The 55199-nt window shown below is 63.3% G+C and overlaps 8 protein-coding genes across 14 annotated transcripts; 6 read left to right on the top strand and 2 right to left on the bottom strand.

Annotated features, from left to right (window-relative positions):
* The first annotated feature begins 1358 nt into the window (after positions 1 to 1358).
* Positions 1359 to 13188, top strand: WNK4 (WNK lysine deficient protein kinase 4). Its single transcript, XM_066981780.1, is given in 21 exon segments — positions 1359 to 1934; positions 6374 to 6546; positions 6832 to 7052; positions 7162 to 7319; positions 7756 to 7844; positions 7993 to 8212; positions 8309 to 8633; positions 8781 to 8911; positions 8991 to 9058; positions 9139 to 9280; positions 9361 to 9477; positions 9567 to 9722; positions 10003 to 10063; positions 10213 to 10365; positions 10515 to 10735; positions 10738 to 11085; positions 11220 to 11316; positions 11427 to 11853; positions 11989 to 12191; positions 12312 to 12409; positions 12489 to 13188. Coding segments are annotated over 21 exon segments (3861 nt in total). The 5' UTR covers positions 1359 to 1484; the 3' UTR covers positions 12492 to 13188.
* A 95-nt stretch (positions 13189 to 13283) lies between these two features.
* Positions 13284 to 13963, bottom strand: COA3 (cytochrome c oxidase assembly factor 3). Its single transcript, XM_048051866.2, has 2 exons — positions 13723 to 13963; positions 13284 to 13629 (listed from the first exon to the last, which is right to left on the bottom strand). The coding sequence occupies exons 1-2, from the start codon at positions 13922 to 13924 to the stop codon at positions 13517 to 13519; spliced, it is 315 nt and encodes a 104-aa protein (XP_047907823.1). The 5' UTR covers positions 13925 to 13963; the 3' UTR covers positions 13284 to 13516.
* A 518-nt stretch (positions 13964 to 14481) lies between these two features.
* On the top strand, positions 14482 to 17664 carry CNTD1 (cyclin N-terminal domain containing 1). Of its 2 annotated transcripts, none has more exons than XM_013199793.3 (7): positions 14482 to 14669; positions 14769 to 14844; positions 15061 to 15229; positions 15738 to 15900; positions 16154 to 16298; positions 16695 to 16791; positions 17409 to 17664. In XM_013199793.3, exons 1-7 carry the CDS (start codon positions 14489 to 14491, stop codon positions 17526 to 17528), a joined length of 951 nt encoding a protein of 316 aa, XP_013055247.2. In that variant the 5' UTR covers positions 14482 to 14488; the 3' UTR covers positions 17529 to 17664. The 2 variants fall into 2 exon arrangements, with proteins under 2 accessions (XP_013055247.2, XP_066837923.1); XM_066981822.1 differs by having other exon boundaries at positions 16674 to 16791.
* A 660-nt stretch (positions 17665 to 18324) lies between these two features.
* BECN1 (beclin 1) lies at positions 18325 to 23003 on the bottom strand. Of its 3 annotated transcripts, XM_048051864.2 has the most exons (11): positions 22790 to 23001; positions 22629 to 22696; positions 22477 to 22535; positions 22054 to 22144; positions 21658 to 21794; positions 20985 to 21179; positions 20611 to 20757; positions 20018 to 20167; positions 19874 to 19934; positions 19279 to 19421; positions 18325 to 18936 (listed from the first exon to the last, which is right to left on the bottom strand). In XM_048051864.2, the coding sequence occupies exons 1-11, from the start codon at positions 22917 to 22919 to the stop codon at positions 18768 to 18770; spliced, it is 1350 nt and encodes a 449-aa protein (XP_047907821.1). In that variant the 5' UTR covers positions 22920 to 23001; the 3' UTR covers positions 18325 to 18767. The 3 variants fall into 3 exon arrangements, with proteins under 3 accessions (XP_047907821.1, XP_066837910.1, XP_047907822.2); XM_066981809.1 differs by having other exon boundaries at positions 22477 to 22696; positions 22790 to 23002; XM_048051865.2 differs by lacking the exons at positions 18325 to 18936; positions 19279 to 19421 and adding an exon at positions 19445 to 19724 and having other exon boundaries at positions 22790 to 23003.
* A 273-nt stretch (positions 23004 to 23276) lies between these two features.
* Positions 23277 to 28846, top strand: PSME3 (proteasome activator subunit 3). Its single transcript, XM_048051863.2, has 11 exons — positions 23277 to 23436; positions 24680 to 24712; positions 25017 to 25079; positions 25555 to 25659; positions 25969 to 26017; positions 26649 to 26761; positions 27276 to 27344; positions 27578 to 27645; positions 27794 to 27848; positions 28077 to 28163; positions 28627 to 28846. The coding sequence occupies exons 1-11, from the start codon at positions 23395 to 23397 to the stop codon at positions 28705 to 28707; spliced, it is 765 nt and encodes a 254-aa protein (XP_047907820.1). The 5' UTR covers positions 23277 to 23394; the 3' UTR covers positions 28708 to 28846.
* A 2341-nt stretch (positions 28847 to 31187) lies between these two features.
* On the top strand, positions 31188 to 42626 carry LOC106048001 (amine oxidase [copper-containing] 3-like). 4 transcript variants are annotated; one of them, XM_048051861.2, is made up of 4 exons: positions 31188 to 31982; positions 41181 to 41466; positions 41658 to 41787; positions 42021 to 42626. In XM_048051861.2, exons 2-4 carry the CDS (start codon positions 41210 to 41212, stop codon positions 42303 to 42305), a joined length of 672 nt encoding a protein of 223 aa, XP_047907818.1. In that variant the 5' UTR covers positions 31188 to 31982; positions 41181 to 41209; the 3' UTR covers positions 42306 to 42626. The 4 variants fall into 4 exon arrangements, with proteins under 4 accessions (XP_047907818.1, XP_066837887.1, XP_047907816.1 ...); XM_066981786.1 differs by lacking the exon at positions 31188 to 31982 and adding an exon at positions 32038 to 36037; XM_048051859.2 differs by lacking the exon at positions 31188 to 31982 and adding an exon at positions 36101 to 40207.
* Positions 42627 to 42901: 275 nt separating this feature from the next.
* On the top strand, positions 42902 to 46820 carry LOC106048002 (amine oxidase [copper-containing] 3-like). Its single transcript, XM_048051858.2, has 4 exons — positions 42902 to 44721; positions 44925 to 45210; positions 45857 to 45986; positions 46128 to 46820. The coding sequence occupies exons 1-4, from the start codon at positions 43152 to 43154 to the stop codon at positions 46425 to 46427; spliced, it is 2286 nt and encodes a 761-aa protein (XP_047907815.2). The 5' UTR covers positions 42902 to 43151; the 3' UTR covers positions 46428 to 46820.
* Positions 46821 to 46965: 145 nt separating this feature from the next.
* Positions 46966 to 53525, top strand: G6PC1 (glucose-6-phosphatase catalytic subunit 1). Its single transcript, XM_048051842.2, has 5 exons — positions 46966 to 50453; positions 51238 to 51347; positions 51894 to 52002; positions 52154 to 52269; positions 52537 to 53525. Exons 1-5 carry the CDS (start codon positions 50224 to 50226, stop codon positions 53046 to 53048), a joined length of 1077 nt encoding a protein of 358 aa, XP_047907799.2. The 5' UTR covers positions 46966 to 50223; the 3' UTR covers positions 53049 to 53525.
* Positions 53526 to 55199: the final 1674 nt, after the last annotated feature.

Raw genomic sequence — 55199 nt, 5'->3', positions numbered from 1 at the left:
CCGGTATCTTTTCCCCCAGGAACATGCCCTGAGCACGCTGTTGGGAGCGCAGGGTAGGTCAGGACGCGGTCCCTGCTCTCAGCTCGCCAGCCCGTGCTGCACAAGAGCAGTTTGCAGCAAGTGGAGACACCTGGCCCCGTTCCCTTCCTGGGGAAGCTTTCCCCAGCCCCCTTTTTGGGAGAACGGGGGGGGGCTGAACGAGCGGGGTCATGTGGAGGTAGCAGAGGTCTGCCTGCGCACAGGAGATTAGCCGCTGGACGCTCAGCCTGCCCAGGGCTTCACGGAAACAACATTTCATTAAATGCAGCTCCCTCCTCCCGCCCGGACGGGGGGGGGATTTGTGGGTCTGCAGCCGTGTGCCGCAGGTTGGCATTGTAAATCTGCGCAGAGGACGCGGCCGTGCTAACGCTTCAATCCTCCCCTTAATGTTTCCTGTATCGTCAAGCAGAAACAATCCGACCTTAGGGAAAAGAAATTAACGCCAGCCTCGATCGCGTTGTGTTTTGTGTAAACAGCTTCACCGGGCAGAACAACCTCATCGCTTAAGCTGTAGAGACAACAAGCTCTTGTCTGGGCTCCCTGGCTAGCGCGTGGCTGAAAGACACGTTCCTATCTCGGTATTTGCATGACCCTAATTTCAGGATTTCACCCAGCAGTAAACCCCGGGAGGAGCGGGGCAGGAGCTGATAGCGTGGGCCCGTGCCCAGCGCTGCCGGGGGGCGCAGCCCAGCCCCAGCGTGGGGCAGGGGGAGGTGGGCACCGACCCCGGGGAGCTCCTGGGGCTGGCTGCTGGTGCCCGGTGCCCGTCCCGGGGCTCAGCCTGGTGCCAGTGCCCGTGCCCGGTGCCTGTCCTGGTGCATGTCCCATGCCTATCCTGGTGCCGGTGCCCATAGTGGTGCTTGACCCGGTGCCTTTCCTGGTACCGGTGCCTGTCCCGGTGCTCTCTCCAGTGCCTTTCCTGGTACCAGTGCCCATCCCAGTGCCGTGCCCATCCCAGTGCTTGCTCCGGTGCTCGCCCCAGTGCCTTTCCCAGTACCGGTGTCCATCCTGGTGCTTGCCTTGGTGCCTTTCCTGGTACCGGTGCCCATCCCAGTGCTCTCCCCAGTGCCTTTCCTGGTACCGGTGCCCATCCCGGTGCCGTCCCCATCCCAGTGCCGTCCCCATCCCGGTGCTCTCCCCCGTGCTCTCCCCGGTGCCGGTGCCCATCCCGGTGCTTGTCCGGCTGCCCGGTGCCGGTGCCCACCCCGGTGCCCGGTGCCGCTGCCACCGGCGCAGCGCACACGAGGGGGGCGGTGGCCGCTCGGAGGCGGGGCCGGGCCGGGGCGGGGCCGGTGCCACCGGGCGGGGCCGCTCCGGGGCCGGGGCCGGTGCCGGGGCCCGGGCCGGGGCTCGGGGACCGCTCCTGGCTGCGGGGCGGCGGCACCGGGCACGGAGCTGCGGGAGCGGCCGGGCCGAACCGAACCGAACCGAACCGAGCCGGGCCGATGCCGGCGGCCGAACCCGAGCCCTCCGCCACCGGAGCCATGTCCCAGCCCGAGGCGGAGCGGGCGGGCGGCGGCGGCGGCGGCTCCGGGACGGAACCGGGGCCCCCCGGGCGGGCTCCGCACCGTAACCGCGGCCGGCGGCCGTCGGGGCGCGACCCCCGCCGCGCCTCGTCCCGCTTCAACCGGCGGAGCTCGGTGGAGCTGGAGCTGCTGGGCTACCCCGCACCGGCCGGGGGGTCGCCGCCGCCGCCGCCGCCGCCCCCGGGAGCCGCCGGGCACCGGGAACCGGAGGAGACGGAGAGCGAGGAGGTGGAGACGCGCGCCGTGGCCACGTCCCCCGACGGCCGGTTCCTCAAGTTCGACATCGAGATCGGCCGGGGCTCCTTCAAAACCGTCTACAAGGGGCTGGACACCGAGACCACCGTGGAGGTGGCGTGGTGCGAGCTGCAGGTACGGGGAGGGGGCCGCGCACCTGCGGCACGGCGCGGCGCGGCGTGACACGGCATGACACGGCACGGCATGGCATAGCATGGCATGACACGGCACGGCTCGGCTCGGCACGGCATGGCGCAGACCTGGGTAGGGGGCTCAGCCGGGAGCCGCTCAGCCGGGACCTCCCGTGCCCCCCCCCGAAGCCCACCCCAGCACCCGTTGCCCGCCGGGCTGCAGCAGCAGGGCTGGGTGCTGGCCTCCCCCCGTGCCCACCTCGGTGCTGTGCAGGGCTCAGGCTCCGTGCTTACCGGCCCTCCTGCTGCTCGCACGCTGTTTTCCCTTCACCTCGTCCCTCCCCATGCTACAAAGCACTCGTGGGGTGTCAGCACCCCCGCTGCCAGCTCCTGCTCCGGGGGATGACGCGCGGATCCGGGCTGTGCTGCAGGGGCTGAGCACCCCGCTGCGATTTGGGTGCCTGCTGGCTCGCAGCTCGCCCTTTGGAAGGGCAGACGGGGCAGGGGAGCCCTCTCCCGCGCTGCCCTCCGCGCACGTGCCCGTGCTGGAGCTGGCCCAGAGGCTCGCTGCGATAGCCCTCGGCGTGCTTAGGGACACGTGCTGCGGTGAGGCTCAGGGTACGGCGCGTCCTTGCTGCGCGCCGGACGCTTGCCCTTGGCTGAAGCGGTGCCCGCGGGCACCTGCGGTGGTTCCTGCGGTGCTGCCGGGGGCCCTCTGTTAGCAGCACCTGCACACATGGCTGTCCCATAGTGGTTTCCTCACCTCCTCTCCCTCCGCTCCCTTCGCCGTCCCGCTCGCCTGCAGTGGGATGCGGACGCTGGGAAGCCGAGGGCAGGGCTCCCGCATCGCCTTCTCCCCTCCTCGCTTTCGAAGGGCGAGATCCTGGCCACCGAGGGGAGGCTGCAGGGGGAGAGCCCGGCTGCGGGGCTCCTGCTCCCTCCTTGGAGCCCCTGGGGATCGGCTTTGGCGAAGTCCAAAGTCTCCGACAGACTCCCAGCCACCCTGGGCTGCCCGCTGCAGCTGGAAGGTCCAAGTCCTTGTTTGCACAGAAAAACATGTCCTGCGAGTTTGTTGTCTTGCTCCTAAAGCCTCGGTGCCGCCGCATGGGCTGCGCCTCTCGGGTGGCTGCGGCCCAGCAACGCGAGAAGAGATCCTCAGATAACGGTGAATGAGTTTTGGAGGGCCTCAAACCGTGGCCTGCTGGCGAGGAAGGTGAGGTCTTGGGCTCCAGCCGGGCTTTGCGGGGTTGCACAGCCGCTTCAGCGGAGAGCACGCCGCGGTCCCACCCTCGCTTCGCCCAATTCTCCCTCCGAATGCTCCCTCCTGAGCTCCCCTGCGTGCCTCCCGTCCCTCCGCGCGGCGCTGGGAGCACCAGCTGGCACGGAGCTTTCTCTGGGTGATTCAGCCGAGCCCGGCGCATCCCTCCCGGCTGCCTCTGTGTTCCCCGTGTGCCCCGACCCCGCTGCGCTCGCAGCCATCCTGCCGGAGCTGACGGCGCAGCTTGGCTCCCGTGTGCCCGTTTGGTCCCGTGCCGGGCTGCGTTGCCTTGCACGTCCCGTGTCCCTACTCTGCGGTGTCCACGGGGGCCGGATCCTGGTCCCCAGCACCCATCCGGGGCCCGGATCCTGGTTCCCAGCACCCATCCGGGGCCTGGATCGTGGTTCCCAGCACCCATCCTGCGGCTGGGATGGGTGCTGCTGGGGCTGCAGCAGGAGCTCTGCTCGGCACCGTGTGCTGGCTGATGGGCGCCCCGTGCAGGTGTCCTTGCCAGAGGGGCTTCTGGGGACGACCCAGGTGGAGCAAAGGCAGCCTAGAAGCAGCCTTCACCCCCCCCCCCCCCAGCCTGTTCTTTATCCAGTGTCTCTTGTCCCCAGATCCACGTCCCGTGAGGGGCTGGGAGCGCATAAGCAGACTTTTCAAAGTTGTTTTTTTTTTTTTTTTCAGTGCAAAGAATCAGACACTGTGACACGAATGCAGGATTTGGAACCGCAAATAAAAATGGTTGTGGTTCTGCCCTTTTAAAAATAGCTTTGTCCCACGTCTTTCACAGTTCTCCTTTTATTGCCTTTAAAATATAAATGAATACCTAACCTCAACCCTGACCTGCAGTTCCGGTCCCGAGAGCCTTGTCCGGCTGTCGTGATGCTTCCCAACCCCAAATCCCCCCCTCTCGGTGCCTTCCTGGCCCCGCCACGGTGCCAGGTGATCCGGGGGCACCGCTTTTGCCTGTCCCCTGCCTTCCTGTGGGACCCCCCCTGGGGACCTCCCCGTCCCCGCTGCCCCCCGGCCCTGAACGGAGCCGTCTGTGTCTGCCTCCCGCGGGCGTCCCGCAGCCCCGCCGTGACCTGTTTGTGCTTTCCAGCTTTAGGTTTGGGGCTATTTCTGTTGATAGGTGCTGAGGGTTGGGGGGAAGGAGGGAGCAGGGAGGAAACCAGAGGCCCGGAGTGGGATCGAGCCGTAAATACGCTGCCCGCCAGTGGTTTTCCTGGGGGGACCCCTCGCTGTGTCGCCCCCCCAGCCCCGTGGAGCGGGGTGAGCGCATCCCGAAGGGGCAGGTTTGACCCCCAAAGCTCTGCCCTGGCTCCTGCGCTGATGGTGGGCAGGGAAAGGAGAGCGGGGCCTGCTCGGAGAGGGAACCCAAGGGTTTGGGAACGGAGCGGCGGCGTGCTCGTGCGTGGGCAAGGAGAGGGGGGGGAGGCCCTCGGGGCCCCCTCACGGCTGGGGGTGCTGGGGCCATGTCCGGAGGGGAGGCCTCTGGGCGCTGTCGCAGCGCCAGCTTCTCTGGGAACGTCCCCTCGGTGCCTGGGCGCCCCCTTTCTGGGCGCGAATCGCGGCTTTGCGCCACGGGGCCTGTCCCCGGCTGCTGCTGCCGGGACCCAAGAGGGGGACGCTCTGGGGACCCCGTGCCTGGGCAGCGTGGGGCGGGGGCGTTGGGGCCGCAGGCTTTGCTCCAGCGCCGGCGTTTCCTCGCGCTCGGCGAGCCTCCTGCTCCATCCCTCCCCTCCGGCGCTGGCCCCAGCTCCTGCACTTGGCCCTGCCGGGCTCCCCGGCAGCCAGCTCCTGGCTCAGCGGGATGGGGCTGGAGCAATTCCGCCCCCCCTGGCACCCTCCTCTTCCTCCGGGGGAGGTGGCTGGCAGGAAGGGACGCCGCGTCCCGGGCACGGTGGCTCTGCTGGCAGCCCTGGCCGTGCGTCGCGTGCCGCCCCCGTGGCGGGGCAGAGCCTTCGGGATGCTCGGCTCCCGCTTTGGGTTTGCAGCAGGAGCAGTGCCGGGGCCGAACCCAGCAGCTCCGAGGGGTTGGGGAAGGAGCTTGGCTTGCTCCAGGCCCCCCGGGGGGCCACATTCTGTGCCACCCATCGCTGAGGCTGGGAGAGATGCTGTGGCTGCCCTCCAGCCCCATCGGTACCCTGAGCCCGTCGCCCCGTGGCCTGGCCCCGAGCCCCCGAGCTCCTCGCAGCTCCCGGGGGACAGCCGAGGGCCGGAGGGGGCCCGGGCGTGCGGCTGGGCGCCGCGGGGGCTTTGGGCCCTGTTTTCCTCCCTGGCTATGAAAGGTCCCATTCATCCACTGCAGCAGGGCTCAAATTCTCCTCCGGGCTGAGCCGGGTCCCTAAGCGTGCGTTAAAGAAGAGAGGGGATTATGGAGCGGCTCCAGCCCGGCCGCGGGGCCGGCTGTGATGCAACGAAAATATTACGAAAGCTGCCGGGGCTGAGGGACGGCGGCCGCCAGCCAAGGAGCCGGGCACGGGGCTGCAGCGTCCCGGTGCTGTCGGGGGGGGTCCCCGGGCTCTGCTCCCGGGCTCTGCACCCACCCGGCCCCTTTGGGATCCGGGCTGATTTGGGGTCGTGGCAGTGGGGTGCAGCTCTGCCCCTTCCCCTGGGGGTGCCGCTGGGTGCCTGGGCTCGGGGGCAGGGTCCTGCTCCTCCTGCGCCCCCCCTTCCTGGGGTTTTGGGGTCTGCGCCCTCCCCGCTGCCTGCAGCCTTGGCCCTGCTCGGTGCCTGTGTCAGCGCTCAGCTTCGGTTTCCACTTTAATTAACTGGAGCAGGAGGAACATGGAAAAACCTGGGCTGGAGCCTCCCACGCCTGCCTTCCCCAACAAAGGCCTCATTGAGGCCGGGCCGGCTCCCTGCCACCGAGGTGCTCGGTGCCTCGGCGGGGGGCAGGAGCCATCCATGGGGGGGGGGATGGAGGGTGCTGAGGGGATCGGGGCTGCCTGGGGCACGTCGGTGGCCGCAGGCTGGGGCTGGCGGTGCTCGTTTTGGTGGTGGGATTTCAGCCATCCCCGCCCAAAACCACGCACGGGAGGGTGGCTCCATCCCGAGCGGCTCCGTGGAGGAGCCACGAGCGTGGCTGGGATGTGGGGATCGGGGTGAGCTGAGCCCGGGGGCCGGCCCCAAACCCCGTGTCCGTCCCCCCCCCCTCACTCCGCCCTGGCTCCCGGCAGACGCGCAAGCTGTCGAAGACGGAGCGGCAGCGGTTCAGCGAGGAGGTGGAGATGCTGAAGGGGCTGCAGCACCCCAACATCGTTCGCTTCTACGACTCCTGGAAGTCGTCCGTCAAGGGCCAGATCTGCATCGTGCTGGTCACGGAGCTCATGACGTCCGGCACCCTCAAGACGTGAGCGGGGGGGGGGGGCACCGGGGAGGGGAAGGGGAGGCGAGGGGACGGTCCTCACCCACCGCCCGGGCTCTCGGCGTGGGGACAGGGCGCTATGGGGGTGGGTGGGGGTCCGGGGGGGGTCACAGGACAGCGCCGGCCACTCACCCCACCTGGCTCCCCGGGTCTGAGGCGCCCTTTGCAGCCCGGTGTTGGGCACGGGGCGGTGTCGGGGTGAGGAAGGGCCCGGGGCCGGGCTTGGTGCCTTCGGGGTGCTCCGCCGCCAGCCCCCGCGTCCCCTCGCAGCTACCTGAAGCGGTTCAAGGAGATGAAGCTGAAAGTGCTGCAGCGCTGGAGCCGGCAGATCCTCAAGGGGCTGCACTTCCTGCACACCCGCTCGCCCCCCATCATCCACCGCGACCTCAAGTGCGACAACATCTTCATCACCGGCCCCACGGGCTCCGTCAAGATCGGGGACCTGGGGCTGGCCACGCTGAAGCGAGCCTCCTTCGCCAAGAGCGTGATAGGTGGGGGCACGGGGAGCACCCCCGCGGGGGGCTGCGGGGGGCACGCGGGGGGCACCGGGCGCCCCCCCCCCCCCCCCGAGGCGATGCTGAGCCCTGCCGTGCGCCCCAGGCACCCCCGAATTCATGGCCCCGGAGATGTACGAGGAGAAGTACGACGAGGCGGTGGACGTGTACGCCTTCGGGATGTGCATGCTGGAGATGGCCACCTCGGAGTACCCCTACTCGGAGTGCCAGAACGCCGCCCAGATCTACCGCAAGGTCACCTCGGTGAGCGCGGGGGGTGCCCGGGGGGTGTGTGTGTGGGGGGGAGACGGCGATGGGATGGGAGCAGTCGGACCTCGCCGCTCCCCGCGACGCTAAAAGAAGCTAAAATCAGGCGGGGAGGTGAGAGGGTGTTCGGCCCCGTGAGCCGCGCGGGGCAGGGACACCCGCGTGCCTCACCCCGTGCCGCCGGCGCATTAATGGGGTGGAACGGGAGCCGCTCGGCCGCTCCGTCCCCCGGGCACTGTGGCTGCCCTTGGCAGGACTCAGCCGGCTCCTGCCTGCCGGGGTGGGAGCCCAAAGCCCCCCGGGGGCCCGGATCCAGCTGCCGAACGGCATCTGGCCCCGCAGGGCCATGTCCTGCCTGTTGGGCCCCCTGGAAACCCGCAGGCGGCAGCTCGAGCCCGGGAGGAGGCTGACGGGCGCCGCCTGCCTCCCCCAGGGGCTGAAGCCCAGCAGCTTCTACAAGGTGAAGGTGCCTGAGCTGAAGGAGATCATCGAGGGCTGCATCCGCATGGACAAGGACGAGAGGTGGGAGAGGACCCGGTGCCGCAGAGCCCTGCCCTGGGTGCCTGCACCCACGGGTGCCCCCGTGCACAGCCCCTCTCGCCCTGCCCCTCGCTGCCGCCCGGAGCGAGCGGCTGCCCCGCGTCCCCGCGCTGAGCACCCTTTCCCCCAGGTACACCATCCAGGACCTGCTGGAGCACTCCTTCTTCCAGGAGGACACAGGCGTGCACGTGGAGCTGGCCGAGGAGGACGACGGCGTCAAGTCCGGCCTCAAGCTCTGGCTGCGCATGGACGACACCAAGAAGCTGCACGGCAAGTACAAGGACAACAACGCCATCGAGTTCCTCTTCGAGCTCTACAAGGACGTGGCCGAGGAGGTGGCCCAGGAGATGGTGGGTGCTGCTGCGGGGCACGGGGCGGGGGGGGGGGGGGGGAACGGGGTGCCGTGGGGCTCCCCGAGGAGCGCTACGGGCTCTGCTCCCGCGCAGGTGATTTTGGGCTTCGTCTGCGAGGCCGACTACAAGCTGGTGGCCAAGGCCGTGCGGGACCGCGTGGTCGCCATCAAGCGCAAGCGGGAGAAGCTGAAGCGCGCGCGGGACGCGGTGCCGCCGGCCGAGCTGGGCCAGGCGCCCGGCGTCCTGCAGCTGCTGGAGGATTTCAAGTCCCCGCTGCCGCCGGGTGTCCCCACGCCTGCCCCGGCCACTCCCGGCTCCGGGGACTCCGTTTTCGGCAGCGCCTTCCCACCGGAGCCCGAGGAGCCTGAGGCCGACCAGCACTTCGTGTACCGGCACACCAGCTACTCCTCGGCCACCTGTACGTAGGCACGGGGAGGCGAGCGGGGCTGCCCCCTCCACCCACGCTTGTGCATCCCACCCCAGATATATTTCCCGGGGGGGGGGGGGGGTGGGATTAAGAGCCCAAGGGGCTCCGAAGGGTGCTCGCTCACGTGCTTGCCCCCAGCCGACTGCGAAACGGACGGCTACCTGAGCTCCTCCGGCTTCCTCGACTCCCCGGACCTCTCCCATCGCAGCGCCTCGGCGGGGACCCCCACCAGCCCGCCGCCCGCCCGCCCCGTGCGCTGCTTCCCCACGGTGAGCCTTCCCCCCCCCAGGGGGGCTTGGGGGGATCGCAGCGGCGGCAGCCCCGGCTCACGGCCTCTTGTCCCCGCAGAGCATCGCGGTGCAGCTGCCCACCGAGCGCCTGCCGCCCGCCAGCGGCTTCTCGTCCCCCGTGGACAGGTGAGCCCCGAGCTCCGGGGCTGGGGGGGAGGGGGCTGCCCACGGGGACGGTGGCGGTGATGCCTCGGGGCTTCCCGCAGCTACGCCTCGGACGTGGCTTCGGGCATGAGCGATGGCTACGAGGGGCTGTCGGCTGGCGAGCGGAGCAGCAAGCTGCCGGCCAAGCGGGCAGCGGGGAAGCTGCTGCGGCGCCGAGCCCGGTCCAGGCTGCGCATCACCAATGTGAGTGCCGGGGGGGGGGGGTTGCCGGGGTGGATGCGTCCCCATCGCCGGGGGTGCTGAGCTCGCCCTGCCGCCCGCAGATCTCCGACAAGAACGACCGGGTGGTGGAGTGCCAGCTGCAGACCTACAACAACAAGATGGTGACGTTCAAGTTCGACCTGGACGGGGACAACCCCGAGGAAATCGCCGCCGTCATGGTGAGGATGGGGCTGGGGAGAGGTGGGGGGGACGGGACGGGACGGCGGCTGCGGTGGGCGCCGAGCACCCCCCTCGCTGCCCCTTCCAGGTCCACAACGAGTTCATCCTCAAGTCGGAGCAGGACGGCTTCATCCACCGCATCCGGGACATCATCCACCGCGTGGAGACCCTGCTGCGCAAGGACGGGCGCGGCGCCGCCGAGCTGCCCCAAAGCCCCGAGGCAGAGGGTGGCAGCAGCCGGCCCGTGAGTACCCAGCCCCGGGACCCCCTGCTGGGGACCCTGGGGACACCGAGCACAGCTCGGGGGGGGGCTGCCCAGTGCTGGGGACGCCCGCTGTGGGCACTGAACCCCTCCGGCTCTAGGCAGGATGCGCCCCGGTGCCCGCACCCCGGGGTTGTGGGGGCCACCGTGCCCAGCAGAGCCTCCGGTTGCTGCCCCCTGCTCGCGGTGGGGACAGGATGGGGATCAGCCGGGGTCTGGCTCAGCCCGTCCCGTCCCGGGGGCTCAGCCTCTCCTTCCTCAGCAGGCAGAGCTGCAGCTCCAGGAGCTCTCGCGCTCCATCTCCTCCTCTTCCTCGCTCAGCGGTACGTCCCCCGCCCGTGGCGCGCCCGTCCTGCGCCCGTCCCGCACCCCCGGCCGAGCCGAGAGAGGGTCCCGGGGGTGAGGGGGGGTGGGGAGGGACGCATCCTGCCGGGGCTGAGCCCCACGGGTGTCTCTCCCCCTTGTGCCGCAGACCTGGGCTGCACCAGCCCCAGCCTCTCGCTGCAGTCCCCCGTGCTGCCGGCGCTGAGCAGCTCCCTGTCGGAGAACGACCTCTCCAGCCCCGCGGAGCCGCCGGCAGCCCAGGCCCGCGGGCAGCAGCCGGTGCTGCCGGGCTCCCCTGCAGGTACTCGCAGGGGTCCGTCCGTCCGTCTGTCCGTCCGTCCCGGCCGTATCCTGCCCAGCCGCAGCACCTTTCCCAGCCTCTCACCTCGGGGCCGGGGGCTGCTCCCTCCCCCTGACGCCCCTCGCTCTCTCTCTCTCTCCCCCCCGCAGGCTCGGTGCAGACCTGGCCGCTGGTCTCCACGGCTCCATCCTGGCTGACGGCACCGCCGCTCTTCCCCCAAACCCCCCCGAGCACCCCCGGGGTTCCCCCCGTCCCCCCTGCCCTCCCTCCGGCCCTCCCGTCCCCGCCGTCCGTCCCCTCGTCCCCCGTCCCCAGCAGCCCCGCGAGCCCCCCCGTGACCAGCGGGCCCTGGTCCCCGACCGCCCCCCCCAGCTCCTGTCCCTGGCCAACGCCTTCTCCCTGGCGGTGATGAGCGTGGCCCACACGCTGCTGCCCGCCGTCTCCTCCATCGCCACCTCGGGGGGCCACCTCTACCCCCCGCTGCTGCCTCGGCCGCAGAACCTCGTCCTGGGGCCCCCGCGCTTCGTCTACCCCGACCCCGCCGCCATGGCCAAGCCCCCCCCGGCTCGCGGCGGGGCGCTGGAGGGGCCGGGGGCTGCCGGCCCCGCTGCAGGGGGTGCCGCGCCCTTCTCTCCTCCGGCACCCGTGGGTGGCGAGGCCGTGGGGAGCCCCCTGGCGCCGCCGAGCGCGTCCACGCCGGGGAGCCTGGAGGGCGGCACGGTGAGTGAGGGGCTCCGGGGGTGCTTGTAGGGTTGGGACGCGGAGCCCTCCCGCCCCAGGGGGGTCCCAGGGGTGGGAGCGGCAGCAGGGCGGAGGAAGTGGCCGTGACGGTGTCGGGGGGGGGGGGTCTGCAGGTGCCGCTCGGCTCCCCCAAGCCCAGCCACCCGCTCATCATCTCCGAGGCGCTGCCGCCCGGCGTGCCCAAGGCGCGGCTGTCGCCCATCAACGAAGGTGAGGGGGGGAAGGGGCCGTGCCCGCGCGGAGCTGGGGGGGGGGGGGGGCACCGCGCCGTCCCCGCCGTCCCGCTCACCCCCAGCCCTGCTGTTTCCCACCCCCCCCAGCAGAAGCCAAGCCCCAGATCCTGGGCCGCTTCCAGGTGACACCGTCCAAAGAGCCCGCGGCCAGCGCCTCGCCGGCACCGGGCAGCAGCGAGGGCGAGCAGCACGACGGCGAGCAGGCGGCCAGCGGCTCCCCCCCGCCCGCCGCCCCCGGCACGGGGAGCAGCACCAGCAGCTCCTCGGAGCCGGAGCCGGAGGTGCAGGACCCCGAGGCCGAGGAGGCGCTGCCCGGGGAGGGCACGGTGACGGCGGCGGCGGCGGCTGAGAGCGACCGGGAGGGCCCCGGGGAGGAGGGCGCGGAGGGTGCTCCGCAGGCGGTGCTGAGCCAGGTGTGGCTGAGCTACTCCCGCAGCCTGTCCTACGTGAGCAGCGACGACACCGAGAGCGAGGACGAGGAGATCTGGGAGGAGCTGCAGAGCCTGCGCCAGAAGTGAGCAGCCCCGCGGCGAGGGCTCTGCGCCCACCGGGGCGCTGCGCCCCGGGGAGGTTCCCCTGTCCCGGGGGGGTTTTGGGGTGGGGGTGGGGGTTTTTCCAGGCTCAGCTCCCTCCCTCCCTCTCTCCCAAGGCACCTGGCTGAGGTGCAGCTGCTGCAGAGCACCCAGAAGAAGGAGATCGAGGAGCTGTACCTCCGGATGGGGAAGCAGCCCCCGCTGGGCATCGTCTCCCCCGCCGCCATGCTCTCCAGCCGCCAGCGCCGCCTCTCCAAGGGCAGCTTCAACCCGTCCCGCCGCAACAGCCTGCAGCGCCTTGAGCTGGCGCAGCCCCCGGGTACGGCCCCCGGCTCCCCGCGGGATGCGGCCCCCCGGGGGTTCTGAGCCCCCCCCCACCCCCCACCCTCCCCGGGGCGCAGCTCGCTGCCCCAGCTCAGGGCCCGTCCGTCCCCCGCAGGAATCATGCGCCGCAACTCGCTGAGCGGCAGCAGCACCGGCTCCCAGGAGCAGCGCGTGAGCAAGGGGGTGACCTTTGCGGATGATTTCGGCCGCATGGTAAGGGGCAGGGGCCTGATCCTGCTGCCCGTACCCCCCCGTGTGCTCCCCCCAGCTCACCGGCGCCTCTCTCCCGCAGTAGCCAGCCGGCTAGGAGGGACTTCGTGAACTACCTCAACCAAGTGCCTGCTGCCCCGCAGGGGGTGGAAGCCCCCCCACGCCTCCTGGGGAGCAGCCAGCGGGGTGCCTGCCTTGGGGGGGGGCCAGCCCCAAGCCTTCTGCGCCCTGCCAGGGCCGGGCCGGCGGCACTCCGCTCATCCCCACATGTCCCCGGCCTCTCCCGTCCCACCCCTGTCCCTTCCCCGCTGCCCCCAGCTGCGGGAGGGAGCAGGGCGCTGCCACCCCTCGCAGCCCTGCGCCCCGCCGCGCTTCGTCCCGGCTCCCCGAGCGGAACCGAGCCTCCTCCGTGCCCCTGTCACGCCACATCCTCCGCCCAACTCCACCGTGCCGTCCTCTGGCCTCGTCCCGGGGTCAGAAGCCCCACGGCTTCGCCTCCCGCTGCCCCGCTCGCTGCCGCCGCAGCTCGAAGCGTCGCCGTCCCCTCCTTGGCTGCTCCGAGCCCAAAGCCGGCCGCAGCGTGGGGCCGTGCCTCCTCCAGCCCGAAACACGACGGAGCCGGGGGCTGCGGGCGCGTTTTGTTACCGACCGACGTCCGGGAAGCGTTTTCATAAATACGGCTTGAACACGAGGCGGGTCCGGCTGCGTCTGTGGAGGAGTCGGCCGCCGAGCAGAGCGCAAACCGAGTCGGGCGGTTAAAAATAAAGAGGAAAACGAGCAGATTTTCAGCTTTTTCACAAAATCACCTCAGCGGCTGGCCGGGGGCGGGCCCCCGAGCTGGATCCCGGCTGATTTAACGGCAGGCACCGAGGCAGGCTCCAGTCACGAGGCGTTTATTGCGTTAAGGGCCGGCCGGCGCGGCCCCCGCCCGGCCCGGAGCGCGCCCCCAGCCCGGTCCCGGTCCCGGTCCCGGCGGGGGCAGCGCCCTGCCCGCAGGGGAACCCCCGGGGCCCCCGTAGGCCGAGGTGGGCCCACCCGTGTGCTCCGTGCCCGGCCCGGGGCCGCTCCCCCCCCCGCCGCCTCACGCCGTGCTCCGGGGCCGGGCCGCCCTCAGGTGGCCGCGCTCCGCTCCCGCTCCGCGGCCCGGGCCCGCGCCGCCTCCGCCTCCAGCTCCAGCTCGTCCAGGAAGCGCTCCTGCGACACCGAGTAGAAGGTGTAGCCGTCTGCAGGGGGGGTGGGCGTTAAGGAGCACACCGGGAGCGCACCGGGAGCCCCCCCTCAGGACCCCCCCGGTCCCCTCCGGGCCCGCAGGATACAGATCCCCGCCGTCACGGCGCCGATGCCCAGCGCCAGCAGCACGTTGCGGCCTCGGAGCCGCCTCTGCAGGGCTCGCTGGCGCTGGGCGAGCTCCACCTGCGCCATGAAGCGGCGCTGCTCCGGGCTCAGCCCCGGCTCCCGCGCCGGGTCGATGCGCTGCGCCACCGCCGCCTCCCCGCCCGCTTCCCCGGGCGCCGCCATCTTGCCCCGCCGCCACTTCCGCCACAGCCGCCGCCGCCGCCGCCGCCGCCGCGGGGGGGGGCGGGAGCCAATCGGAAGGGAGGGGAGGGACCAGGCCGGCGGCTCTCTGAGAGGAGGCGTCGAGTGATTGGCTGCGGCGCGGCACGCGGCTGGGTGAAGGAGGGAGAGGCGCAAGGTGATTGGCGGGGGCGGCGGTGATTGGCAGGGGCTGGGCTGGGCGGGCGCTGAGGTGGGCGGGCGCTGAGGTGGGGTCCTGAGGGCCTCGGAGGCGTCGCCGCCGACCCCGGGACCCACGGGCCTGGTCCCACGGCTTCCCCCGGTCTCCCCCGGGGCTTCTGCCTCCGTCCCCATCGCCCCTCGGAGGCTGCGGGTGAAGTCTCCCTGCCCCCAGGCGGACCCTTGTGGCCGGTGGCCTCGCCACCCCCCCCCCTCGGGTGTCTGCCGCTGTCCATAATGAAGGGAATTTTCCACATAATTACTGCCTAGAGTGACCGAAGTAATTAACGCTGGGAATTACCCAATTCATTAATTTTCGGAATTCCCAAAGGAAGGTTTCGGGGGTGAATGGCCAGAATGGGGTCCCGGGCGCAGGCGGTGTCCAGGTTTTACAGCTCGGAGCCCCTCTTCGGCGAGGTGGCCCCCGAGGTGATGGAGGCCTCGCTGATCCACTTGGCCACGGAAAACGAGCGGTACCTCAGCGAGCTGCCCGGCCAGGCCGGCTGCTGCAAGGAGAGCCGCACCGTGGGTGAGGCCCCTCCCGGCTGAAGCAGCTGCCTGCTGTGCCATGAGCTGCTCCTGGCTGAATCCGGTGACGCTCGTTCATTGCGTTTTGTTTTTTCTTCAGAATTTGTATTCCTTTTGGCTGAGAAGTGGCACTTGGACCATTCAGCAAGGTATCAAGCAGTAGAGTTACTTGAAAGGTAATAAACACCTCGATAACGAAGCACGCTTCTCATCTCCAATGTGGCTATACCAGCCCTGCTCTTGGTCAGTCATTCAAACAATGTAGAACAATTGTCTTATGTGTCTAGAGCTTTGTCTTTTTACTTCGCTCGAGTCAATAGCTATACTTATTTCCTGTGTATCTGCAGAATTGCTTTCCTTCTTTTTTCTTAGCAGCAAAGTGTTTTTCATAGGTTTATGATCAAGCAAGTAGAGCAAATCTGTAAGTCCCCCAGTGAGAACGTGGAAAGTACCAAAGGCGGCAGCAGTCGGAGCTCTCTGAAAGAACAGCTATATGCCACGTTTGTCCTGCGACTGGTGTCGTGCATTCAGCTTGCAAGCAAACTTTCCTTGCACTATAACGTAAGCTATCTAAACTTTTGCCAGTAGCATCTTCAGTACTGTAATAAATTATCTAACCTCTGTAAAGAATACATTTTTTTCCTGAAAATCAGTAGTGATAATGAAATGCAAAGGATAGCAAAATGAGGCCCTAAATTACTTGCATTTAGGGCAGGTTAATTGTCCTTCCTCATGTAAAAGTTTGTCGGGAAATGTTCCCAGTACAGATCGCTAAAAATCCCAGCCTGTGGGTATTGGAAAGCGTACAGCTGCAAAGGGCTCACCCCTGGCTGGGGAAGGTTTGCGGGGTTACCAGGAGCCTAAGGGAAAGAAGTTCTCAGCTGGATTTCTCATGCCAGCTTAAAAGGCATGGGAGACAGCTGGGTTAGCGTGCAGTCTCTCAACTGCAGTGGGTCACGAGTAAATTTAACGGGAGGAGTAAAGCAAGAAGAAAATATTTTAACAGGTGTCCTCTTGCCTTTCTTGAAATAGAAAATAACTTGTGTTGTGTTTTTTTTTTCCTCTTCAGATAGTTACCAGCGACACAGCTTTAAAATTCCTGCAATCCTTAAAATACTCGTACACTAAGCAGGAGCTGCTTGAGTCGGAGCTTGCTGTTTTAGAAACTCTGCAGTTCCAGATCAATGTGTCAACTCCTCTGGCTTACATCGAATTGCTTCTAGAGGTTTTAGGTAAGAGTGTTATTAGGAGAGAATGGTAAAGATTTTATTAAGAGTAATAGAGACCTAACCATTTTTTTTGGCCAGCTCTGACAACCTGAATCTCAGAATGAGTGAAATTAGGCTGAGATTGAGAAGGCGTTCGGAAACAAAGGGCAGTTCTCACCAGAAATCTTCATCCCTCGCTTAGAGTAACTAGTGCCTCTTCCCCATTCAGTTTAATGACCCCAAATGCATGGCTAATTACGTGTGATCTCTACGCCAGGACATAACGGCTGCTTACTTCCTGCAAAACCATTGCATCAGATGTGCGTGCAACTACTGGACTTCTTGTATCTTAAAAGAGAGGCCATCTACGACACGTTACTGAAGACTGCCATCGAAAATTCGACACCAAGTGAACTGCAGATGTAAGCGGCTTGCATTTAAAATAAGTATTTGAAATTGAAACCTGAGAAAAAGGCTAAGAAATGGTACCCTGGTCCTCGTTATTCCACTTCTGGGGCACCTGTTTTCAAATTTTGTAACGTGTTGGGCTGTCAGCATTGTTGATGGATCTTTGCGTACCAGTTCAGAGCAGCGTGCTTCACGTTTGCTTGAGGGGCAAGCTAGGAAAGTGTTTAACTTCAACTGAAAAATCCAGCTTTAGGGCTGCTGGTGAACGCTAATAGTATCGGTTTTATTTGGGCTGGAAGGCTATGAGCTAACACGGCCGGAGGCTGTGCAGGGATTACAGAAGTGGGTGGGTGGTTTGGAGCTACAGACCCAGCATCGTTTTATACCAGGAGACGCTTTTACTTGCGCAGAGCCAAGTTTTTGGCAGTAAAGGAAGATTTCATGCTCTTGGCAGTTGGAATCATCAGCACAAGCGTTTTCGTGCTAAACCCCGAGCACTGGAAGCAGGTACAGTCGTTTCTAAACAAATTAGCTCTACGTGGAGGGGGAAAAAAAACAAAAAGGAAGCTTGTTTATGTGTTTTAGCACAGCCAGGAGACCGGCAGGCTCCTGGGAGCGACACGAAGGAGGTGACCCCTTTCAGTTTATTGGCTGGAAGCGTGCACGCCTTTGTGAAAGGGTTATGGCATGGCAATTCAGCAGAGGGGCGTGCGCTCGCACTGCCGCCAGCTTGCCCTGGTTGTGTTTTAGCTTCTTCACGGCTAGAACAAACCCAGAGGGACGCAGCTTCATTGACAACGGGAGGAGCGATCCCACGAGACAGCTTTCTCCCCAAGCTGCCACTGAATACTGTAACAAGCAGCCTATTAAATACAGCAAGCTACCTACAGTAGCTTTTTTTTTTCCAGTTTACTTCTTTGGTAGAAGCAACTCATTAAAAAAAAATAAATCCTCTCGTTCTGACATACTGAGAGGTTTCAGCTTTTGGCAACGACACTAGTCTTGGGGTTTGTGGGGCCCTGCTATTCTTGTTAGATTTGGGGGGTGTTAAGAAGTAGCTCTGTAAATGTAACGTCCTTTAAGCACTGTAAATGAGTATTTTTTTTTTTTTTTTTTTTTTTAAGGTTGTGGAGCATTTGAACTGCGTCACGGGCATTACTTCACAAAGCATCTCAGAATTCTCACACGCCGTACTGAAACACGTCGTCGGCAGCAGCACTCCAAAGCAGCAGCGGAGGAAGTAAAGTTCCAGAAAACGGAATTCTGCCTCTTGGACGCAATTCTCACCTGGATCCGCCGGTCAGTGCAGCGGGCTGTCACGCCGCGAACAGCCCGTCGTCCGCGGCACTGCGCGGGGCGCCCCAAACAGTAGGGTTGTTCTTTTGATCCCGAGCGCGGCGTGTTCTGTGACTTACCGGGTGCTGTTTTAATTAGAGGAGCTCGTTATTTTCGGCTCTGCTCTAGCGCTGTGAAGGTAACAGGAGCAAAGCAGCGCTTGTGTTTTCCAAGGCCAAAAGCTTTGTTGGAAGAGCTACGTTGTTTCAGTTGTGAGCGTGTTTTCCTCGAAGAAGCAGAAAACTTATTATAAGAGCGTTGTTTTGGGAAGGCATCAACGTGAGCGTTATTCTGCTGGGAAGCCCCAGCCCAGCCCTCACAAACAGGGCTGTCGTTTGCGTTTGGTGCCGTTTTAAAACCTAATTATTTCTGCCCGCCTGCTGCAGCCAGGCCGCTTCTTAATGGTCCTCTTTGCCGGTGCTCCGAAGCCTGGTTGCTCTTACCTCAGTCGAGCCGGCTAGTGTCGTGGCAAGAACAAAATTCCCCCCCCCCGTTTTGTCCTGGCAGCAGGGGCTGCCTGAGCACTGGGGGGTGCTGAGGTTCCAGCTGAAAGCACTCCGGGTAGAATCGCGTTTTGTTGTGACGTTGCTCGGTGCGCCCCTGTGCGGGAACAGGCTCCAGGAAGCGTCGCAAACAGCTGCTAGCACAGCCACCGCTGTCAGACCCCCGGAAAGGCCAGTGGGAAAAAAAAAAAAAAAGTGCTGATACGACTTAAAAAATACTTTATTTCAAGCTGCAGTGACCGAACAGACCTTCGGAGTTTTTCCACGTTATTCCCCGTGTTAGAAACTTTCCTTTTCTAACCCCCACGTTCCGTTACGCTGTCACAGAGCCCCACCGACGGCGCTGGCAGTTGGAACTCCGACAATAACTTACCCACATCTCTGGAACCCCCAAACTCCACTTTAGCATCTATTTAACAGCTGATTATTGTTTTTTTTTTTTTTAAGTTCAGTTCAGCTCAGCGATAGAACTTCACGTATTGCTTTTCTACATACTACTCGTCGGAACGGTGTTTTAAATAAAGTGTCTTGTGGATTTTTGGTATTGTAAACGTTTCGTACGGGTTAACGTTACGAGACATCTTGATTCGAGTTTCTCCAACAAAATGCAGACGCCCCAGCTGCCAGGGCAACTTCTTGACGTGGTTACTTGTTGTAGAACTGGGACGAGACCCAGGCAAGCCCCCACTTCAGATTAGTTAACATGAACTTGAGTGCTTTTGTCCATTGCTCCTCAGAGTTAAACTGCGTTTTAATAGAGTAGGAGCCGCCGCTGCCGCCTGTGTCTTCAATCTTGCCTTTCTCCACGTCCATCCTGCGTCACACACAACGGTTATTAGTCTAGCAAGCATTTAATTTCATTATATTTCATTTAATTTCAAGGGGATGCTAAGCACCAAACTCTAAATCTGATACTCAGAAACCTCTACGTAAGAACGCTTTGTTTTTAAAAGCTATTTAGCAAGCCTCAGACTTTCGCCCGAGGAACTAGCTTTAAATCCCGGCTAAATAAGAGCAAGCGTGGTAACCCTGCACGCTGCAGAGCACCCGCTGGTCTCTGAAAGCCGGGACAGAAACGGCAAGCAGGGCTGTGGAGCAGGCCCGGGCAGGACAGCGGGTAAAGCGTTACTTTGACGCGGAACAGAGCAGCGCTCACCTGTAAGGCAAACAAAACCGAGTTTCGCCCTTTTCCACTTCCTCCTTAAACTGCTGCACGCAGTCCAAGAAAGCCACCATAGCGTGATCGAATTTGTTGTCCCAGAAGAACCTCAGGCCTCCAGAACAGTACAAGGGGAGCTCCTGGAAAAAGAGATTAGCTTCAGGCACCCCAAGCGTTCCCCTCCAGATGCTGTCGCTGCAGATATTTAGCCTGTACAGGACTTCGATTTGTCACGGGGCGCTTAAAACGCTTTGTGGCGTGTGATAGGCGTTGCTCGCTTTGTGCCAAGCGCCTGCTGCGTGAGTGCTGGTGGTCAGCAGGAGAAAACCGGGCTTCCTGATCGCCAACGGCCTTCCCAAATCGTGTTTAATTTCCTCTGGCCAGTCGCTCTGTGTAATTTGAGAGCTCCTGGCTGGCAGTGTGAGTGGACATGGAGGGAGATCCTGCAGGAGAAACCAGGGCAGCTAGCTCCCCCGTACCTAAACGCACCGAGGCGCGCTCTCAGGAGCGGAGTCTCGGTCTTCTGCGCCTTTCAGCAGGGATCTGAGGTGCGCGAGGTCATTTTTTTCCTCCAGCTCGTGTAGGATCTTACCTTCGATTTGTCCGTGAGGGACTCCAAGTAGGAGTGGTTGCCGTACGGCACCAGACGGTATCTGAAAGGAGACGGGGCAGGGGCAGGTGAGCCTACGCTCCTCTCTCCAGGTTGGAGGGGAAACGCGGGTTTTATCGCGGGTACCTTTGAAACTTCAGCCCCATTTTGTTAGCGAGGGCGTGCAGCAACAGCACGGTCTGCCCCCAGGCCGCGTTGATCTCATTCCATTCCACGGGAACGCTGGGGAGGCGGCCAAGCCTGAAGTTATTTATCGTGCCGAACTGCCCGCTGTGCCTGCGATAAGAGGAATTATAAATAGGCGCCAGGGGCGGGGGCAGCCGGCAGCACGCCAACCAAACGGGGGCCGCCTGGGAAGGCGCCCCGCTAACCGCGCGCGATGGGGGGTTCGGGAGCCCTGCCTGGAAAGCGCGTAGAAGCGCCAAATCGTTCCGCTTTCCGTGAAGGAACGCGTTTGGGAAAAGAAAAAAAAAAAAAACCCCAACCGAGCCCGCGCGCTCTGCGAAGCCCAACGGAGAGCCGCTGGCGCGAGGTGCCAACTAGCCGCCATTTCACGGCGCGCCCCGAGTTATCTGCGCCGCGCCTCCCGGCTGCCACCAGCACCGGCTGCGACCCCTTCCCGCGTCGTGGGGCACCCGCAGGCTCCTTCTCTACCCAAATCAGTGGTATTTTATCGGCCCTACGCCGCAGAGCCGAAGCACCGCTCCCACCCGCCCTACCAGATGTGGAAGGTCGCGTTGAACACGTTGGTTTTCTTCAGCTTGTCCAGCTGTATCTGGGCGTACCGCATCTGGTTGTCCACGCTTTTCAGCTCGTCGTCCAGCTCCAGCTGCTGCCTCTTGAACTCGCAGTATTCCTTCTGGTACCTTCGAAGGAAACCGAGAGCCGCTGGGCATGAGGCTCTTCCAGGAAGAGAAACGGCTGCTCGCGTGATGTACTAGTGTTGTTGGTTTTTTTTTTTTCTTTTTTTTTCGAGAAGACTTCAGTTTGGCAAAGCGTAAGCCGCTTGGTTTGGGGCATTAACTCCAGCTCCCTCCCCTTTCTAATCTCGCCCATCTGCTACCCGAATCTCCCCCCTGCGTAGTTCACTCACTGAGCTTCCTCCCGCTCCAGCCGCTCCGCCTCCGCCCTGACCCTCTCAAAGTCCTCGGCCACGATCTTGCGGTTCTTCTCCACGTCCTCCAGCTCCTGAATCAGCTGCTCCTCCTCCAGCGCGAGCTCCTTCAGCTCCGTTTGCAGCTTCTCCTTATCGTCCTCGTTCATTTGCTCCAGGATCTCCAGGCACCTCCTGGGGGGCAGTCGCAGCATCGCTGGAACGCCCCCGGCCCTGTGCGCCCGGACAGAAACCGCCCTGCCTCTACCGAGGGTTAACCCTCGTTAAATTTTTTAGTTCGGCGCCTCGTTAAATATGTAGTTTGTTAGCCAGGAGCGCAGGCGTAACAGCGAAGGGGAGCGAGGCGGTGAGCGACGACCTCTTACCACCCGCCAGTAGCTCTGTGGAGCGCTCGGACCACGCAGCGCCGCCAAACCACCCCCTCGGGCGGGCGGCGGCCATCGCTGACGGGCTGCAGACCCCCGAGATAACCGCTCCGCCTCGCTCAGGAACAAAACCGAGCCCCGAGGCCCGGAGCTCCCGTTTCCGACCGCGGAACCGAAGCCCGCGCCCGCCTTCACGCCCTCGCTCTCCGAAAGAACCGGCTCGGCGCCCGCGCACCCGCCCGCAGTCCCCAGGTCCCCGGGCGCGATCCCACGGGCAGCGGGCTCACTTGTAGTTCTGGCACTCGTTCTCGGTGATGTTGAGCTGCGTGTCCAGCTGGTCCAGCAGCGTGTCCGTGCACTCCTCGCACAGGGGGTGATCCACGTCCGTCTGCCCCGACATGATGTCGAAGAGGTCGCCGGTGACCTGCAGAGAAATCCCCACCCCCAGCGAGCTCCAGGCGGTTGCTGGCTGCCCCCTGACAGCCGGGCGTGCACCTCTTCCCTTCTCAGAAGCGTCTCTGCAAGCCAAACCTTGATTTAAAACTAGTTTTTTTTAACTATTCACTGAGAAAAACATCTCCAAGGCTGCCACGTGAGGAATTTCACCACGCGGAGCAGAGAGCGGCGTTCGCGAGGACCCGAGTTCTGGCGGGGACCCGAGCTCGCCCCCTCGCCCGACTTGCCTTCAGCCTCCTGCTGAGGTTTTCCATTGTGCCCCCGTCCGACGCCTCCCCGATGAGGGTGAAGCTGTTGGCGCTTTCCGTCGACATCATTCTGGGGAAGGATTTCACCGGGAAGTGAGCCCGGGGGGGAAGGGGGGTGGGGTTTGGGGGAGCCGGGTGCGACTGGGACGCGGGAGTCGGTCAAGACTCGGGGGGGAATGCCCCCAGTTTGTTTCGGGGAAGGGGGGCAGCGTTTCGGTGCTCAGCCAAAGCGCGCGACCGATAAACGGTGCTCTAAATGCAACGGGGGGGCCAAAACTGGGGGAAACGGGGGCAGCCGCGGGGGCTCCCCGTGAGGGGCGGTGCCCGCCGCTCCTCCCCCGCTCTCCCCCTCGCAGCCCCGGTGCCCGGTTGGGGGCTCCCCACCGGCAACCCCAGCCGTACCTGGCGGGCGGGATGAACCTCCGGGACACGCCATCCTGGCGGCTCTCCGCGAAGCCTTCCTGCCGGGGAGGGGGGGGGGAAGCGCCACCGTTACCGGGGCCCGGTGGCTGTCCCCCCCCATCCCGGTCCTCCCGGTCCCCCCCTCCCCGTACCTCGCTCAGGGCGCTCTCCTCCTCCTGCGCATCCCCAGGCCGGGCGGGAGCGGCGGTAAGCAGCGGGGCTGTGGGGGCGAGGAGCCGTCAGAGGCCTGGCCCCGTTCCCCTTCCCGTTCCCCCCCCCCCCGCCGCCGCCACCGGAGCCCCGTTCCCGGTACCGGTGAGCTCCTGGATGGTGAGGCGGTCGAGGATCTTGAAGGACGTGTCGAGCTTCAGCGGCTGGCTGCAACGCTGGCACACGAAGCTCACCTGCGTGGTGCAGCCGCCGCCGGCCCGCCCGCCCTCCATGCTGCCGCCGCCGCGCTCCCTTCACCGCCGCGCTCCCACCTCCGCCATTACTCCCGCCGCCGGAAGCGAAGCGCCCTCCACTTCCGCCCTTCTCCCTACCCACTTCCGCCCTTCTTCCTACCCACTTCCGCCCTTCTCCCTACCCACTTCCGCCCTTCTCCCCTTCCAGTTCCGGCCCCCACTTCCGCCCTCAACCCGCCAGGTCCTCCCCGCCAGGTCCTGGCAGGGCTATAGCAACCCCTTTCCCCCCCCTTCCCGCACCCCCACCCAATTTCCCTCTCTCCCTACGCGCCGCCAGGACCCTCCTCCCTGATCACGTGCGCAGAGAGCGAGCCGCCCATTGGCTGCCGCGCCGCGCCGAGCTCACTTCCGGCGGCGGCGGCGGCGGCGCTGCGGTAGCCGGTGGAGGCGGCGGCGGCAGAGCGCGCGCGCGCGGCCCCGCGGCGCAACGAGACCCGGAGCAGGCCCCGCCGCCATGGCCTCGTTGCTTAAGGTGGACCCGGAGGTGAAGCTCAAGGTGCGCTCTGCCGCCAGCAACCGGCTCGAGGGCCCGCCGGGGGCTGCCGGGGCCTAGCCCCGAGGCCCGGGCCGGCGCGGATCGCGTGGGGCTAGGCCCTGGCGGCCACCGGCGGGCCCGAGGCCTGTGTGGATGCCCCACCGAGAGGTCCCCGCTTGGGTTAAGCCTCCCCCCGAGGGTGTTTTTCCTTCCTTGGTTCCCCCCCCACCGGGGCCGTTGTTCAGAGTTCGGCCCGTGCGGGTGGCGGAGGAGGGGTTTGGGTGATTTTGGGCTCCCGCCTCGTCCCGCGTGGGGCTTCCGCGGTGAGGCCCCGCTTAGAAAAGGGGAGGGGAGATGTGAGGCGCAGGGGGAGGGAGGGTGGCGTGCCGGCCTCGTGAAGGCAAGGAGGGAGGGAGGGTTCGGGCTGCAGGTGGTTTGCCTGCGCCTAAAAGCAAGGAGAGGCGCAGGGTTCAGGCCGAGGGTGGGCTATCAGCTCTTAAAAGCAAGGAGAAGGCCAGGAGTCAGGCTGAGGGTGGGCTACCTGCTCAGAAAAGCAAGGAAAGATGCAAGGTGCAGGCTGAGAGAGGTTTATCTGCTCCTAAAAGCAAGGAGAAGCCCAGGATTCAGGCTGAGGGTGGGCTGCCTGCTCAGAAAAGCAAGGAAAGATGCAAGGCTTAAGTGGACTAGCTGCTTGTAAAAGCAAGGAAAAGCCCAAGATTCAGGCTGACGGTGGGCTGCTTGCTCAGAAAAGCAAGGAAAGATGCAAGGTGCAGGCTGAGGGAGCTCTGTCAGCTCATAAAAACAAGGAGAAGCCCAGGGTTCAGGCTGAGGGCGGTGTACCTGCCCTGTAAAGACAAGGAGAAATGGAAGATTCAGGCTGTAAATGGTCTGCCTGCTCCTGAAAGCAAGGAGATGCATGGGGTTCAGGCTGAGGGTGGGCTACCTGCTCCTAAAAGCAAGGAGAGATGCAAGGTGCAGGCTGAGATTGGGCTACCTGCTCAGAAAAGCAAGGAAAAGCCCTGGGTTCAGGCTGAGGGCACTCTCTGCTGCCGCACAGAGCAGTGCCCGGCTGATTCTGAGCCGTACCTTCCTCTCATCCCGCCCAGGGGCTTCCCCTGCTCCTAAAAGCAAGGAGAGGCGCACGGTTCAGGCTGAGGGTGATCTCCACTGCCGCACAGAACAGCGCTCGGCTTACGTTAAGCCATCGGTTTCTTCCTTTTTCTATTGGGAGCGATTCCTAACGGCTGCTTTGTTTCTTCTGCAGGTCGATTCCTTCAGGGAGCGGATCACGAGCGAGGTGAGTATCCCCCCGCCGCCGCCCTGGGGTGTAACAGAGGGTGGTCAGGCGCATCTTCCTGACGCGCTCTGCTGCGATTTGAGTCCCTTCCGTAAATTCAGCAGCGCTCAGGGCTGTAGTCAGTGACCGGAGCGAGGTTTTACAGCCCCGTGGCTCTCCCGACATCTTTCCCCTTCGGCTTTGTGTGAGGCCTCTCGGCAGAACTCGTTCTCTTCTGTTTCCTGACCTGGGGCAGCCGATTTCCCCGGCGTTCTTGTCTCTTTGCGGCATTGTTTCACCTCACCGTCTGTTCTTTCCCTCTCAGGCTGAAGATCTGGTGGCAAACTTTTTCCCAAAGAAGCTCTTAGAACTCGATGGGTTCCTCAAAGTAAGACATCCGTCGCCTTCTGCCTTGCTTTTCGTTTCCGAGCTGCCTGCTGAAAAGCCTTTCCCGTGCGTTTCCTTGCGCCTTTCGCCCCGTCACAAAGAAGTTGAGCGGCGGCTCGGCTGCTGGCGTGCACTGGAGCTCTGTTAGCTCTAGAGGGGGTGCTTCCTTCTCCGGTTCTCTTTGTGCGATCAGCACGCTCGCCCTTCCTACGCATTCAGAGTCTCCGGGCTATCCTTCGCGGTGCTGTGGGGCTCTAGCACGTGCAGACAATGGCCTTGATCCTAATCTGGAGCTGGCACTCCGCTCAGGCCGGAGGGAGGTCTCCCCACGGGCCCACTGTCAGATATTTCTCTCGTTCGTTCTTATTTTGCGGTTGGCTCAACGAGAGATCTGCAAGTTTTCGTTGCTTTATTGCTCCTGGGGTGCCAGGAGCTGTTAGCTCGTAATTAAACGCCGAACCTGCCTTGTTTTCCAGGAGCCCATCCTGAATATTCACGATCTCACCCAGATCCATTCGGACATGAACCTCCCAGTGCCTGACCCGATTCTGCTCACGAACAGCCACGACGGCCTGGACGGGGTAAGGTTTCTCTCTTGGCCGAGATCCCCGCTGCTGATAATTAAAGCTGCATGGCCCGCCCTGCGTGGGGTGAGGACGTTCTCGTTTAACAACGGGCCGTGGCCCTCCCGAAGGCTTTTAGGAACCGGGCTCAGGAGCCTGGGAGGCCTGCCGGAGGTGAAGCTGTACTTCCCGGTCCTCCGTCGTTTTTAAAGGAGGGTGCTCAGAAGCCAAGAGCCCGGCAGAGATGCTGACGTTTCCCCTTATTTCCTTTGCGACGCTTTGGTAGCCGACGACCGGTTTGTGAGTAAAATGTTTTGTGTGTTTTAGCCGAATATGAAAAAGAGGAAGCTGGAAGACCGCGAAGAGACCTTTCAGGGTAAGAGTCCCCGCGTCTCTCCGTTGCTCCCTGCCCCCCCTGCGCCGCGCCTTAGGGCCGTGACATCGCAGGAGCCCCCGCTTCCCCGTCCCGACGGCAGCTGCTGCTCACGCAGACCTGCCCCGGCAGCCCAGGGCCCGGCCTGCGGATGTCCTGTTGCGGAGGAGTCGGGTTCCAGCTCTTAAAAGCGTCGTTTGGATTTCTCTGATAGGCGTTAAGTAGCGCTAGCTTGAGCTTGGCCTGCCGGCAGGCAGCTGGCCTCCCCGCAGCTCCGTACTAGAAGCTTTCCTCGCCCGGAGGCAGACGCCGGGCTTTGGATTAAGTCGAGGCAGAAACGCCTCTTAGGCGTGCACCAGGAAAATCCTCCGGGCCTAGCCTTGGCAGCCCGGAGCTCTCCGGCCCTTATCTAAGCCCCGCGTTTCCTCTCTTCCTTCTCTTGTGGTAATCGCTGCCGTCCCGTGCCCGATTTCCCCTTCCCCGCAGGTTGCCTCTAGCCTGGCTCAGCCTTTGTGGAGACGAGAAGCTCGGGGTGGGCCTCGGGTGCGATCTCCCGGCGCAGGAGGCGCCCCTCTCCACGTGCTCCCGCGGGGGGGGTGCTGACGGGAGGCGTTTGTCTCCCCTGCCGCCGTAGGTACCAAAGTGTTCGTGATGCCCAACGGGATGCTGAAGAGCAACCAGCAGCTGGTGGACATCATCGAGAAAGTCAAACCGGAGATCAGGCTGCTCATCGAGAAGTGTAACACGGTGGGTGTGGGCTGCGGCTCTGCGGGCTGGGGCCGGAGCGCTTCTGACCCTAGCGAGGCAAAGCTGCTCGGAGCGGCAGGAGCAGAGCCCTCTGGCTCTGTGAATGAGGAAATTCACGATTCCTATCCCGTTCCAGAGGTGGCTGGGAGGTGGGTGTAGGGAAACGTTCTTTTTCTGAGCCCCCAGGGGGCTCCACAGCACACCTTGTGGAGGAGGTCTGTTTCGCCGCCTCCTTCCCCGGGGCCTTTTCTTCACCCTCCTTTCGCGCAGTCAGACGCCTGCTGGGGGCTGCGTCGGCACAGCCAGGAGAGCTTCTCGTGGGAAGCCGTGCTTGTGCTGGCTTGCGTGGCACCCCAGCCACGTGGGAAACGATCTACTCAGAAGTGTTGTGAGCGTGAAGGACCCGCAGGGGGTTCATCACGAGCTGTGCGGCGAAGGCGGGGCCTTAGGAGGCTTGAGAGAGGTCCCTGCGAAGATCCTGGCATTGATCTGTTCCGTGATCTCTCCGCTGCAGGTCAAAATGTGGGTGCAGCTTCTCATCCCCAGGATAGAAGATGGAAACAACTTTGGCGTTTCTATTCAGGTGAGGCACCCCTGGCTGCGAGCCCTGCAGCAGCAGGGAGCTGCGCTCCGGGAACGCGGCTTTGGGGTTCCCCCGAATCGTTTGGTGGCGGCCAGTGGCTGCGGGCACGGGGCTGGTTTAGGTTTTAAAACCCAAATCCGAGCTTGACGTGGAACTACCGAGACAGGTTGGCTTTCGGAGCCCCGAAGGCCAGCTGCAGCCTCGTGATAAGGCTTCTTTGTCCTCCCTTGCAGGAGGAAACAGTTGCTGAGCTTCGAACCGTGGAGAGTGAGGCAGCATCCTACCTGGACCAGATTTCTAGGTACGAAAGAGTTGAGCTTTTTGGGAAGTCCTCCTGGGAAAAGTAGCCTACGTGGGGAAGATGCCCCGACTTTTCTAGGGCAGGCTGGGCCAGAAAAAGAATCTCGGTGCTCTTTGCCTGACTTGGAGTCTCTCCGTTTTCCTACCAGATATTATATCACAAGAGCAAAGTTGGTTTCCAAAATAGCTAAGTACCCTCACGTGGTAAGTAGACGGCGAGGTGGAGCTCTGCGTGTTACGTGCCGCTGCTTTTTGGGACTCTTTGGGCCGCTCGTCCCTGTCCTTGAGATGAGGGTCCTGTGGGAGCTGGGGGGGGGCTGTACGAGGATGGAGAGGGGGAGGGGGTGCCTTTGTAAAAGGCAGGAGCTTGGCTTGGCGCGCGGGAGGCGCACCTGACCTCAGGCCGCTGAGCCGCGCGTCTGCTCCCTGCAGGAGGACTACCGCCGCACGGTGACGGAGATCGACGAGAAGGAGTACATTAGTCTGCGCCTGATCATTTCAGAGCTGAGGAATCAATATGTAAGTGAGAAGCCAGAGCTCGCCCTGGCTTCCCGCCTGGCAATTTAGAGAGCCCTCCTGATCCTTGTGCTGCTTTCCCCTTTCCCTGTGACTACGCCCGGCCTGGTTTGGCTCTGACGAGAAGAGCTCGGCATTTGCTGCCTCGCCACCACCCTGCAGAGACACGCGGGTGGTTCCAGCTGAGCGTTCGCGCGAGTCTAGCGCAAAATATCCCTTCCACTCCTGGGGGAACCTGCGATCCTAAATTGTGCAGGCAGTACGAACCACCCCTCGACTCTGTGTACGATCTTTTTGGTGGCGGAGATGCGATTTTTGTGGTAGATGTGTGAAGCAGGGGCTGAGAGCAGCGCCGGGGTGAGCAGTGCTGCTCTTCTAATCGGTGCTTGTTGTGAAAGCAGAATGCTAAAGGGCTCTTCCCCCCCTTCCCCCTTCTTTTCTGAGTTGTGTTCTCCCCTTTTTGCAGGTCACTTTGCATGACATGATCCTTAAAAACATTGAGAAGATCAAGAGGCCTCGGAGCAGCAACGCTGAGACCCTCTATTAAGTGTCAACGTTTGAACTTGAGAACTGTTCAGTCAACTAAAGACCGTCATTGCCTTGGTTTGTTACGTGACTATCGAGATGGGAAACTGGCTGGAAATAGTGTTGCATTCTTAGTTAAAATCTAAAGAAATTCTCGCCTAGTTTTGTGATTGGTTTTATTCAGGTCTCAGGAGCTCTCCCTCCCTCTAGTAACTGGTAACGAAACGGCCGTGCTGCTTTGGGATGCCCTTGAGGCTGCTGCAGAGCGAGAGCACCGGCCAGGCAGGATCATTCCTTCACGCCTTCCTTCCTACCTTAGTAGGAACCGCAGTAGAGACCAAGCCCGTGTCCTGTCCCGTCTTTGGCTGGAGGCTTCCCTGGGCTCTCTGGGAGCAGGGCAGAGCAGCGCGAGCCCCAGCCCAGCTCTCGTCCCCGCTGGCTGCGGCTCAGCCCCTCTGCCAGTGCTCTGCACTGACTTATAGCGACGAGAGGGACCCTGCCCCTTCTGGGCTGGTGGCCGCAGCCACGTTCCAGCACCACCGCGAGCTCTGTGATGGTTTCCTGGCGTTTTTCTGACTCGGCAGAGCCTGCCTCGGCCGTCTCTGCCTCGTCAGATCCGCTCGGGTGGGTGCAGAGCTCGAGGCGGTGCCTGTCGCCGGGGCCGGTCGCTGTGCTGGCTGGTTGTGAGCTCAGGCGGCTTCTGCTGTCGGCAGCTTGCCTAGAGCCACGTCCGTGGCTAAAACCAACGTCACTCCACACGTGTCCCTTCAGCACCAGGTGCTTTTTACCCAGGCTGAGAGAAGGGAGGGCCCGGAGGTCCGATACCAAACCCGCGGCAGTCCCCACGCGCGGTCAGACTGCGACCCGCTGTCTCCTGGCAGTGCTTCCCGCGGAGCAGGCCAGCCCTGACGGCTGGCGCTTGGGGTGAGGAGGGCCGATTCCCACCCGGTGCCGCTGCAAACCTTTTAGTCTTTCCCCTGCAAAAGGGCACCCTTGCGTGCCTGGCGACTCTAAAGCCACTGGAACGTTTCGTGGTCCATTACAAACCCCTTTGGAAATGACTGGTTGCGTTGCGTCAGTTTTTTTTTTGCGTGTGGGAAGTGGTCCCATAACGCTGCAGGCTCCAAAATTTTCTTATTTATGGTATTTCTACTTCAGTCCCGCATTCAGGGAACCTTAAATCATTTGTTTCTGGAACCTCGCTGTTTCCCGGGTCTCGCTGTTACACCCGTATATTCTTATTGTGCAGTAGCCTTACTAGTTGTGTTAACTTCCTTGTAACAACAGTGACAAATGGAATGAACTTCTTCCCCTTCTTTTTTTTTCTTTTTTTTTTTTACTTCGTTTTTGTTTCCTCTGCTTCCACATCTAAGAGCCATGTTGTCTCTTGCTGGTTTCCCAGGGATTTGCCCGGAGTGCGGAGGGCCGCTGGCCCTTTCTAGACTCTTCTGTTGTTGTTTGTAGTAAGTCAACTCTTAGTCTTCCCGCTAATAAATATTCAGTAACAAACCAACTGCGTTCCGGCTGCTGTCTGGGAGCAGCACTTCCCCTTGTGTTTCTTTGTATCGATTCCTTTTGATTTGTCGGGCTCTCTTTGCCAGAGGAAAGTATGTAAACTTTTACCATGTCAAGAAATTAAAATGAGGTACTTTGAATTCTTTTAAGCTAGCCCCTCGTCTGTGATACCGAGCTCTTACACACGCTGTGCCACGTCAGTGTCTGTTCTCAGCCCTGCCTTCCTCCCGTCCGTTCGCTCCCTCCGTGCGTTCTCATGCCTCATTTTGACCGTTGTATGCTGCCGTGTGTTGCTCTGTAGGTCCTTCCTATCCCTTTAGCGTGCCTTACGTTAGGCCCGGGGACCTGGGGTTGCTGCGATCGCTCCCGTTCTTGCCCTGCGTGCCGCGCTCGGGCCGTGTCGGGTCACACGGAGATTTGCGTGACGTTGCTCGGAGAGCAGCAGCGGGGCTGCGCCCGCGTCCCCGCTGTGTGTGGGGCAGGCACCCGAGTGCCTCACCTGGTACCTGCCACGCTCACCTGCTGCCGAAGGAAACTCCTCTCCCTAATCTCCGTGGGCCAAAGCGTCCCCTGCTCCGCTCAGAGGAATGCCCTTGCTCTCGCTGCCTCATCCCCCGGCATGTTGCGTTCCCCTGGCACCCTTCTGCCAGCTGCCGGTGTCCAGCCCCCGCTGTGACCCGGAGGCTCGGTCCCTCCCCGGTTTGGGTGCCGCTAGGTGGGGCCCGCGGTCAGCCCGAGGAGCTGCGGGTGGCCCGGTGAGCCCTGGCCTGGCCACCTCGAAATCTCCCTGCTCGGAGCAGGAGCAGCAGCAGCAGCCTGTGGACGGCCGCTTCCCGCCTCACGGTGCTTCCTGTGGTCGTGGGCAAATCCTGCTGCTCAGGGAAAGGGGGGGAACGGAGCTGAAAACGCCGGTCCCTGGGGCTGGGGGGGCTGCAGCCGGAGCTGGAGGGGCTGCTGTGGGCAGGACTCGGCGCGGCGCAGCAGCAGGGGGAAATGAAGGAAGGGGGCACGCAGGAGCCCCCCATTCAGCGAGGGATGGAGCGCCCAGGGCTGCTGTGCTGGGTGTTGGCAGGGAGCAACCTCCATACTCCATCCGCGGGAGCAGGGGAGGGTTTCTCCTCTGGGATCTTCGCCCCTCGCTGCGGAGGTCTCCGCTCTGCCCTCCAGGAGCGGCGGCGGCAGCACGCTGTCGGGGCTCCGCTTCAGCTTGCGGAGACATCGCAGCCTGTGTTTGCAGCGCAGGTTAAAGCTTTGGAAGGAGAATAAAAGCACAGCGGTGGTGTGCAGACACAAACAGTGCAGCCAGCGTGAGTAAGGGCCAAGCAATTTCCACCAGAACACTTTGCACGAGCTGAGCGAACGAGATGAGAGGGGGAGCGTGCCGGGGGCTGAGGGCTGGCTCGGCGTCAGCTTCGCGCTCACGTCAGGAGAACCGGCAAAGGATTTTCTCTACTGTACTCCTTACCCAGCTGCATGGCAGCCGCTGACTCAGAGTTTCCCTGAGCCGAAGGCTGCCTGTCTCCGCTTTTGGTTCCCATAAATTTCGGGGACTATTTTTTGCCGCCTCCACCTTTCTGCGTGAGCGAAGCGCGGCGAGCTCGCCGCCGCCGCCGTGGTTTGTTGGGGAGGTGCGGGCAGCTCACCAAATTGAAGCTGTGCTAATGGCAGCACCTAAATAAACAGCAAAATAAGCAGCCAAAATAAACAGCAGGAGGATGGAAATGCTCCGTGTTAGGTGCGGGACAGCGTGACGGGGCAGTCAGACTGGTGAGCTGAGTCGAGGTATGTGCACCAAACAGGTCGTAAACAAGTTGCGCTGCCGGTGGTGAGACGTGTAATTTATAAAATTCTAGGTTTGCTGTAAGTCGCCTCGGGTTTCTCCTGGAGAAGGTGCACGAGCAGCTCCCGTGTGGCCCTTAAAGATCCCCCGCTGGCTTTTCATCCCGTAGTGTCGATGCAGGTTTCGTGGCTCTGCGGGCTCAGTGAACTGCTCGGCTTCCTGAGCTTGCTGCTGCGACGGATTCGGGGCTCTCGTGTTTATTCTGCAGCAGAGCCTCCAGAAAGCGCGGGCTGATTCTTGTAATAGACTTTAAAAAAAGCCTTCAGCTTGAAAATAGCGTTAAATAACGTGCTATTAGACGTGAGACCCATGGCAGAGGCAGCACAGGGAGCTTCGTTCGTGCCAGCTGTACCCTGCGGCCCTGGGCTGCGTGCTGCGGACTCGTTCGTCACGGGGACGTCATTGCAGGTTGGGGCTTCTGTGCTTTTGTTGCCTTCCAAACACCCGGCGTGCACAGAAATAAGCGTTCCCACACTTTATTTTCAGCCATCTGACAGGCAAGCTGCAGGGCTGAGTTGTGATTTGCGGGGCAGCGTAAGGCCTGTGGAGCTTATCCAGTTCTCTTAAACTACGGCTGTGCTGCTCGGAAAATGACAGGCTGTAATTGCAGCGTATGCCTCGACTTTTAGGGCCTTGGGATGCAAACCCAAGAGGCAAAGTCTAAAGTAAATTAGCTGTTCTTTTGTGCTTCAAGGAAACGTGGACGTGGTGCGTGCAGCCTCCGGGGTTTGTGCAGCAGTCCCAGCTCGGTGGTACCCCTGAAATGGGGCACCGTGCTCTAGGCTTGCACCAGAAGGGAATTCTTCTTTCAGCCCTAACTCCAAGTAACCCTCAAAGCCTTGTTGACCTCATGGGTTGGAAGGCTGACTTGGAAATCGACGCTTGTGTGCTCAATCCGGGGCTGCTCAGGCATCTCCTGCCATCAGAGGCCGGCGGAAAGTCGGTGAGAGCAGAGCAAAGCTGAAACCTGTCGCGTTCTGCGTAGCCGAGGGCTTTTTATCACCTGTCCTGTCTCTTCCCATTGCTCGTGTCCGTGTTGCAGAGCGATCCCTTCTCCGGCCCCGTGAAAGGACTGCCGTGGCTCCGGGGGCTCTGCTGGTGCACCAGCGGCCGAGCAGAGGCGTAGTCGCGCTGACGCAGAGCGGCCGTGCTTCTCCCCTGCCTGCACAGCTGCAGCTGAGGCTAAAGAAGGCTGAGAGCTGCCCGTGGTGGTGAGGATGATGGAGCGTGTCCCAAAGCCACGGGGCTTTCCGCCTGCCAGCGTGGTATCTGGTAAGCGAGGCCGAGGAGAGGCTGAGCCCAGGGCAAAGCCCCGCGGCGGAGGAAGGACGCGAGGCAGAGCTGCGGGCTGGAGGAGGGCCCGTCTCCCACCAGGAAACTCTGACAGGGGAGGAAGGGAAGGCTAGGGTGAGGCGAGGTGAGGCTGGCAGCCGGAGTGGAAACGTTGGGTCGAATCTCCAGCCTTGGTTCTCTTGGATTCGTCGTGCTTCTCGGCACCAGCTCGGGGGCAGGCGGGGGTTGTGGTGCGTCTCGTCTGCCCCCAGCAGCCGCGGTCCTGCTCGGTCCTTCCCGGCCGAGGGTTTTTGGTGATGCTCCGAGAGCAGCAGCGGCTGAGGGCGGCTCTCGCTACCTCTGGGAGGCTGTCCTGGAGGAACAAGGTTGGCCTTGTCCTCGAGGGAGCTTCTCTGAAGCTGCGCCTCGGTTTGTGTTCGAATTTGAGGCAGAGGCGAAAGCTGCTTGATCTCGTTTCAGTGGAATTCGGGGGGATTAATTAGTTAAGGGCTGCTCAGAGGTGCAAACTAAGGGCTAGTTGTTCGCAGCGCCTTGGGACCTGAATCTCGTCCTGAACTACATCTCTCCGTGCCTGCCAAAGTTTTCCTACTACTACACAGATGGATGTGTTCTCAGCAGAGGCTTCCACGTGGAAGATTCAAAAAAGTAAAACAAAAAGCACCTCCAAGCTTGAAATGGTGCTGCCAGGGGGAACGTTTACAAGGAAGCAGCCCGGTAAACAAGGAAATTCGGTGAGTTGCAAAGAAGTGAAATTTGCAGCGTGGCACCAATTCCCAGCCTGTGAGAGGCTCGCAGTGGTCCCAGCCACCTCGGGCTGCCTGCAGGATCCTCGCTTTTACAAGCAGCTTCAGGAGGCTGGGCTGGACTGAAAAAGCAACAGAATGATGTGAAGCTCGTCTGAGTCACTGACCCTGCATCTCCACTGGTTCTTTCAGGGCACTGCTCTTGGAGGAACTCAGGGCAGGCTGCAGCTGAGTGAGGTCTGCCCTTTCTGGTCACAACGAATTTCAGATCTCCTCCCCTCGCCTCTCCCAGCCTTTTGTGCTCTCCGTGCTAATCCATCCAGTGCAGCGTTAAACTGACGGAGGCAGCAGTTAGAAACCCTGCTCGGGAAGAGCCTGAGGACCAGCAGCAGGCATGCACATGAAAACCGCGCTCGTCCTCCTCGTGCTGGCTTTTGCCACGATCTTCGCCCTGGTCTGCGTGCTGCTGACCAGGGGACGGGCCCCCGGCACCTGCCAGCACCAGCCCCCGGAGCCCGAGGTCCCGGAGGACGGCCGCAGCCTGGTCTTTGCCGATCTGACGCCCGAGGAGCTGGCGCAGGTGGTGCGGTACCTGCAGGGCAGCCTCGGGGTGCCGCTGGTGGACGCCTCGCGTGCCAAACCCTCCGACAACTGCATCGCCTCCGTGGACGTGCAGCTCCCTGCCAAGGCGGAGGTGCTGCGGTTCCTGGATGGAGGGGGGGCTCGCCCGCCCCGGGAGGCGCTGGCCGTGCTGTACTTCGGGGACCAGGCGGACCCCAACGTCACCGAGTACGTGGTGGGGCCTCTGCCGGTGCCGACGTATCACCGGGACGTCACGGTGCAGAAGTACGGGGGGAAGGTGCCGTACCACCGCAGACCGACGCTGGCTGTTGAGTACCAACAGATCGCAGGGTTCTTCAAGAGCCAGGTGTTCCCTGCGGCTCCGTCTTTCATGCGTCAGGTGATGGAGTACGACGGGACCAGCCTGGCAGCGGTGACTGCTGCTCCCCGTGGCTTCCAGTCTGGAGATCGGGCCACCTGGTACGTCTTGTTCCAGAACGTGAGCGGGTTCTTCCTGCACCCCGTGGGGCTGGAGGTGCTGGTGGACCACGGCAGCCTGGACATCGGCCAGTGGGCGGTCAGCAGGGTCTTCTACAACGGGCAGTACTACAGGGACATGGCTCAGCTGGAGAGCGCCTACGTGCAGGGCCGCATCAGCGTGGAGAAGGTGAGGAAAGCGCCGCCGGACGGGGACTTCTCGTCCATGAGACCCCGAGCGCCTTGGGCTGCGATGTTCCCCTTGCAGTACGAGCCCCAGGGTCCCCGCTACAGCCTGAGGAAGAACCACGTCGCCTTCCAGGCGTGGAGCTTCGCCTTCGGGATGAGCGTGAAGACGGGCCTGCGGCTGTTTGACATCCGATACAAGGGGGAGAGGGTCGTCTACGAGCTGAGCGTGCAGGAGGCGCTGTCGGTGTACGGCTCCAACTGCCCCGGGGGGATGTCGACGCGGTACATGGACGGGAGCTTCGGCATCGGGCGCTACAGCTCCCCGCTGGTGCGCGGGGTCGACTGCCCCTATTTAGCGAGTTACGTGGACGTGCACTATCTCGCTCATTCCCAGGACATCAGAACGATTAAGAATGCCCTCTGCGTCTTCGAGCAGAACCTGGGCTCCCCTCTGCGGCGCCACTTCTCCAACCTGCAGTCTCTCTACTACGGCGGGCTGGTCAACTCCGCGCTGGTCCTGCGCTCCATCACAACCGTGGGCAACTACGATTATGTCTGGGACTTCATCTTCTACCAGAACGGGGCCATCGAGGCCAAAGTCCAGGCCACGGGGTACACGAGCTCATCCTTTTTCCATGGGGATGGTCTGCGGTACGGCAATAGGGTCGGGGAGCACACGCTGGGGACGATTCACACCCATTCCGTCAACTATAAGGTGGACTTGGATGTGGGAGGTAGGTCTGGGTCTTCCTCTAACTCCTGCCGTTACAGTGGTAAACCCCAGAGCTTTTTGGGGGGATTGCCTCCTGGTCCGTGGAGTCCCTCCTAACTGACATCTGATCTCTGCTTTTTCGCTCTCTCAACCTCTTACTTCACTGCAAAGTTATTTTTCTATGTGTTAAATAGTCTGTCCAGGTCATGGAGTTGGAGGCAGAGGGAGTTGTCTGGGAGCTCTGTGTTCAGCTCGGGGAAAGCATGGAAAGGCAGCGGCTGCCAAACGTTTGAGTTTCCTTGAGGCCTCACGTCTGGCACGGGGTGTGTTGCCATAAGCGTGGCCAGACAGACGGGGCAGACGCGGCGCTGTCTGCAGGAGTGGAGGTGTGAGCCGCTCCTGCAACGCCTGGCGCTGCTTTGGGACTTTCCTTACAACAACTCGGAAAAGTCCTGCCCGTGCCTCCTCTGCCCGGCGCGCGGCAGGGTGGCAGCACCGCGGGGCTGACCTCTGGCAGCTCGGTCCCTGCCTCCCTTTTGAGGAAACCCTCCTCAGTTGGATCCTGAGCCTCCAGCTGCGAAGCTGTTGCAGAGAGACGGAGAAATCCCCGCTCCTCCATGTGGGCAGGGCTTTTGACAGCGGGTCCCTGCAGGAGCAGCTCTCTGCTGCAGCCGAGGGCGAAACGGCCACGCTGGGATGCGCGGGCTGGATGCACGGGGTTTATTTCCCCTCCGGGACTGATCCAGAACCCGCAGCTCAGGACAGTGCAGGGGCAGCACTGGGTGCAGCAGGCAACGACTGGCGGTGTTGGGTGTCTGTCGCCGAAACCTGCTCCTGTAAAAGGTGGAGGAGAAAACCTGCAAGGCCACCGGCGGGTCGGGGGCTGCGTCTGTGCCCGCTGGAGAAGAAATGCGGCTCCTCTCAGCCCTGCTGGGCACGGGGCTGGTGGCCGGGAGCTGCAGGTGACACCGGGTCAGGAGTGGCACGCGTCCTCTGCGTGCAACGGGGTCGTGCCCCCCTGTCCCCAGGATTTGTGTGGCCTTGAGAAATGCTGTGGCTGTCATCCGTGGCCGAAAGCAGGGCTGACACCGGTGCCCTTCCTGTAAACAGGGCTCACAAACGTGCTAAAACAGAGTTCCTGCGTGGTGGCAAGGTCCGAAGCTGTGGCTGCTGTGTCCCTGCTTTTCCCCGCTTTGTTTACAGACCCAGAGCCCTGGCTGGAAAGCTCTGGAGAATTGTGTCAGCCCCAGCCTTGGTCCACTTGGCGAGGGAAAGGGAGAGCTTGTCCCGAGCACCGGGGTTAGAAGCAACGTGTGGTGCTCGAGAGGAGTCCTCGCAACCCCAAACCCTGTAAAGCAAATCTGGAGCGGGGCACAGCAGAGCCTCTCCGGCACAGGTTCCTCGCATTGCAGGGGAAACGGGCAAGTGTGCCCTCGCTGGAAGTGAGACAAACCAGAAGCTCCTAAATTAATGCTGTGGCGGAAAATTGGTGCAGAGCTGTAGTGGTTTCAGCCCCTGCCCTGTGCCTCGAGCTCGGTCCCTACCAGTCAGCCATGACGAGGACTGTGGTGGCCGGGTGAGCTGTCCTCGGCTCTCCCTAACGTGGGGCTGCCCTCGCAGGAGCTTTCGGCACCCCCCTGGCTGCAGGGGGTCTGGCAGAGGAGGGGGCTGCGTCCCCCAGGTGTGCACACAGAAGGGCACAGCCTTCCTCTTCAGGCCCTTTTGAGTCCCTGCCGGCTCCTGCCCCAGGGTCCTGGTGGGGGCCGTGGGCTGGGATGGGGGGAGAGGGGCTGGAGGGGGCTGGATCAGTCCTGTGAGCTGCCCGTCCTCATGAGCCCCTCCGCCCGCAGCTGGTACTGCTTGCGGTTACTGCTGGGGTTTGGCAAACGCCGCCTGATCTCACCAGGGAGCTTCCTCCCATCTCAGCCCTTCTGCCAGCGCCAGAACTGGAGGAGCCAGGTCCCTTCCCTTAGGGCGAGGAAGGACTCGGAGGCGACAGGGAGAGGAGCTGTGGCGGTGCTGGGGAGCCGGGGGCTCTTGGGCTCTCCTGGAGCACCAGGCAGGACCAGCTCACGCGGTGCCCGTGTTGCAGAAGGAGCCGACCCGGCTGAGCCAGCCCCGTGGCATCGCCGTGCTCCCCATCCCGTACCCACAGCCCTCGCAGTCCCCACCGAGCTCCTTGGTCCAGCACGGGACGAGGCAGGCAGGAGGGGCGCTGGATCTGGGCAGCTCGTGCTTCAGGCTGGGTGCTGGCCCCATCGGGTGCGTGCCGGATCCACGGAGCATCCGTGAGATGGGACAGGGCGTCCCGGGAGATGCCCTGGGATGAGCAAACGCCCCGGTGCTGCCCTGCAGCAGGGAAACCGCCGGGTAACCCGGGGCGGGAGTCGGGCGCCAGCTGCCCAGCTCGGTGCGCCCGGGGTGGGGAGGGAACAGGCAGAACTGGCTGGGAGCTGGGAGCTGCGCGCGGAGTCGCCGGTGAGCTCCAGGTTTCCTCCCCACATCGGAAGCGACGCCTTCACGCCCACGGCCGGTGACTGAATTAAGAGCTTGGGCTGCAGGTGAGGGACGCAGTCTGGACGCCGCAGCCGAGCCCCGTGCGCTGTCTCGACGCTCGGAGAGATGAACCCCAGGCTCCCCTACGTCCTCCTGTTCGGGGCGGCGGTGGTCATCTTCATTCTCTCCTGCATGCTGCTGAGCAGAGGGAGGCGATCGCCCGGCTGTGAGTCCCAGCCCCGCAGCGCGGAGAAGACGGGGTCCAGGAGCCAGAGCCTGGTCTTTGCCGATCTGACGCCCGAGGAGCTGGCGCAGGTGGTGCGGTACCTGCAGGGCAGCCTCGGGGTGCCGCTGGTGGACGCCTCGCGTGCCAAACCCTCCGACAACTGCATCGCCTCCGTGGACGTGCAGCTCCCTGCCAAGGCAGAGGTGCTGCAATTCCTGGATGGAGGGGGGGCTCGCCCGCCCCGGGAGGCGCTGGCTGTGCTCCATTTTGGCAACCAGGCAAACCCCAACGTCACCGAGTACGTGGTGGGGCCTCTGCCGGTGCCAACGTATCACCGGGACGTCACGGTGCAGAAGTACCGGAGGAGGGTTCCGTACCACCGCAGACCGATGCTGGGCAGTGAGTACGAGCAGGTGGGAGCCTTCCTGAAGGTGGTGGCGTTCGCTGCAGCCCCCACCTTCCTACAAGAAGTGTTTGACTATGACGGCACCAACGTGGCGTTTCAAAGCACGGCTCCTCACGGGTTCAGGTCCGGGGACCGCAAGTCGTGGTTCGTCGTCTTCCAGAACGTGAGCGGGTTCTTCCTGCACCCCGTGGGGCTGGAGGTGCTGGTGGACCACGGCAGCCTGGACATCGGCCAGTGGGCGGTCAGCAGGGTCTTCTACAACGGGCAGTACTACAGGGACATGGCTCAGCTGGAGAGCGCCTACGTGCAGGGCCGCATCAGCGTGGAGAAGGTGAGGAAAGCGCCGCCGGACGGGGACTTCTCGTCCATGAGACCCCGAGCGCCTTGGGCTGCGATGTTCCCCTTGCAGTACGAGCCCCAGGGTCCCCGCTACAGCCTGAGGAAGAACCACGTCGCCTTCCAGGCGTGGAGCTTCGCCTTCGGGATGAGCGTGAAGACGGGCCTGCGGCTGTTTGACATCCGATACAAGGGGGAGAGGGTCGTCTACGAGCTGAGCGTGCAGGAGGCGCTGTCGGTGTACGGCTCCAACTGCCCCGGGGGGATGTCGACGCGGTACATGGACGGGAGCTTCGGCATCGGGCGCTACAGCTCCCCGCTGGTGCGCGGGGTCGACTGCCCCTATTTAGCGAGTTACGTGGACGTGCACTATCTCGCTCATTCCCAGGACATCAGAACGATTAAAAATGCCCTCTGCGTCTTCGAGCAGAACCTGGGCTCCCCGCTGCGGCGCCACTTCTCCAACCTGCAGTCTCTCTACTACGGCGGGCTGGTCAACTCCGCGCTGGTCCTGCGCTCCATCACGTCTCTGGGCAACCACGACTACGTGTGGGACTTCATCTTCTACCAGAACGGGGCCATCGAGGCCAAAGTCCAGGCCACGGGGTACCCGAGTTCGTCCTTTCTCCATGGGGATGGTCTGCGGTACGGCAATAGGGTCTGGGAGCACACGCTGGGGACGATACGAACCCATTCCATCAACTATAAGGTGGACTTGGATGTGGGAGGTAGGTCTGGGTCTTGTCTCTGCTTTGTGCCCTCCACGAATGCTTATCGGCTCTCCAAACTCTGTGTTTTGTGGGCCTTACATAGGTTTTTCTTTCCACGCATGGGGCAGGGCGATGTGCTCCCATAGAGCTGCGGAGGTCGGGGCCTTCCCCCTTTAGGATGAGTTTTTTCTTTTTAAACAGAAATACTCAAAAAGTGGGGTGTGGATTGCGAAACCCTAAACACAGAAAAAGGGCATGTGAATTCTCAGACTGTGGCTGCTTGTTGCTGGAAGGGGAGGCGTGGAGTTCAAAGTCTCGTTCGCATCAGAAAGAGGATGAAAACGAGCACCGTGGTGGCTGTGCATGGGTCCTCTTTGGCAGGTTCTGGCACTGACCTCAAGTGCAGGTCCCAAGGCTCTGGTCCAAGTTTTTTTGGGGGTTGGAGGCTCGGCTGGAGGCCAGCAGAGGTTTGCTGCTGGGGTCCGTGCACAGGGCCCCTCTGCCAGCACCGTGCTGGCCCTCGAGCTCTCTCAGCCAGCTCTCTGCCATCCCGTCCCCGTTTATCTGCCTCTCCCATTGCTCCGAGCCCCTGGCTGACGCATCCCCTTTGTGGACAGACCAGAGCTGCTCCACTTTTCTGATGTGCAAATGCGCTCGGAGCCTGTGCTCCTCCTGGCGCGTCCTCGCAGGATGCGTGCTGATGAGCAGAAACAGCGCCCGGGCCATCAGGCGCATGGGCTAATTAAGCTGGGCTCTCACAGGGAAGCAAACTGGTTCTTCTGCCCATCGAGGTTTCCTTCTTCTGGTCCCCAGGGACGGCACTGCATGCCACAGAGTGGTGTTGCCTGGGTTAGGCAGACGTAGACGATAAGTAAAGGCACGCAGCGTGCCGCTGGGGAGCGGTGCTTGGAGCCTGGGGTGCAGGAGGGGAGGATGGGGGGAGCGGGCTCTGGCTGCAGGGAAGTTCCTCAGCCACTTTGTGTCCTCGTAGGGGTGAAGAACTCCCTGGTGGCTCACGACATGGCGTTCGAGATGGCGCGGGCTCCCTGGAACCCTGAGCAGCAGATCGAGCGGCCGCGGCTCACCAAGAGAGTCCTGGACACGGAGGACCAGGCGGCTTTCCGGCTCCAGTCCAAGATACCCAGATACATCTACTTCGCGGCCAACAGCAAAAACAAGTGGGGCCACCAGCGGGGTTACAGGATCCAGATCGTCAGCTTTGCAGGGGACCACGTCCCCGAAGCCAGCTCCATGGAGAGGGCCATCAGCTGGGCAAGGTCAGGATGCTGCGATGGTGGCACCAGGTTCTCCAAGATGCCTCCAGCATCTGGCTGGGGAGGCATCACGGGCATGCTCCCCGTGGAGAGGGATGGGGCAGAGGCTCCCCAGGGTTGGGGTTGCTGCAGAGGACCAGCCTGGTGCTCTGCAGGCTCTGGGGAGCCAGTCTCATCCGCGTCCTTGTCCTCAGGTACAAGCTGGCTGTCACCAGGAGGAAGGAAGAGGAGCCCACCAGCACCAGCATCTACAACCAGAACGACCCCTGGACGCCCACCGTAGCCTTCGCCGACTTCATCGACAACGAAACCATCACCAACGAGGTGAGCGGGGTCTGGGGCCGTGGTGCCCACCGTGGGGCTGAGCAGGAGCTGGAGCTGCTGGTTCTGGCCGTGCGTTGTCCGTGCATTGCCCGTGGGCTCAGCTGGGACAGCAGCAGCTCCGGGGAGGGGGTGTGAGCGCCTGTGGGCTGTGGGTGCCCACTAAGGCTCCCTCTGTGGTCCAGGCACAGCTTTCAGTCCAAAATAACCAGGGTGATGTAACTCCTCCTGCCTAGGACCTGGTGGCCTGGATAACTGCTGGCTTCCTCCACATCCCACACTCGGAGGACATTCCCAACACCGCCACGGTGGGGAACTCGGTCGGCTTTCTCCTGCGCCCCTACAACTACTACGACCTGGACCCCTCCATATACTCGCACGACGGCATCTTTTTCACCAGTGAGCAGGACTTCACGGCGTGCGAGGTCAACCCTATCGCGTGCCTGCCCAAAACAGCCTCCTGCTTGCCCAACTTCCCCCCGTTCACCTACGACGGATTCAAAAATACAAGCAGGCTTTAATGTTCCGGGAGCCACGAGGCTGACCAACCTGTTAGGGATTTTCAGTTTTTTTGAGTGAAGTGGATTTTTTTTTCCAGTTGTAACTTCACTTTTTATAGTTGCTTTTAATTTAGTGCTCGGCGCAAGGGGAGCGTAATTGTCCTGGCGCGCTGCCAGGCGGCAGCCTGATTTATCTCCATTAATTGCTGAATCCGGGTCTGTTTTGGGGATGGGGCGGGGGGGGGAAGCGAGAAAATCCTGTTCCTCTGCTGTAGCAGTGAACCCCATGTAGTGTCTATCTCAGGTTTTAAAAACAAAATGAAAAGATGCGGTGCTATCCATCCTGCCTGTCTCGTTCTTACGGCTTCCAGCAGTGGCTGCTGGGGGGGGACGGATGCTGAAGCTCTGTGGGGCTGGACGGGGGGGGGTCCAGGGCTGGGCACTGGGCTCGGTGCAGGGCAGCAGTGGCCCCGCGGGCTCTGCTGGGGTGTGGAGGGAAGGAGGTGCTGGGAGGAGCTCTGGCTTCTCCCCGCTGTCCAGATCTGTGCTGCCCGAGGGCTGCAGCGTAGCCTGCGGGACGGGACGGGAAGGACGGGTGCAGAAGAATGAGGTTTATTTAAATTTGTGACCCGCCGGGGGAAGCAGAGCCAAGTTGCCTTTTATGGTTCCCAGCAAATCCCAGGCACGTCCGAGAACATCACCCTACGCCCTCCCTGCGAGCTCGTCTGGGCTGTTCCCGGAGCGGAAAAACGGGGAGAAAAAAAACAAACAACCAACCAACCCCACAACCCCACCAGCCCCTGCTGCTGCTGCAGGTCCTGGAGAGTTTCGCGGCTGGAAAGCCCGCCCTGCCCCACTGCAGCAGCCATGAACGTGAAAACGGCGCTCATCCTGCTCCTCCTGGCTCTGGCCACGATCTTCGCCCTGGTCTGCGTGCTGCTGACCAGGGGACGGGCCCCCGGCACCTGCCAGCACCAGCCCCCGGAGCCCGAGGTCCCGGAGGATGGCCGCAGCCTGGTCTTTGCCGATCTGACGCCCGAGGAGCTGGCGCAGGTGGTGCGGTACCTGCAGGGCAGCCTCGGGGTGCCGCTGGTGGATGCCTCGCGTGCCAAACCCTCCGACAACTGCATCGCCTCCGTGGACGTGCAGCTCCCTGCCAAGGCGGAGGTGCTGCGGTTCCTGGATGGAGGGGGGGCTCGCCCGCCCCGGGAGGCGCTGGCCGTGCTGTACTTCGGGGACCAGGCGGACCCCAACGTCACCGAGTACGTGGTGGGGCCTCTGCCGGTGCCGACGTATCACCGGGATGTCACGGTGCAGAAGTACGGGGGGAAGGTGCCGTACCACCGCAGACCTGTTACCGGCGTGGAGTACGTGGCCATCAGCGCCCTCATCCAGCACGAGCTGAGGAAGGCACCGCGCTTCCTCGCCGTGTGCTGCGCCTCCGACGGCACCGACCTGGCCGTGCTCACCACGGCCCCCCGCGGCTTCAAGTCCGGGGACCGCTCCTCCTGGTTCGTCCTCTTCCACGCCGTGGTCGGCACCGGCTACTACGTGCTGCCGATTGGGCTGGAGGTGCTGGTGGAGCACGGGGAGCTCGACGTCTCCCTCTGGTACCTGAGCCAGGTCTTCTACAACGGGCGCTACTTCTCCAGCATGGCGGAGCTGGAGGGCACCTTCGTGGCCGGCTTGCTGGAGGTGATCCAGGTGGAAAAGCCGCAGGATGCCACGGTGATGGGCTCCATGAGACCCCGGCGCCCTCCTGGCGCCCCGGGGCCGCTGCAGTACGAGCCCCAGGGTCCCCGTTACAGCATCAGAGACAACCACGTCACCTTCCAGGGCTGGAGCATCGCCTTCGGCATGAACCCCAACACCGGCCCGCGCCTCTTCGACATCCGTTACCGCAGGGAGAGGATTATCTACGAGCTGAGCCTGCAGGAAGCCCTAGCTCTGTACGGCTCCAACTGCCCCGGAGGCATGTCCACCCGCTACCTCGACGGCAGCTTCGGCATCGGCAGGTTTGCCTATGAGCTGGTCCGGGGCGTCGACTGCCCCTACACGGCCACCTACGTGGACCGGCACTACCTGGCCGAGTCGGACGTCCCCAGGACGAACCAGAACTCGCTGTGCATCTTCGAGCACGACGCCGCCCTCCCTCTGCGGCGCCACTTCTCCGACATGCAGTCCTTGTACTACGGCGGGCTGCGCAAAAGCGTCCTGGTCATCCGCGCCGTCTCCACCCTGATCAACTACGACTACGTCTGGGACTTCATGTTCCACAGCAACGGGGCTGTGGAGGTCCGGGTCCACGCCACCGGCTACATCAGCTCCTCCTTCTTCCACGGCGAAGGCACCAACTACGGCAACAAGGTTGGGCCCCACACGCTGGGGACGATGCACCTCCACCACATCCACTACAAGGTGGACCTGGACATCGACGGTAAGGCTCGACTCGCGCGGTCAAGAGGGTTTTGCCTGTGCTTGGCATGTCTGGGGGCTCCAAAGGTTGAGTTATGGGACACAAAGTGTGTCTTTAGGGGCAAAAGTACTGCCTGTATTCCTGGGATGCAGAGCAGGGCAGCTCCCCGGCTGCGTTTCCTGGTGGGGCCGGAGCTCAAAGGGATTTTCCCTTTTGCTTCGCAGGCCAGCTGAACTCACTGGAGGCCCAGGACATGGGCTACGAGAAGCTGAAGGCCCCCTGGAGCCTGCAGAACAGCCTCGAGCGGCCGTTCCTCCGCCGGGACAGGCTGGAGCGGGAGAATGAGGCGGCGTTCCCCCTCGACGCCCCCCTGCCCCGTTACCTCTCCTTCACCGGCCCTAAGCCCAACCGGTGGGGACACGCGCGCAGCTACCGGCTGCAGGTGGTCAGCTCCCCCGGGAAGCATCTGCCCGACAGCAGCCCCATGGAGAGGGCCGTCAGCTGGGGCAGGTAGGTGTGGGGCTGGGGCAGCAAACGGGGGCACCCAGGCTGCAAACGGCCAGGGGAGGGTGGTTCACGGGGAGCCCTTTTGTCCTGTGACAAGGGAACCCTCTGGTGCCAGCCCCTGCGGGTGCTGAGCCTCTTCCCGGTCACCGCATCCCCATCGTGGTCTCCTCCTCCCCGTGGTCTGCCGAGCGCGGCTGCAAGGAAGGGTTAAACAGCAAAGCTGCCTGTTTCTTGGCTCCGAAAAAAGTCCCTAGAAAAGTTGCTCAACAGCATCCATTCATAACAGTTCCCATGCAGGAATCTGACCCCAGATGAGTTCAGTTTCCAGCGATCACACGTGTTTTCCCCTGCGGGGGCAGCGGGGCTCCCAGAGCAGTGCTGCTACCCCCAGGTCTTGACATCTCCACGTGAGGACAGGATGCTTTTTGGGAAAACGCTTCGTTTAACCGCAGCGTTGGCTCGCGACCGGGGTGAAAAGGAAGGGGGAGGTTGTTTGAGTTAGACCTGGCAGAGGCTGAAGGCGAAGCACCGAGCTGTGCCTCCCAGGGGCAGCAAAGCCCCCGAGGCGCTGGGGCTGCAGCCAGCCCCGGGGTCCCATCCCTGTGTGGCGATGCCTGGGGGCACGGATGAGCCCCCCCTTCTCCCACAGGTACAAGCTGGCCGTCACCAGGAGGAAGGAAGAGGAGCCCACCAGCACCAGCGTCTACAACCAGAACGACCCCTGGACACCCACCGTCGCCTTCGCCAACTTCATCGACAACGAAACCATCACCAACGAGGTGAGGGGAGCTGGGCGCCGTGGGTGCTGCTCCTGGCCAGGCTGAGGCTTCGCCTGCCTGAGGCCAAACCGGGTGGGAATGGGGCTGGGGGCCGGGCTGGGAGGCTCCCGTGCAGCCTGACGGGGTGCTCTGCGTGCCCAGGACCTGGTCGCCTGGATTTCTGTGGGGTTCCTGCACGTCCCCCACGCCGAGGACATCCCCAACACGGTGACCGTGGGGAACAGCGTCGGCTTTTTCCTGAGGCCCTACAACTACTTTGACGAGGACCCCTCGGTGGATTCGCCCGACAGCACCTACTTCAGCAGCGAGCGGGAGGCGGAGGCGTGCGGCACCAACCCCCTCGCCTGCCTGCCCGCGGCCGCCTGCGCCCCACATCTGCCCCCCTTCCGCTACGGGGGCTTCCTCAACATCAGCCTGCCCCCACCGCCCGGCAGGCTCTGATGGGGACGGGGACACCCGCGGGCATGGATGTCCCCCGTCCGGCCATGGGGCTGCGTCCTCGGAGGGGTTTCGGTGACAGAGGGTGCTCGGCCGGCTCACCGGGACCTGCCCTGCTCTCCTCCTCCTCCTCAGGGACGTGGGTGCGGGGCTCCGTCCCACCAAGGTAGGTGGGTGCCCCCTGGGTGATGGAGCCGCTCGGGACCAGGCTGCAGCTGCCCTCTGGGTGCTGTGGTCCTCATTCAGGCACTGCCTTGGGACAGCAGCCCCCAAGGGATGCGTCCGCTGCAGCTCTGGGTGATGCTGGGTGCTCAGCTGCTGCGGCGGTGCTGAGCGATGGGGCCAGGAACTGGGGATGGGGGGGGCAGGAACTGGGGATGGGGGGGCCAGGAACTGGGGATGGGGGCGCCAGGAACTGGGGGTTGGGGGGGGCCAGGACCTGGGGATGGGGGGGCCAGGACCTGGGGATGGGGGGGCCAGGAACTGGGGATGGGGGCGCCAGGAACTGGGGGTTGGGGGGGGCCAGGACCTGGGGATGGGGGAGCCAGGAACTGGGGACAGGGACAGCCAGGAATTGGGGATTGGGGGGGGCCAGGAACTGGGGACGAGGGGGGGGCAGGAACTGGGGATGGGGACAGTGCGCTGGGCTGCACTGGGTGCCCGCAGGGTGAGTGCGCTGCAGGAATCGGAGACGGCTCCAATAAAGAGGCACGCGAGTGCTTTTTCTGACCCAACCCTTGCGTAGCTGCCTCAGTGCCGCTGGTGGCCGGATCCTGGACGTTGCGGTGCCGAGCCGCTCTGCCAGCGCCCACCGGAGAGGGCGAAGGGCCGGGGTCAGGCACGGAGCCCAGCGCCGCCGTGTGAACGTGCACCGGCCGTGCTCTTGGACCCCGTGCACTGGCAGCAGCCTCCGCCGCAAAATATGGGACAAACAAGGGAGTTAATGTGTAACAGCTGTACCGAGGCTGATTAATCGGTCCTGGCCTTGGCTGCTGCCCCGCGCCGTGTGCTCACCCCCCCCGGCGTGGGGACCCTTGCTCCGGTGCCACCGGCGTGTGCACAGCCGCAGCTGCAGGACCCGGGAGCCCGTCCCCGCTGCACCGGGATGGGTTTGGTGAGGACGGTTTGGCTCCGACCCCACTGCCCAGCCCCAGCACGTGGCTGCGGCTGCCAAACGCCGGCTGCTGCATCCCCAGGGGGGGCTCTGTGGGCACCTGCCCTCGCTGTGGGAGCTGCTCGAGGTTGTGCCACGATGGCCTCGAGGAGATTTGATGGCAGCGTGTGTCCGGCAGGGAGCTTGGATAGCACCGGGGCTGAGCTGCTGCGGCACAGGGAAAGGATTTGGGGTGGGAGGGGGTGGCTCTGCATGGCCAGGTGACACCTGGGGACATCCGTCCTGGGGGTGTTGGTGCATTTACACTTGGGGACATCAGTCCTGGGGGTGCCGGGACGGCTGCGGCCGTGCTCCCTGTGTCTGCGGGCGCTGCCTGGACTCTGCCCGCGTGCTGACGCAGGCGACGCCGGCCCCGCTGCTGGCGCTGCGGCGGGCTGGGAAACTTCTGGATGAAACCTTGGCACCGAGGGGCAGCCGGGTGTGATGGGGCGTGCGCTGCGCGTGCACTGCCCGTGTCCGGTGCCTTGGGAGCCACTGGGACACCAAGTCCTGCAGCCAGCTGCTGTCACCGCAGGGCACAAAGGTCCCGGGCTGCCAGCTCATCCCCGGCTTGTTGTGGCTGCAGGGGAGCCGCCGATCCCAGTTCCCGTCCTGGCTCCTGGCCTCTCCCAGCTGCGATCCCAGTTTTTGCTGTCGTGGCGCTTTCCAAGGGGGCTGGCGCATGCTTGTCCCCATCCCCCAGCACCTTTTGCCCTCGTTTTCTGTAGTGAAGCTTTTCAGGGAAAATTTATTACCGACTGTTTCAAAACATGTTTGACGCGGGAGCCAAGCTTGCTGAATTCCTTCGCGCTGGCCAAAAGCTGCTCTCGGCTGAGGACCCTGAAATGAGCTGTTGGGGAATTTGTTTTGCAAGAGCAATCCCATTTCCATGCAAGCTTCTGCTCCATTTGGGAAAGGGAGGCTTTGGTCTCCCCGAGGGCATCGGGATCCTGGGCTGGGAGGATGGTGGCGAGCAGCTCCCCTCTGGTTTGGGGTTTTATTTTCACTGGCTGTGGCTGGGAATCCCCCGCTCAGCAGGAGGGGGGTGACCCCGTGAGCATCGGGGCTCTCCGTGGCCAGCACAGGGAGGCTGCTGCGGGGCTGGACCCTGCCAGCCTGCACCAAAGTGGCCGAGCACGGGGCTGGAGCTGGTCCATGCCCTCATTCCCCTTCCCTGGGAGCACGAGGAAAGCCCCAGCTCCTTGGAGCCGAGGCAAAGCTCCTCGCAGAGCAGCCGCGGTGCTCCCTCACGGCTGCAGCTCTGCTGTGGCATCAGCTCAGCATGAGCATCATTCACAGCTCAGCATCTCACGGCACATCTCCGAACCACTTCGCTGCCGTAAGCGGACTGACGTTTGCCAACGTTTTACCCTTCCTTGGCTTTAGCCAGCACTGTCTGGGCTGTGCTCCCAGGGAGGAGGATGTCGTGTTGGTCACCGTGGGGCAGGCAGGGAGGAGGAGGAGGAGGAGGAGGAGGAGGAGGATGCCCCCCAGGTGCCTCCACTCGCTGCCTGGATGTGACCTCTGCCTTCTGAGGGCCGCAGCGGGGAGCGGTTCAAGGCTCCTGACCCGAACTTTCCCGAGGAGAGAGATAAGTGGTGCGTTTTCACTGGCTGCTAATCATTAACGCCCCGTTGTCTGCTCCTGCCCCCCATGGGCACCCGCACCACACCACCGGGCCGTGTTTTTCTGCGGCAGCGGCCGGGCAGCCAGCACTGGGACACGGGGTTTGTCCCCCTGGGATGTGGGGTTTGTCCCCCTGGGACATGGGGTTTCTCCTGCCAGGCTGACCCCAGTGTCCTGGGCCCCTGCAGCCAGCTCCGTGTTACTCATTCGCTGCTAACTCCCAGGGGGGACGAGGGAGATAAAACTGCCAGCACCGTGAGCCTGGGGTGGAGAGGCCCCGGGCAGGGACCCGGCACGACAAGGGATGTCCTCACCTCCATGACTGTGGATGGGGTCTGGCAGGGCAGGAGGGGTTAACCCAGGGGTGTGCTGGGCAGGATTGCTCCCCATGCCTCATTTGCACAGGTCCTGAAACCCCGCAGGGCTCAGGACAGCATCGCCAGCAGCCAGCACCTCTCCAAGCTTTGCTCTCAGCCTCCAAGGAGCTCCCAAAACAGCTCGGAAAGGTTCCCAACGAGCAGAGACCTGGTTAAGTCGGCCTGGCAGATGCCGTGGCAGCAGGGTGCTTGTGCACCAGGCAGGGGTTTTGGCTCCGGGGATGGGAGCAGCATTTTTCCATCCCTCTGCAGGTGCTTGAGCTTCTGCCCTGCTAAAAGAGTAAATGCTGGGTTCTACTAGGAGCAGTTAAAGTGATTTATTGGGAGCCAGGAGGAGCGGGGGGGGCTGCAGAATCCCACCCCGAGCAGCAGAGGCACCTGGCAGTGCAGAAGGAAGGGGTGGTGAAGGGTTAAGGCACCCGCCGGGCACGCTCCCCGCTGCCTGTTTTTACGTAAGTCCTTCCAAACATGTTTGTAACAACCCCCCGGTGATGCACCTTTGGCAAAAGTGGTTTTGGGTCCAAAGATCGGCGCCGGGACAAGCGACCTGCCGGCAGCAAACACGAGCCCGCAGGGTATAAAACCGCGGCGCGGCGCGGGGCAGCCCGGACCCGCCGGGAGGCAGCTGAGGAGGAGGAGGAGGATGGAGGCCGGCATGAACGTCCTGCACGACGCGGGCATCCAGGCCACGCGCTGGCTGCAGGAGCACTTCCAGGGCTCCCAGGACTGGTTCCTCTTCATCTCCTTCGCCGCCGACCTCAGGAACACTTTTTTCGTCCTTTTTCCTCTCTGGTTCCATTTCTGCGAGCCGGTGGGCATCCGGCTCATCTGGGTGGCCGTGATCGGGGACTGGCTCAACCTCGTCTTCAAGTGGTGAGTAGCCCTGCGCCGCGGCTCCCCCGGGGCGTGCCAGCACAGCTGGGCTCACGTTAACGCGGGGCAGATGCGCACCCAGCCCTGACGTGAGGTCCTGCGGCTCGGCTGCAAGCCTGGCAGTGATGGTTGGCGTTCTCCATCCCCGAGCTTTGCAGCAAAGGCTCTTCCCCCTTCCCCAAAGGCAGGCAGGAATCAGCCGGCTGCAGACAGACACACAGACCCCCCCTGCCATCAGCTAGAGCCCGGCATGGCTCGGTGTCAGCCACGGGACGTGGTGCCGGTGGCACAAGGGGACCAGCGCGGTGCCACCTCTGCTGTGCCATCCGGCGCCTGGCGTTGTGCTGGGGCTTGGGGGCTGCTGTGTCCCCTGTGTCACCCTGTGTCACCCTGCAGGGTGCTCGGGAGCTGCGCTGGGTGCTCTGGTTGGGGCTTGGATGCCCCGGGATGCCCACGCTGGCTGCGTGTGACGGGGCCGGGTGGCTTCCCCCTCTGCTGGCACCATGGGGTGGCTGCTCTCAGCCTGGAAAAGGCACGGGGGGAGCAGACGTCCTCTCCTCAGCACGTTTGCCTGCTCCTGGGAAGTTCTTGCTTCAGGAATAACGGGGACAAGGCCGGGCAGTGCCTGCTGTGAACACCCAGCTGGGTGCTGTGCCCGATGGATGCCCTGGACCCCCTGCGGGTCCTTTGCCCCTTTCAGCTCCCCGCCAGAGCGGGGACCGGAGCCGTGCTGCCTGTTCCAGGACCCGGGCCCACCCCAAACCCCTTTCTCCTTTCTTTTCAGGATCCTGTTTGGGGAGAGACCCTACTGGTGGGTGCACGAGACGGACTACTACAGCAATGCCTCCACCCCAGCCATCCAGCAGTTCCCGCTCACCTGCGAGACCGGCCCCGGTAGGGTCCCCCACCCCAGGGGGGGAGCACGGGGACTCTCTGTCCATGGGACCCAGGGGTCCTGATCACACGGGGTGGGTGTTGGCATGGCTGGGACCGTTATCTCAGCCGTTATCACCGAGCTGCGGGGCCACCGCCTTGCCCTGGTGGGGCGGAGGCAGGGCAGCCCCGGAGCGGAGCGGACCTTTACCCTTGGTGTGCGCAGACGTGGCGGCTCAGCACAAATCCTGCTGGGGCCGTGCTCAGCCGCGTGCCGGCAGCAGCTCCACGGGGAAGGGGCTCACTCGGCCCCACTGCAACCCTGTCGGTATTTTTTTGTCCGTGGTTGCAGCCGGCCTGGGGCTGCAAGTGGCCTCGGCACGAGCCATCGAGGGTGGTCGCTGCCCTCTGCCTTGTCCTGATTGCCGGACAGGACAATCGTGCTCCTCGTGCTGCTCTGGCACCCACCTGGGGATGGGCGCTCGGTGCCACGACCCCGCTGTGTGGGAGCCCCAGGGGACAGCCTGCTCCCAAGGGGGTCTGACCGGGGGCTTCCTTCTCACCCAGGGAGCCCCTCCGGCCACGCCATGGGCGCAGCAGGCGTGTACTACGTGATGGTGACCGCCCTGCTCTCCATCGTGTCGGGCAAGAGGCAGTCGAAGACGCTGAAGTACTGGTAAGCTGTGCGCCCAAACTGGGGGCCGGGCTGGGGCTGCCCCAAAGATGAAAGGGAGGCAGCGGATCCCATATTGGCACGTCTCGGGGGTCCCCGATGGCAGCAGGAGCCGACCCCCCCGGTGCTGACGCAGCCCCTCTGCCCCTTGCAGGGTTTTGTGGACGGCGCTTTGGACGGGCTTCTGGGCGGTCCAGGTCTGCGTCTGTCTGTCCCGAGTCTTCATCGCCGCCCACTTCCCCCACCAGGTCATCGCGGGGGTCTTCTCCGGTGAGTGCGCCCGCTGGGTCCCCTCCGCCCCACAGCAGCCCCCTCCCGGCCCCCCGCCGCGTGCAGCAGAAGAGCTGAGGCTCCGTGCTCGCTGCCCTCCAGGACGAGCCTTTGCCCGTGTCTGGGGGGGCCGTGGGGAGAGGCGGCCAAAGGGCGAGGGGCTGGAGGCTCTCAGGGTGCAGCGGTGGCCGTCGGGGTGCCCTGACCACGCAGGAGCCCCCCCGGAGCCCCCCCAGCTCTGAGCAGCGGTGCCTCCTCTCCCTGCAGGCATGGTGGTGGCCGAGACCTTCCAGCACGTCCGCTCCATCTACCACGCCAGCCTCCGCAGGTACCTGGGCGTCACCACCTTCCTCTTCAGCTTCGCCCTGGGCTTCTACCTGCTGCTGCGGGCGCTCGGCGTGGACTTGCTCTGGACCCTGGAGAAGGCGCAGAGGTGGTGCGCCCACCCCGAGTGGGTCCACATCGACACCACCCCCTTCGCCAGCCTCCTCCGCAACCTGGGCATCCTCTTCGGGCTGGGGCTGGCCCTCAACTCCCACATGTACCTGGAGAGCTGCCGGGGGAAGCAGGGCCGGCAGCTGCCCTTCCGCCTGGGCTGCGCCGCCGCCTCGCTGCTCGTCCTGCACCTCTTCGACGCCTTCAGGCCGCCCTCGCACCTGCAGCTGCTCTTCTACGTCCTCTCCTTCTGCAAGAGCGCCGCCGTGCCCCTGGCCACCGTCGGCCTCATCCCCTACTGCGTCTCCCAGCTCCTGGCCACGCAGGACAAGAAGGGCGTCTAGCGGGGGGGCTGTGGCACGGGTGTCCCCCCAGGTAACGGCGCGGCCGCCCCGGCTCCACGCTGGGGGCAAGGAGCGGACCGTGGGACCGTGGGGTTTGTGCTGGTTTCTCTCCCCATTACGGCTGCGACCCCGTTACGACTCCACCGCTGGTGCCGGCCGTGCCACAGGTGCTGGTGGCACGAGGGACAGGGGTGGCACCGCCGGGAGCAGGGTGCTGCGCGCCCATGGGTGCTCAGGGTCTGCTGGTGAGGCGGCTCTGTCACGGGAACGGGCGGGCTTTGGGGGGGGGGAGCAGGATTTGGAGACAAACATGGGCTTGTGGGAGCCCGCAGGCCTGTAGCCCGTCAGCCCGTGGGCCCCGGTGTTCGGTATTTGCTGCTGCGTGAAGCAGCGTGGGGTTTAGGGGTGTGTGTCTGTGTGTGTGCACGTATACAGAGGGGAAACAAGGGTATTTTATTAAAGCTGGAGGTGTATTTAGCTGGTGAGTTCAGCTGTCTCGTGGGCATTGGGACGGTGCAGGGACCCGCAGGGACCGGGAGGGGGCTGGAGGGAGGACGTCCCTCCTGGGGTGCTGCTCCTGTCCCTGAGAGGCGCGGGTGGAAGCACCAGGAACGGCAGCGCCGGGCTCCCCACGTCCTCCTGCAGCCCGAAATACACCGGCTGGGGAAAGGACAGCCCGGGAGCCCCTCGGAAGAGCGCGGAGCTGTCCTGGCCCACATCCAGCAGCGACGGGGCTCTGGGCAGGGAGGCAAAGCCGCTTTCGAGCTGTTTGCTCGGGGCTCCTGGGTGCGCCACGCGCGTGGCACCTCGCTGCTGCCGGCAGCCAGCACAGCCTCAGGACCGGCCGGGCTGTTTGGGGTCTGGGCTGTCTGGGGTCTGGGCTGTTTGGGGTCGAGCTGCCCCGGTGCAGCCCCACTCGGCTCTCCTGCATCCCCGACCCCCTGCCCCATTGGTATGGCTCCAGCACACGTACCCGCGGGGCTCGTGCGCATGATGGTGCAGGCTGGTGGCTCTCGGGGACACCACGGTGCACGCACAGGCTGCCTGCAGCCCCCGTGTCCCCGTGCGGCTCAGCCGGTGCCCGGTGCCGCGTGGTGGTGAAGCCCAAACCACAAATCACCCGAACCCCGCAATAAAACTCAGGGAGCGAGGGCTGCTGCTGCTGCTTGCCCTCCTCCTGCAGCAAAGCGTCCCAGCAGGAGCTGGTGGTCTGCACAGCCCTGACCCTTGGCCTGATCCTGCCGTGCACAAACAGCTCGGGAGCTGGCGGGGGGCTCTGCTCCGTGCAGCCAGGGGAGGAGATTGCAGGTGCTGAGGCTGCTGCCATCCCCTGCGCTCGTGGCAGATAAACGGTTTTAGGATGGAGGTTTCTCGTGTTTTATTTCCCTGATTATTATCAATATCTGGACTAAAGCTGTAGTGCTAGATCTAGGAAGGAAGGAGGGAAAAAAAACATTTTTCCTAAAAACCTATTCCCAACTCAGGCTTTTTCAGCGTGGCTCCGCAGCGCCCCTTTTGTTTCTGCAGCTGAGATTGCGGCAGCCTCAGGAACCTCCCTGGCAGAAAAGGGAAAGCGGAGAGGCAGTGGGGAGGAGTTATTAATCCAGGAGGTTTTGCATCGGTATAGCCTAGGAAACGCCCGGTGTGATGGGGTTGGATGTGGTTTTCTGTCTGCCTGCAGAACAAAGCGCCAGGCGGCGGTTCCATCTGCATTTAGTTCTCGCGTAGAGCCAGCACGTACGCGTTACCATGGCTCTGCCAGGCCTCCCACAAGCAGATGAACGTCCCTTTTTTAATAACGTGCTTGGTGCTAGTGCAGAAGAGCTTCAGGACTGCAGCGACGAAGCTGGTGCTACCTGAAGGCTGCTCCCAGCATGTCACAGCTGGGTCAGCAGCCGGCTGCTGTTTGGGGAAACACCGAGTCCGGAGGTCAGCAGCAGCCCGGGGCCCCAGCAGGGGCTTTGGCACGACCACCTTCAGCCCTCCAGCATCTGCAGAGACTTCTGAGTAGCCAGGAAAAAAAAGCCAGGTTCTTGTTTTTAAAGAAAGGGCTCATGGAGACTTGCTCACAGGCTCAGCACTGCATCGTGTCTTCTCTCCCAGTTCTCTCTGAGCAGTAAGCAGCCACAACTGGTGACCAGCTTAGTTTGG

The sequence above is a fragment of the Anser cygnoides genome, chromosome 22, assembly GCF_040182565.1.
Source record: "Anser cygnoides isolate HZ-2024a breed goose chromosome 22, Taihu_goose_T2T_genome, whole genome shotgun sequence".
Lineage (NCBI taxonomy): Eukaryota > Metazoa > Chordata > Aves > Anseriformes > Anatidae > Anser > Anser cygnoides.
This window is presented reverse-complemented; position numbering and strand designations above follow the sequence as displayed.

Excerpts from the sequence above, each read along its gene's own strand:
- LOC106048001 (XM_048051859.2), top strand. The coding sequence starts at position 38,638 with ATGAACCCCAGGCTCCCCTACGTCCTCCTGTTCGGGGCGGCGGTGGTC. Across the intron at positions 40,208-41,180 it reads GGTGGACTTGGATGTGGGAG|GGGTGAAGAACTCCCTGGTG; the intron begins GTAGGTCTGGGT and ends GTGTCCTCGTAG. Across the intron at positions 41,788-42,020 it reads ACGAAACCATCACCAACGAG|GACCTGGTGGCCTGGATAAC; the intron begins GTGAGCGGGGTC and ends CCTCCTGCCTAG.
- CNTD1 (XM_066981822.1), top strand. The coding sequence starts at position 14,489 with ATGGCCAGAATGGGGTCCCGGGCGCAGGCGGTGTCCAGGTTTTACAGC. Across the intron at positions 14,845-15,060 it reads GCAGTAGAGTTACTTGAAAG|GTTTATGATCAAGCAAGTAG; the intron begins GTAATAAACACC and ends TGTTTTTCATAG. Across the intron at positions 16,299-16,673 it reads ACACCAAGTGAACTGCAGAT|GAGACGCTTTTACTTGCGCA; the intron begins GTAAGCGGCTTG and ends GTTTTATACCAG.
- G6PC1 (XM_048051842.2), top strand. The coding sequence starts at position 50,224 with ATGGAGGCCGGCATGAACGTCCTGCACGACGCGGGCATCCAGGCCACG. Across the intron at positions 51,348-51,893 it reads CACCTGCGAGACCGGCCCCG|GGAGCCCCTCCGGCCACGCC; the intron begins GTAGGGTCCCCC and ends CTTCTCACCCAG. Across the intron at positions 52,003-52,153 it reads TCGAAGACGCTGAAGTACTG|GGTTTTGTGGACGGCGCTTT; the intron begins GTAAGCTGTGCG and ends TGCCCCTTGCAG.
- PSME3 (XM_048051863.2), top strand. The coding sequence starts at position 23,395 with ATGGCCTCGTTGCTTAAGGTGGACCCGGAGGTGAAGCTCAAG. Across the intron at positions 23,437-24,679 it reads ACCCGGAGGTGAAGCTCAAG|GTCGATTCCTTCAGGGAGCG; the intron begins GTGCGCTCTGCC and ends TTTCTTCTGCAG. Across the intron at positions 27,345-27,577 it reads ACTTTGGCGTTTCTATTCAG|GAGGAAACAGTTGCTGAGCT; the intron begins GTGAGGCACCCC and ends CCTCCCTTGCAG.
- LOC106048002 (XM_048051858.2), top strand. The coding sequence starts at position 43,152 with ATGAACGTGAAAACGGCGCTCATCCTGCTCCTCCTGGCTCTGGCCACG. Across the intron at positions 45,211-45,856 it reads AGGGCCGTCAGCTGGGGCAG|GTACAAGCTGGCCGTCACCA; the intron begins GTAGGTGTGGGG and ends CTTCTCCCACAG. Across the intron at positions 45,987-46,127 it reads ACGAAACCATCACCAACGAG|GACCTGGTCGCCTGGATTTC; the intron begins GTGAGGGGAGCT and ends CTGCGTGCCCAG.
- BECN1 (XM_066981809.1), bottom strand. The coding sequence starts at position 22,919 with ATGGAGGGCGGGCGGGCCGGCGGCGGCTGCACCACGCAGGTGAGCTTC. Across the intron at positions 21,180-21,657 it reads AACGAGTGCCAGAACTACAA|GAGGTGCCTGGAGATCCTGG; the intron begins GTGAGCCCGCTG and ends ACTGCCCCCCAG. Across the intron at positions 20,758-20,984 it reads CTGGAGCGGGAGGAAGCTCA|GTACCAGAAGGAATACTGCG; the intron begins GTGAGTGAACTA and ends TTTCCTTCGAAG.
- COA3 (XM_048051866.2), bottom strand. The coding sequence starts at position 13,924 with ATGGCGGCGCCCGGGGAAGCGGGCGGGGAGGCGGCGGTGGCGCAGCGC. Across the intron at positions 13,630-13,722 it reads CGCCGTGACGGCGGGGATCT|ACGGCTACACCTTCTACTCG; the intron begins GTATCCTGCGGG and ends CCCCCCCTGCAG.